Raw genomic sequence first — 72089 nt, forward strand, 5'->3', positions numbered from 1 at the left:
ACAGGTAGGCTATCTTGAATAAATAGACAACTTACTATATCGCTTTTAGTTTTAGCTCACCGAAGGGAACCTTGTATCGATGGGGATTAGTGCTTAGCAGTAGAACAACATCAACCGGTATTAGGTTTAAGAACGAGCTGTAGCGAGTCGTAGATCGAATACTCGATTAGCCGATACTTAAAGGGGCCGATCTCAAAGGGGAAATTTAATTTTGGTGCTTCTCAGAAGTTTCTGACCTGGAAAACAACACATGTCTAAAGATATTTCTTTCATATGCATACGTTTGGAATAATATAAATTTATTTACTGATAAACATATGTTTCCCCTCTTTCAGAACAAACCACCCCGACACCGCCCGCGACGATGCATTCTTTCCACTGGAAATCGAAGCATCACCAGAAGAAGCAGCAGCTGAAGCCGCAGGGGAAGTCCAGGAAGCTGAAGGCATCCTTCTTGATAGCAGCCGGCGCTCCGCAGCAGCTTTTGCAGCATCTGGCCGGCGTAACGCGACCGGCACGTCGCCACACCAAACGTCTTTTGCAGCTTCAGCAAAGTCAGCACTACTCGGCGAGGATTTTAACGCCCCCCGGACAGCATCGGTACGATCAGCAGCAACGGGAGGGGCAACAACGGACGCAATGCTCTTTGAGCTATAGAAATTTACGTTCAAAGTGAAGTGTCCGCTTTATATGCTGGTGGAAGCGCAATCAAGTGTGAAGGGATCACGTGAAGGGATTCATCTGAGAGTTTGAGGGAAAAACAAAAGTAAAAGAACAACAGTGGAGGGGGCGCGCGGAGTGTGTAGTATAATAGTGTAATTTTAGTGCAAATAGTAGCTGTAAGTAACGGTTAATATAGCACAACGCATAAGCGCAACCATCTCGATAACAACAAAAGGGGCAAAATTGTCACCGCTCGGTACGAAGTATAGCTAGCCAAAAGTGAGCTCCTCAACTGTACCGTATAACTACTACCTCGTGTAAGTGAAGACTACCGACCGGTGACTAAACAGCTACGTCAATTGATCGTTCTCGTGCGCTACTAGGTGCGTGTGGTAGTCGTTAGTCGGGAGAAAGAGAAACCGTTGCAGTACGCCGAACCCCGGCAACATCGTGGATTAGTGAGGCGGGCAAAGTAGCAAGGCCATCGCGATGGCAACGCCAAACTATAAGGAGCTGAAGCTTCAGTCACCGGCCGGCGCGGAACCGTTTCTGTATAACTGGCCGTTCTCGATCGGCACCGGGCACGATTCCGGCATCGAGCTGATCGAGAATGTGCGCTGGGTGTGCGAGGACATGCCGGAGATCAAGTCCGCCATCGAGGAGATCGATCTGAACAAGCTCGATACGGGGGACTACGATGCGATGAAGAATCTGTGCGACCGGTTTAACCGGGCGATCGATAGCGTGGCGGCACTGGTAAGTTTCGAAGTTGAACGTTAGATGATCAGAAAGGTTTAGGTTGACTGTACTCTATGTTTGTTTTGTTGTGTTTTAGCAAAAAGGCACGTCACTATCGAATCAAAGGTTCACCTATCCGTCGCGGGGGCTCCTGAAGCACATCATACAGCAGGTGTACAACCAGGCGGTGGTGGAACCGGAAAAGCTTAACCAGTACGAGCCCTTCTCGCCGGAGGTGTACGGTGAAACGTCGTTCGATCTGATCTGCCAGATGATCGACCAGGTGAAGATCACCGCGGACGATGTGTTCGTCGATCTCGGGTCGGGCGTCGGGCAGGTGGTGCTGCAGATGGCCGCTTCGACGCCGGTGAAGGTGTGCTTCGGCATCGAGAAGGCGGACGTGCCGTCCAAGTACGCCGAGGGAATGAACACCACGTTCAAGCTGTGGATGCGGTGGTTCGGCAAGAAGTACGGCGACTACGAGCTGATCAAGGGCGATTTTTTGGCCGACGAGCACCGGGAAAAGATCACCTCGGCGACGATCGTGTTCGTGAACAACTTTGCGTTTGGTCCGAACGTTGATCATCAGTTGAAGGAGCGGTTTGCGGATTTGCGCGACGGCGCCCGCATCGTCTCGTCGAAGAGCTTCTGTCCGCTGAACTTTCGGATAACCGATCGCAATTTGAGCGACATCGGGACGATCATGCACGTGAGTGAAATGAGTCCGCTTAGGGGATCGGTGTCGTGGACGGGTAAACCGGTGTCGTACTACCTGCACATCATTGATCGGACCAAGCTGGAGCGGTACTTCCAGCGGTTGAAGACGAAAGGCACGGAAAACCATGACGGATCGCTTGGTGCGGGGGGTGGTGGAAGTGGATCGCACTCGACGCGTGCCTCTCGGTCGCGCAAGGACAACAGCCACCATCACCAGAAGGCGATCACGCACGACGACAGCACGTCCGAGAGCGATGCGGACGTGGTGGTGCCGTCGGCACGCAAAACCTGGTCCGACTGGAACAGCAGTAAGGAAGGCAAGACGAGCCCATCGGAAGAGGAGAACAACAACTCGCCGGTGCTGCGCAACGGGCGCATCCCGGTGGCCACCAAGAAGCGGCGCAAGATTACCCGCAACAAGGTACCGGTCAAGAAATCGGATCTCGCAGCTGCAGCCTCTTCGGCGGCGGCGGCAGGCACTATTGCGGTCGCACAGAGTAACGCTGCGATGGAGGGGGTGGCTGCTGCAGCCGTGGCCGTCGCGGCCATGGTGGGTGGTAAGAAGCGGGGGCGCGTCAAGAAGGGACGCCAGCGAAGGCCGCTCAATATTGCCGGGTTGGATCTGCTGCATAACGAAACGCTGCTCAGCACGTCGGATCAGATGATCGGCAAGCGGCTACCGCCGGCACCGGGCTGCGTGGACCAGCAGCTCACCTCGTTGGCGGGCGACATGCAGCATAACGAGCTGGACATTCCCGAGGCCCCATCGGAGACGCCGTACGCGTTGCAGATACTGCTCGATCTTTACAAGTAAGTTGTCCTGCAAGGTTTATAATGCGAGTTATTTTACGTAGATCTATTGAATTTTCAGGCATTGACTTTTGATTTGATACATCTTATCAAATATGGGGAAAGATTTACATATTTTCGCGTGTATAATGTCACCTTTATCCAACACTACCACAGTATTTTTGACCAGGTTTCGGAAAAAATATTTTGTTAGCGATTCTTGTTTTCAAAGAATTTCAATTTCTTTAATTAAAAAAAAAAAATTATTACTTTTTAATGTGAAAACATTGTGTTAAAATTTTGAAGTAATTTTTAAATTGCTTGGGAACTCTTTTGCGGATGGTGTTTAGTGGTGAACAAAAGTAACATTTAAAATTTAAGATATTTGAACTAAAAGATTCGTTTGAATGACAACAACTACAGTAATTAGTGCAGAAAAACTACATCAGAAACAAAGTAATGTTGATGCACCGAGCTTATGTAATCACTGACCGTTAATAGAAGGCAGAAAGGGATCGGTTTTGTATACCTATACATTTAAATATTATGCTTCTCTATTACAGAACTCAATTCATGAAGGCAATCGAAGCGATGCGCAAACCCACGTACAAGGACAACGTCCACCAGCAGATCGAGCGGGAAAAGGAACGCAACCAGTGGCTGCTGAACCGGGCCGGGCAGCTGGAGAAACAGATCAAGGTACTGATCGACGACAGCGTGGCGTTGTTGAAAGCGCGCATGAACGAGCTGGGCATCAGCACGACGAGCCAGAACGATCTGCTGTGCAAGGCGAAGGAGATCGTCGGCCGGCACAAGGAGCTGCAAGGTATGGCGGCCCGGTTGCAGAACCAGGTGAACGCGATAGAACAGGACCAGAAGCGGCTTGTCCTGCAGCACGTCTCCAAATTGACCACCGACCAGCACCACCAATCGCTGCAACACCCGCAGCAGCAGCAGCCGTTCATCAAGACGGAAGACATCGAGCTGACACCGTCGAGTTCCAGCGAGGTGGTACTAAAAGCGATCGCAAACACGTTAGCGCAGCGTAAGAAGCTCAACGCGCAGGTGTCAAACTTGGAGAACGAGCTGAACCTGATCGAGAAGATGACCGAGGAGCGCAAGACGATGGCGGCAATGCAAACGGCAATGGTTACCAGCAGCGCCAACATCAGTAGCAGCAGCAGTAGCGGTGTTTCAACGGCCACTTCGACGATTATATCCGTTGCCCGTGCTACGGAAGTGCGTGAACACGTACTGGTCCATCCGGCCCACTCAACCGGGCACCATCCGCGAGACCATCATCATCCGATGGAAAGTGGTGGTATTGGTGTAGGAAAGCAGCAGCATAATACCCAATCCGATTCCGCTTCGCACGGGGTCGGCCACCGTGGTTCATCGGGTTCCGTTCACGTGCCGCCACTACAACCACCCCCGCCGGCAGCCGCACTACCGCCGGTGACGGTAACGGTTCACACGACGAAGCAGAGTTCCGGTTCGTCGCGCTCGTCGCAGCGAAAGTCTCGGGAGCACCGTACGCGTTCGCAAGAGTGGCCCGAAATTCCCGACATTGGCAAGATCGAGGAAAACAATCCGGAGATACTGGCGCAGAAGATCCTCGAAACGGGCCGGCAGATCGAGGCGGGAAAGCTGCTGGCGGCCGGAAAACATTCTTCCAAGGAGCGTGGTGGCGGTGGTGGTGATGGCGGCAAGCATTCGATGCAAGCAACAACAGTAGCAGGAGGAGCTTCGGGCGCGCCACTACCACCACCACCACCATCACAGGCGGTGGCTGGCCCTCAACAACCTCCTCCCGTGAGTCAATCCGGAGCAGTTGGCTCGGTGCCGTCGGCTTACCATCAGGTGCACCCTGCCCACCATCCTCATCTGCATCATCCAGATGCGGCACTGATGCCCGCTCCTGCATCGACGATCAACAAAGGACATCATCATCATCGCAGCAACAGTGCTGGATCGTCAGGTGTCCCATCGGGTGTTGTTCCGAACTCGGGCGGTGGAGGGAACAGCGTTAGTAGCGGTGGCGGTGGCGGTGGTCTTCCAAAATGCTATGTACCTGGATCTTCGGCGATCGATCTTCACAGTGGCGCACGGAGCGAGAGTGGTGGACGGGGAAGTGGGAAACTGCACGACTCGCATAAGGTGGTTAACTTTGAGGATCGTCTCAAGAGCATTATCACATCCGTGCTGCAAGGACCGTCGAAAAGCGGATCTAGCTCCTCAAATGCTTCGAATGGCGCCGCCCCATCGGGAGCGGGTGGTTCGGGGAGTGCTTCATCCGGTGGTGGACAGCGTGAGGTGAATCACCATCGTAGTGGCAGTGGTGGTCATCCACAGCCCATGATGATGGTGGATCCGATGGGATCGTCGCCTATAAAGTCGAGATCGGCTGAAGGCTACGGACCGCCGGGGAGTGGTGGAAAAACAACCGTCTACCTACAGTCTTCCGGCGCTCATCATCATCCTTCAATGGTGGTGCCTCACGACATGTCCTCACGATCTCCTTCTTCCGGTGGTCCAAGTCCAACGGCACATCATCTGTCGCATCCGTCGCACCTGCAGCAGCAGCAGCATCATCACCATCAGGGACCGATGAGTCAGCAGCAGCAGCAGCAGCTTTTACACCACGGTCATCCACCTCATTCTCAACATGCCCTACAACAGCACCATCAGCAATATCAGCTTCAGCAGCAGCAGCAACAGGGCATGTTGAACGTCATCACCAGCGCGACGCACCATCTAAACTCGAGCACCACAATAACGACCTCGCCAGTGCCAACGTCGCCGTACAAAATGCATCCCACCGGGCCACCACCGCCGACGTCGATGAGCGATCGATCGAAGATCTCACCGAGTTCCAAGTACTACACGCCGAAGGGAGGACCAGCTGGCACCAGTTCACACCTGCACTCGCCCGGCTCGTCTTCCGGGGTCAGCACACATCAGCAACTGCTCGCGCTACAGGAACGCGAGCTGCGCGAGCGGGAGCGGGCAATGATGTACGCGGCTGCCGCGGCATCGGGCAGTGGTTTACCGCTCGAAGCGCACCACCTGCATCATCATCCCTCCGCTCATCACCAGCGGGCGAGTTCCGCAGCATCAGCCATGGTCGACGGTGGCAAGATGATGGAGTTTAAGGCGCCGGAAAACTTCCGCTACGATCCCCGAGCTGCTGCCGGTGGCCCCCCTCCGTCGGCACTCGATGTGTCCACCTCCGTTGCGCTGCAGAGTCATTCGCGCAGTTCATCGACGAGCTCGCTCGACGGCATTCCGGCGGATTATGGACCACCGCCAAATTCCGGTGGCGGAGCTGTTCGGTACATCGCGATAAACAGTGGCGGAGGGCAACAGCAACAACCGATACCACTGGTCACCCATTCGCCCGGTGTGTCATCGCAAGGAGGAGGTGGAGGAGGAGGAGGAGGATCCTCTTCGTCGCAACACGGTGGTAATAATTCGCGCCCCGGATCATCCTCATCGCAGCCAGACTACACGCAAGTGTCACCGGCAAAGATGGCCCTCCGGCGGCACCTTTCGCAGGAGAAGCTAACCCATCCTTCCGCTGGCGGTGGAGCCGGACCACCAGGTGCCGCCGCCGGTGGAGGAGGAGCCAGTGGTATGGCGAAAACGATCGGTGATCTGGTGAACGGTGAAATCGAACGTACACTCGAGATATCGAACCAGTCGATTATAAACGCGGCGATAAATATGTCCGCCCAGCAGCAGCAGCCGACAGTGACGCCGCCTGGTGCGAACAACGCATCGGTAGTGGCCGGTAGTGGTGGTCCACCGCCATCCTCCGCCAGCCATACGGTGATCAACACGAACGTCCAGCGCCCGGAACGTGTCAGCATCCGGGTGCTAGAGGACGGTGGACAGGTGGCCGTCGGACCACCGCCGGGAACGTACAGTCCCATTTCGCGCCCGGGAAGCGTCGGCGAGCCGAGTAAATCACCCGTGCACCTGCACGGTCAGAACAATCTCGCCACACTGTCGCAGGTCGTTGCGTACAATGCGAAAGCACCGGCCACCGCACACAAGGGATCGTCTTCGGGAGGAGGAGTACCTTCGACGGGAGCGATCGTGTCGCCGCGCGGAGCAGTGGTTGCCACGCAGCAGCAATATTCACCGGCCTCCTCGGGGCCTGTTGGTGGAGGAGGCCCCCCCGGTTCGTCCAGCAGTGTCTACCAGCAGCAGGCACCTTCGGCCCGCCACGAGCGACATCCCGGCGAACCGATGCCGTACATGGCACTGCCCCGGGCGGACATGAAGCCCTACCTGGAGTCGTACTTCACCGACGAGCACAAGCGACAGCAGTTGCAACATCAGCAACAGCAGCAACACCAACTCCAACATCAACATCATCACCTCCAGCATCCCGTGCAATCTCCGTCGCCATCCAGCATGGGACATCCGGGGCAGCAGCAGCACCACCACCACCCGGCACACGGTATGCATCATCGCGGTGTACATCCGATTGATTTGCATCGTGGGCCGGCAGTAGCGATGACCGAGGCCGGAATGATGTCTCGATCGCGCGAGATGCTCATGATGGAGGAAAGTCGAATGGAACGGATCAATGGTGGCCCTCCGCTGGAAGGTAAGTGATGCTGGCTCAGTTCATTCGGATAAGATTTGCAAAGCGCATTCGAGCATGATTCCAAAGCATTATAGTCTAGTGTTAGAGGCAATGTTGAAGAGATGTTCTTTATACTAAATCTTCTATCCCATTTGCTCGTAGGTCTGGCTGCTTCATTGCAGGCACGTGTTATAGCAACACTCAAGATCAAGGAGGAAGATGAGGAGCGTCATCGGCGGGATTTGGGCATCCATCATAGCGCTTCCGCGGCACCCACCAGCAGCAACAATAGTAGTAGTAGTATTAGTAATAATAGCAATATCCACGGTGGAAGCCTTCCGATAGTACAAACTGCACACATAAAGTCTGAAAGTATGTCTCGACCAACAATCGAATCAACCTTGTTGCTGTGCCCATTAATCTAATTTGATTTTGTATTTTCAGAATACACCTCATCCTCGTCTTCATCATCCACCTCGTCCTCGTCGTCCTCGTCCTCGTCGCTGGCTTTGAAACGAACCTCACCGATCGTGGAACATCCACCCGGCACCCGTCCGCCCAAGATGCTCTACACATCTTCGTCGGCTTCGGTAGTCAGCGCGTCCGATTGTTCCGATGCAATGATTGCCGGCAATCCTGAACTGCTGCAGCACGTGTCCCGAGGTGGTGGTGCTGCACCGAACAGTGCCCCAACCGGTGCCGTCGTTGGTCGCGGCGGGCTACTCGTAGCGCCACCGCTAGTGATGAGCCCGGAAATAAACTCCGTGGTGGACGATGGGGGTCGCCATCATCTCCACCATCAGATGCACGCCATACGCCACCATAACCACCATCATCATCATCATTCACGGAACGACGTTGACGGTAAGCATGGTGTGGTTGGAACGGAAACTTAACCGCCTTCCGACTGAAATTGCCACCCTAACGTGGAACTTTTTTAACATAATTTTTAAGTCGATCTTTCTTTTTGTCTTGTAGTGCTACAGTTCTTGTTTTGTTAATTAAACTCCTCTAACGTTTATGACCTCTCATGGTCGTGGTTCGTCGTTGTAGATTCTCTTGTTTTGTTTGTTAGAAAATTTTGAACATTTTCAACGCTTGACTTAAATCAGAATGGAAAACTTTTTGAAATTATTTCAATGTTCTTTTGCGTTGGTACATTCATTCTCGTTTTGTTTCCTCACATCGTTCCTCTGTCGAACTATTGCATACGACAAGCAAAGATTGTCATTGATTTTTCAAATCCCTGGTCATGGTTGACCATTGCTACTCTCAATACTTCAAAGAATGACGACAGTAGAAAGTTACGATCGTTATTGTATGATAAGTGTATTCTAGTGCTTTTGCTAACCGTAGTTTTAAAAGTTAAGAATATTCCTTCTGTTCTTATTGCGTGACTACCCTATACTGAACGGATCTGTTGTACTTCCTTTCTTTGGCTTGAAGTTCCTGTATGCTGCATAGATTTGAGTTGTTTGTAACATTGTAGACATTGTTTCTATTAATATATTCCCTTTTCACCTTAAGTTCCTTTTTGGTGCTACTCCCTTTCGGCATAACATTTCTAGTGTCTCATTCAACATTCGTGGTCTTCGTCTTCGTGAACAACCATCGTTTTTTACGTGTTGCCTTTAACATTACTGTCGGGCATGGGTAAATGGAAAATTCAGCTGGGGTTCGGAGGAATTTATGCGATCGTTGCCTGGAACATAAACCAGGTTAAAGTTGGTACATTAATGTACACCGATGCGAGGCGGCCAGTATGATAGAACGTTACTAAGATCGTTTTTCTTCTATTTCGTTTACTCTTTATCACGTTCCAGACGGAACTACTACCGCCTACTACCATTAGGTGTGCCTCCTATTAGCCACGATAGTGCACGCGATCGTTAGTGAGCGATTAGATCGACTCCAACCCATCTCACTTTATCTCTCTCTCTACCCCCCTTCGTCTGTCTCCCATCCGCAGTAGGTACAATGTCGTGTGAGTGAGTTTGATCTGGTGTGTGTTTTCCTGTGTTTTGTTCGTTTTTTTTCTTTTTTCGTGCGCTTCCAAATTCACTCTCGCTTTTCCGATCTCTCTTCTTTTTGCGTTGGAGTGCTTTTCGTTTTGGGTTTTCTAACGAAATTAAACCGTTTCATTGCACATGTTTCATGGACTTTTGTGTGTGTGTGTGCCACTAAAATCCCACTGAAATGAAAAGACTGAATCAGTGTAGTTTTATCATGTGAGATTTTTTACATCACACAAAACGGCAAGTAAGTGGAGGCGAAGTGGAATCTCCATTGTTGCTGCACCAGAACCACGGTTGAACCACGCTTTTAGAAGAGCGCACCGAAATCTTAAAAATAAAATACACGAACACACATACAAAGAACCACGCACGATGTACAATATGCGTCAATCATAGTGAAATATGGTTATGATTTTATTTTAAGTTAAATCTGTTCAAAATGTGTCGTAATGAATAAACCGAAATTCTAAGTAGGACCACTATTGGGTATCAAGCGCCCATTAAGTATCGCATTTCCTCCGAACCACATCTGATCACTTCCATATTCCACTATCCTGTCTGGTATCATATTTTCTTTGCTCTTTACGTAGCTCATTGTTATCACCCTTATTTGTGTTGTGTCCTGCTTTCGTAGATAGTTTCATTTGTTGTTTCGCTGGTGCGATTTATCCTTTTCTGTTTTACGTTCTGTTGTGGTGAATGTACAACTGCAACTAAATCTTCAGTTCCGTTTACTGAAAACATAATTTATTGTGATTTTATTTCTTTACTTCTGCAAACTTTTTCCTAGTTTGAAAGGTTGATCGGGGTATTTTCAAACCCCCCTAAGATTATTTTAGTTTTCCTTCCTTACATTTGTTTTAAATAGTTTACCGAACAGTTGTGGTCTAAATTTAATTGTAAAAAGAAGAGATTATTTAACGGTAGAAGATTAGACGTGCTAAGAATTTTCAATTAAGAAATATCGAAATTGTCTAACACTAAGGAGAGTTAGGCTGAATCATAGATCATAGAAGTCTGAAGGAAATAAGTCCGGTCACTGATGTGTTGTCTGAGAAGTTGAGAGATCAAGTCTCCGAAGCTGGTTTTCTGTCCCATTCTGTCGTTCTCATTGCTTGTTCTCTTGTGAATGTTCTTAAAAAAACCAAATCGAAAATCTATCTTTCTTTTGCTTTTACCATCATCGTTGCTCGCTAGCAACACAATCTGCTGTTCGATGTAGCGCTAAACCAAGTCTACCGAGAGAGGGGGAGGGTCTGGAGGGGATTAGGGCGCGTTTGCTCTTGTCGAGGGTGCATCTAATGTAACATAAGCATTGCTTCCACATCTCTCCTCGCTCGTACAATGGGGGTTTGGGCTAAGATAGATCGATGATAAAAAAAAAGATGCAGCAATCAAATATAACAGTTTCTGTAGTGTGCAACCTGTATAAACAAACCTGTGTGTATATTGGTCTTAGGCCACGGTACTCATCTGAGCTCAGCCACTACTACCAATACTACTACCTCTACCTCTGCTACTACCACGGATACTACTTCAACCTTCAATACCACCGGTGGTAGTCCTTCCTTCACTACTAGCAACGAATCAACTACTTCAGCTAATACTTCCACCACGGCGGTCGGTCACAGTGGAAAGCCGGTAGCGATGGTGGAGTGTCCGGTGACTGCGCCGGAGCCTCGCAATGGATGCGTCTCGCAGCCGCAACCGGTCCAGGCAACTAACAGCAACGTAACTACCACTATCATAATCAACAGCGTGACTGGCACGATCGAGTGCACGACGGGGGGCTCGGCCGGTGGGACGGTCACGATAAATGCTTGCGAAACGCCCCGCCCGGGAACCCGGTCCTCGCTGGCACTGGCAGCTGTCGAGCCGGCGGTGTTCAAAATTCTCAGCACAATGAAGCAACCGCATCCTCCGGCGGGTCGAAAGTTATCGGTGGTCGGGCTTGAGAAGAACATTGGAGGAGGAGAAAATGGAGGCGCCCGGTGCGCTGGTGGTGGCGTGCAGGTCAAACCATTGCATAGCCGTACCGTGGCCTCTATTGCTGCTGGTGGTGGTGGTAGCATATCGACAGTGTGCAGTTCGCTGGGTCCTGTCGTCGTTGGCCCTGCGGCCGGTGATAGCGTGAAAAAGAACGCCATCGGGGCGCGGGTGAAAAAGGCAGTCAAAGTTATCACCGTACCCGGTGGTCAGTATCGGGACGTAGTTGTCGGCCACGTGAGCGCGCCCAGCTCGACGAAGGCCTATCAGCAAGGGACAGGAACAAAGAGTTTAGAAGAGGCTTCGGTGGTGGAACTAGCACCTTCATCACAACTACCACCGGCACGGAAGACTTCCCAAGAAGTGCTGCAACCAGTAGTGCAATCTCCTCCATCTACTACTTCCTCCTTCCCTCAGCCAACGGCGGCCCTCACGAACGGCGACGGAATCGCATCGGTTAGAGCTGACGAAGGCAACGATGCTCGAACATGATCCTCCCTCCTCCGACCGCTGTTCTCCGTTTTCGGGCAGCTTACACGGGAAGAATGACGGGAGGGGGAGGGAGAGAATGGACCCTATGGCCCACTGTAATGTGGCTAGTCCGAAATAAACCATCTCACTAAACATTCCACCACAGGTAAGTTTTCTAGGCTAGGGTGCACAGACACAGAAAAGTGGAAGCAGATTCCACGTCCACGTTTGATCATTTGCAATATGCGAGATAGCAGAACATAATCTTAAAAGGTTAGGGAACGAACTCAAACATACAAAAATCATCATCCGAGTATATGCACACATTCTCATTTTATCTCCTTCAACAACAACAACAACACACCAAACAGTAGGGCGTCATCGATTGAGGCAAATCCAGCGCTAAAAGTATAAAGCATATTATTGTCGAAAATGTTTGAAAAAAGAAATACTAACGATTGGATGAATTTAAAGAATCAATTTCGACGTTGACAAGCGTTGGATCGGAATCGCTTTTCGCGAGAACAAATCGAGGATTACTACGATTGCACTCGTTCTGCTTGACGTTAGCTTGGTGTGTGGCAAGTGTTTCGCGTGTATTGGCGATCAGTAAAGTCAGCATTGCTTCGTGTTTGTTTTCCATCTACTCACATACGGCGTTTATTCTCCGTACCTGCTGATTCTTAGTTCGAGCTTAGTGTTCTTCTAAACAGAATATAGGACCATTTTTGAAACATGCTAACATACAGAGGCTCCCATCTATCATCATTCAACGAAAACACAACAATTACATCCACTAGCAAAGGGGTTCTAATAAATGAGAGGATATAAATAATAAAAAAGGGTGACCAGAGGATTATAATAATGCTCTATAACAAACCAGCGGCCTGGACTGTGTAAAGCGGAGATAAGTTGATAAGGATGTGATGGTGGTATAAGAAACTCTAGAAGTTCAAAGTGGTATAGAAAAACAATTAAACTCATCATATAACAGCGTGTTGAACAAGCATTTGTTTTTCTAACCTTCTCTTAGTTTCCATGATCTAAATATTTTTCATTAATAACTTGTTTTGGTTTTTCTTTCTAACAAAACAATTGTTTTAATATAGTCTCAAAATCAAAATAAGTTAAGTTGTTGCAAATGTAAATAGTAAAAGCAGAGGAAAAATTGTAAGAAAATTGACTATCAAAGCAGAAAATCAACTACTGAAAATATACCAAAATCATGAGCCGATAACGTTTACTAACAAAACAATGGTTAAAAACGACAGAAAAAAGAAACCAGCAACGAAAAAACTCATACAATTGCTGCGAAATGTGTATATAAAAGGGAAAAATATAATATAAGGAACTACTAAACAAAAGCGCAGCAGAATTGTGGATAGTAAATTGGACACCCTGGGACCGCCCTTCAATACTTCGTGGAAGGAACAAGCAACAGTTTAGTTTTATAAGACCCTTAATTCAATTTTTCTCTTGAGAAATGTATGTACTGGACCATGGAATCCTTGCTCAAAGTCCTTGCAGCGCCAAACAAGCTCCGGAGAAAACTATCTTCACTGTTCGATTCTCTTTCGGTTCACTCCAGCTGTCCATAAACTGGCCGAAACATTGTCACTAATGGTTTCAACCTGTCAAATACATCCAATGCAGCAGCGGCACCCATCTATTGTACTGTATCACTTGCATGTTTTTGATCGTGTTACTTATTTCGTGTTTCCTGTCTTATCTAATATTGTAAAATGGAAGTTTTTTCATTATTACCGGCACAAAATGTACATTTCCACAATCTATCCAGCAATTGGCAGGCGTGAAATGCAAGCACTTTTAATTTATCATTTATTAGGTACACTTGTGTTGCGTGTGTTTTGTTGTACTCATAATTATTGTTATTATCGGTTGTGGTTTTTGGTAGATTTGTTCACTTTCCCGTTAGTGCTTATAAGGCACTCACTGTATTAGATATAGAATACATATAATTGTCGTGTAGTAGAAGATTTTAGTACTTGCGTTAATTTGATTTTTTTTAGAATCTAGGCTAAGTTCACTGCTGCCATTGTTTGGTTGTTGGGTTATCGTGTGTTGTTTTAATTGAAACTGACCCCTTCTTTTTTGCAATTTTATGGTGGTGGTTTTCTTTCTGTATAACATAAAGTTATTGTTGTGTTTCTCGTTGTCGTTGACCTTATCATGCATATCATTTAGCTATATTTTAGGGAAGAGAAAAGGTTTTTTTTTCGTAATATTCTTTTTAGTTTTCTCAAATTTGTTATCAGTTTATTTCGATTTTGTCTTACGTTCACATTTTATTCATTACACGGCGTAAGTGTAATGCCAGTTGTAATAGTGGAACGATTTGAAGTGGTTTGATTGAGTTAAAGGATCTTTTCCGTTCGCTTAATAATATTGTTTTACGATTTGGTTTTCAAGTGTATGAATTTTATTTGTGACGTGCTTCAACAAGAATGAGATTGAGCGGGCTGTATCTTCTAATTCAATTCATTTCCATCCTTAACCCCTCCTAGATGACGTGGTTGGTGACGACGAGTCAAGTTGGCATGATCGCGTTAGTTCCGGGTTTGATCGGCTGGTTGCATTTGCCTCGACCGAGCTGGACAAAACACGCCGCTCGAACGAAGATGCGCCACCGTCCTCAACCAGTTGCACCACATCACCGGACAGTGGAATCAACCAGAGTGATCACAGCAGTCGGACGTTCTTGTCGTCGTCCTCGTCGTCCTCGCAGCTCGATGTGCCACCGAGCAGTGCTAGTGCTGGCAGCAGCAGCAGCAGCCTAAGCAGCAACAGTAGCAACAGCAGCAGCAGCAGCAGCAGCAGCAGCACCGGCAGCATCATCAGTGGTTTGGTCGGTTCCGGGGGTAACGCTGGCGGGGCACCGCACGGTGGTGGAGGCAACGGTGTCGGTGGCGTTGGCGGGCTAATGATGAAACACATGGTACCGATCATCAAATCATCGCCGGCCGAACCGGTCGACAGTCCGCCACTGTCGGACGTGGGTCTTCCGCGGACACCGAGCCCATCCTCGAGTCCGCCACTGCTCTTTGGCCATCCAACAGTGTCGACGATCGCGACCGGAGTCACAACCTCCGTTGTACAACCGTCCCAGTTGCATCCAACAAGTAGTACCGGTGGCGCTACAAGTACCACCAGCAGCACTGTTATGGCAGCAGGAAACTCCAACAGCAACAGCAGCAACAGCAGTAGCCTCGGTATACCCCTCAAGTATCAACGTCAATCGAAGTCGTCTTCATCCTCTTCCGAGAAGCACTACAAGAAGAAGTTCCGCGAACGCAACTGGGAAGAGTACGAGGAGAGTCTGAGCGGTGGCCGGAACAGTGCGATCAGTGGTGGTGAACCAGCCGATGGAGGCGAAATCGTCAACGTAGGAACGTCCGCTTCCGGAAATGTTTCAAACGTCGTAGGTGCTGATGGCAAGATCGGTAATGCAGATCATCACCAGGGAATACCGCAACAACAACAGCAACAACAACAGCAACAACAGCAACAGCAACAACAACAACAGCAACAGCAACAACAACAACAGCAGCAGCAACAGCAGCAGCAACAGCAACAACAACAACAACAGCAACAGCAGCACAAGCACAAATCGGCCAAATTTCGACCGAAAGGCAAGGATTGGAACTGGGACGACGAACATTCAAACGCGTCGTCCGGTTCGGCTACGTCCTCTCGGACGGGTCGCTCGGCGGGTGCAAGCGGTAACACTAATTGATTGATCGTGCAGTAGTAATGACACCATCTTGTTGTTTTTTTCCTGCGATCATGTTGTTTCCTTTAATCTGTCGATCTCTAGGCCAGAGGATCAATAATGGATTTTGTTTCACGTGTTCAGTTCCTTCACAGAACTTCCAAAACGTCTCTAGTTGTACTTTCTAAAACCGCAGTCGATAATTATTTAGGCTAGATCTTGTTTTTTTTTTTTGTAGAATTTATTCAATTTCGCGGTCGAAACGTTTTGCTCAATTAATAATTAATTTCAATGCGATGAACGTCTTTGAACTGAATTACGAAATTCGAGGCATTTTTTTTTCTACTAACATTAGAAGCTTGGAAAAACATTATGGAAGTATCATAAATTTGTCCTAAAATCAACGTAACAACACACACCACCATAATGACGGTTAATTGAAAAGAAATAATGTGACATGCAACAAAAGCTTTTGTTATTTCGTTTTTTTGCGCATATCAAGTTTTTAACATGAAATTATTTGTGAGAATTAGAAAGGATGAAATTGTGAAGTTTTGGTACAACAGTCGATTGTAATTTTCTTACTTTCTATTAAAGGATAAAAGCGTGACATATTTTTGCAAAGAAGTTGTCATTTCATATTCAATCGTACCAGTACCCTGTATGCAACGACGATAGGAGTTAGGTTTCTTTTTACTGCCACAAATAATTCCGATGCTTCCTTGGGCAGTAACAAAAAAGGAAACACACAAAACGAAACGTGTAGCGGCCGCGACTAAGACTGATTTGAATTGTTTCACTTGTTAACTGCCAACTTATTCTTTTAAACGAGTCATATTACTCCATCCTGCCACTTTCGCGAAGAGTTAGGCTGTGTTTTTAGGTTTCGATTTTTCGGAGGGAACACTAAACTTATCCCGGAGACACGGAACAGGCCGGTAGTAAAGTTAAATTTATTCCTTTGAAACTTTTGAACCAAACATCTAGTGCATCGTCAAGCATTTATCCTAAAACCTCTTTGAAGTCGTTCCGAAGTCGTCGAACAGCGAATTCTTCCCGCATACTAAACGCTCCATCAAATGCTTACGTTTCCGTTCTTGTTGGGGATACACACACACACAGTTTAGCTGAATAAAGAAAGAAAATGTTTACTTAAGGAAATTAAAACATCAAATGGGCACCTGCACAAAATGCGAAGAAAATACTTCACAACAACACCCGGAAACAAGAAGCAAATGATAAACCTCATTCGTGTTATAGCAGGTACTATTTTTTAGCACAACACAGCGGCACACGATAGCGAATGCAATAGAATGGAACGGAGATCGAATACAAAAAACGGAATAAATGCAACATTACGGTAGTAAGGTGCAGCTGTGCAGACGATATTGAAATGAAAACAGAGGAATATATATTTCTAGTACTGATACTGAAGCACTCCGTACATGTTGGTGGAATGAAAAGGGAAACCCAGGGAAACCGGTGGTTGCTTCGATTATAACCAGGCCAAAATAGTAGATGTTTGTCCTGTGAATTTTCCTTCAGAGACGGTACGGGAGCATGGTAGGCCACGTCACAACATTAAGTTGTCCTTTTTTTTCTTTATCTTTTTACTTCGTTTTCGTTTATTCTCCCAATGTTTTCTTTTCCATTTGTTCTTACTTTTTATCTGTTAAACCTCCGTGTGTCTTTTATCGTTGGTTCCGTTGAGTTCGAAAAATGTGTTTTAAGTTGTTCATCGGCATCGGTATTGCCGATGAGCGGCTGGCATATGATGTTATGTTGGTAGTGTGAACACTTAGTTCTTAAGTAGCCAATTGTAAATCACGATCTGCGCGTCTGCGGAGTCTGCACTTTTAAGCGTTTGTAAGGAGAGAAGGGCACGGTTTTTTTTCGTATCGTACTCTTATGTTATACATAAGCAATTAGTAAACCTAGAGCAAAGCAGAGTAAGGCATAGTTAAATAGCAAATCAAGCCCGTACCGACTTTTCACGACACCGGTTAGAGACAAGGTAGTCTTTTAGACCAGCAACGAAAAGCAAGAACTGAATGAGAATTGTCAAACTGTGTTTGAAATAATTTCGAAATTAAAATTCATTTTCTTAATAATTTTATTTATTCCTTTTTTATTTTATTTGAGTTTGAGTTCAACGATTTTCTAACATCATCCTGGTTTTGTCTGGTTTGGCTGTATTCGAAAATTGCGCCCCATCCGCTATCGAAAATCGTTTTCCATCTGTTATGCGCCTTTCACACACATCATAACATTTTTCGTGGAACCATAGAGCATCCATCTGATGCATCGTTTTGGGATTCTTAAATAGAAGAGGAGGGAAAAGCAAAATATGCCAAAATTATACCTACAAAACTCTAGTACGTACTACCACTTAGGGGGAGGCATTTGTAGAAACGTCTAGCTCATCCGCGAGCCCCCGCGTACCTGAGGCGTCCAGCATCATCGGCGGGGGTTATCGTTCTTTCAAGCTTTTACGGAAGCTTTTTTAAAATACGAACCATTACAAAATAACAAATTACAGGTATTACCCATACGCAATGTAGAAATATATCTCTCTCTCTCTCTCACGTTGGCTAGTGGACGGTAGTGGGATGAAACAGAAGAGGAAAACGAAAGAAAAAACATAGAAAAAATGGGGCATGGATGTGCACGCTCAGCACTATGGATACAAAAGTGAATAGAAAGAAAGGAAAATAAAGGGTATTTGTAATACACACTTGTTTGACCAAGAAATAACAAAACAGCAAACGAATGCAATAGTAGAGGTACACCAAAAACCCCCCAATTCGCATGAACCTCGTACGATCACAGGAAACATTAGTAGCAGAGAACAAAATGGATGGATGAGGAAACAATCTTAACGGAAAACCGCGTATATTAGTCGGACGTGGCATCTTTGGGTGAGAAAATGTTTTAAACAACCTCGTCCGATGTCGAGCAAATGTGTAATTTTATGTAAACTATATTCATTTGCTCCTTTTTTTTTTTATTGCGTTGCGCTTACCGCAAAAGGGCTTTAGTTCCATTTTACGTTACGAATTAGTTAACTTTCCCTCCGGCTCAACGATGAGCGCGTAGAGCACACAAATGTGTAAATCAATCGTGTTTATAATATAAATCCTAATACCCTCAAGCGAGATGGGATACACTTAGTGTAGTAGAATATTGTTTACCGATAGGGGTAACGTAAAATCGCTCGGACGTTGTAAAAATTGTATTTAAATTATACACATTTTATCATTTTTTTCGTATCCCGTCGAGTTTCGTCACGTGTTTTTTTCTTAATAAATGATCTCTGGTAACGTAAACAACCATCTCGGCTTGGATTTTGGCGTATGGTTTTGTACTGCTAATTATAGGTAAAATTAAGTTAGCCGAAACGTAATGATCCGTGGCGCAACGAACTTCCTGAAACTTATTGGCCCCGTGGCTCACCGCTGAACTTTGTTCGTTTGGTTTGTGAACGTTGCAGAAGCGTAATAAAGCCCAGGAGCAAACGAAAGAAACGGGCAGACAAAGCATAAGTTTTAGCGCGTAGACCACTAGTCGTAGCATTGAGGAGATGCATTTATGAGTGTATTCTCGTAGAAATTTACAAAACGAACACAAAAACAATGCAAAACAAAACGAACGTAACATCAAGTAGAGCGAAACACTCACTTCGAGAGACAACTACAACAACAAGGGAAAGCATTAAAACAAACTACATAAATTATTAGAACGTAATCGATATAGAGCTGGCGCAGATTAGGGCTGCGGAAAACAAATACAAACAAAAAATCTTATCCGTAAGTAATCTTATTTGGAGGAAAAATAATAATTATTATAATATTAAAACCTGAAAATATAAACATTCTACAAAAATATTAACATTTTGTTTGTGTGTCGTGTTTTCATGGTTAGAAACATTGAATCGTGTTTTACGATTTTTTCTTAATTTTATTGAATGTCATCATGCAGCTTAAAATAATATCAACCAGAAGGAAAGAACACGAAGAAAAGTTGTTGTTTTGTAACTTATGTATTTACATTACCATTTGTTACAAATGGTTGTTATTTGTTTACTCTCCAAAGACAACATCCACAACCACAATATCGGTATTCAAACACAGTTTATGATCTTTTATTTTTTTTGGTTTTTTGGTCGGAATACAATCTACTTCAAGGGCTGTCGGTTTGTATGGATCTATAAACTTTTCACAACTTCTAGCATCGATTGTTTACTTTTATTTCTGATTCATGGACACCCTCTTGGCACGCAGTAACAGTTCTAATCGGGTTTCATTTAAACCTTACGCAACATTATATATTTGCTACACATGTTATATCATCCTACGCTTATCTCCTCTTGTATTTGATCACATCGTTACATCTTGCTATAGTAGTTAAAACTTACAACGCTACATACAAACATACAGTCGCAACGGTGTGCTTTACAAACGATGTTGCTCCTACGGGCGTTTGAATCGGAGTTTTCCGCTATCTTGCCAATAATGTAGTACCCATCTATTGGTTCGCGCTCTAGTGTCGTGTTACACAGATTAATTACATTTATTTACCGGTAGTACAATTTCTATCATCTCTGTTAGAACACGGCATTAATCACACGTACACATACAAAAGATTATATTTCTTTATACTGCCACAAACTTCCTACCTTTCAACTACTTCCTCTAAATTACTTTGTACAGACAAGTTGACCAGTTGCATGCTTACAGTACGCTAAATGTTGATCCTTTTTACAATACAAACCGTCATCACCACCTGTACCCATCTTCAGTTGTTTGATTCTACGAATCTCAACAGCGATCGTCCTTTCCCGATAACAGCACCGTGAGCTTTTTGTGTTTATCAGTGTTCAGTACACTGAGAAAAGAAAAAAAGGAGATAGTCTTCCAGGAGGACACTACACCTATGCCGCCTTCGTTTGGCGTAACCCTCAGTACATTGGGAGGTGTAATCCTTGAATACATAGATCGTTGACAAATTTAAGTACCCTTTCGTTTTACCTACCGTCCGGTAGCGGATGATGATTATGCTGATGCGGTGCCCGCTTTACAAAGTATGCTTCAAAGCAGCGATTGTGCATTAGTTTTTCTCAGGAACTGATGACTCTAGCTTTGCAACTGTGATCACTACTTGATTATTTTACTTGTCCGAACGCCATTGCACGCGTTTATGCGAACTCTATGATACGAACTACTTTTATCTTGGTTTGTAAACTTTATTTCTTGAACGTTCAGGATTTTTACAATGGACACGATACATCTACCGTGGCTTTCGATAGAATTTTCAGAAAATCTCCATATTGCCTCCGGCTGGACAAGTGTTGCACTGGTTTAAAGGAAAAACAATCTATTCTAAACAAAACTGGCACATCATCAACGGAATGCTGCTATAAAAGGTAAATTGGAAGCAAAGTGTACAAATCATGCTATGGAACAATCGTTCTACCTTTTGTTCGAAATACTTTGGTTTGAGTTCCGGTGCAAAAACTAACCCAACATTTCAATTTACATTGTAGATGAGTCTTTGCTAGAAACGCACAGCTAAAATTTTCTGCATGCCACATCGTAGTAAATCAGTTTCTCGGCGTAGGATCAAAGTGAGGATTTATTAAAATATGCCACGTTTTGCGTTAAAAACAACATTATGGAACATATCTCCGCCGAGGTTGGTTTTTAAAAACATACTTTTTGGCATCATTGCTGTGTCAAACGAACGAAAACGCAAGGAGGATCTGCAACTCGAGAGCTGTCGGGCCATCATTTCACGGAAAACCCTCTATCACTTGTTTTATTTAACGGCAACCGGCTGCAGGAGGAAATACAATTACATCTGTTTGTGGCTACAGCTTTACAGATGGCCTCCCCGCCGACAGGCGGACTCGGATTCGGTTGCCGCTGATTGCGATGTCGTACCATACATCTTCATTTGGGGCGTGTTTTGCTTCGAGTCGAATGATTCAGCATCCCTTTCGTCCGACCGTTGCGTTTTGTCCTTCATTAGCCTTCGCCTAGCTACCGGTTGCAATTTTTCTTCATTTCCGTGTTTGTCTACCCCTTCCGGCTTTCCGGTAGCGCTGGCGTCCGAAAAGGGACCGTTCCCTAGTTGAGATATGATGTGTCTCGCTTGTCTTGGTGACTCTTCCCACAACCTAGCACGAGTTTAATCACCGGGTTTGCCATCGGTTCAGGTGAGCAACGGTTGCGTAACGCTGTTGTTGGCTGCCGATTTCGTTACCCCACCCGCCCCCATTCCACTGCCTCCCCCGCCACAGAATGGTTCAACTTCCGGTGGCGGAAGGGAACCGACGCTGCTGGCACCACTCGCCACCGACGGTGAACGCTCGGACACGTGCACCAGCTTCGCCTTCGCCACTGGCGGAGCTTTCGCGAAGCTGTACGTAACGCTGTTGAGCTTTTTGGCGCTAGGCGTAACGCCGGCGCCTGCTATGGCGTTACTATGGCAGCTGTTGTTGTTATTGTTGATGTTGGACGAGTTGGCGCCGGCGGTTGCCGCGGTGTTGTTGTTGCTCCGATGCGGATTGTTGTTGTTGAAGCTGCACAGCGTGTTGTTGTTGTTGAGGTTGTGATGATGAAGGTGATGATGGTGGTGCAGGTGATGGCCGCCGTGATGGCTGTTGGTGAGGATGCCGGTCGGTGCGGACCCGTTCAGCGTGGCCGGAGGGCTGCCGGGCGACTGGGCGGTGTCGGAGGGGGCAGTCGTGCCGACCACGACCGCGGCCAGTGCCGCTGCCGCCGTTCCAACGCCGTCCGTCGCCAGCAACCTCCCGAGCTGACCGTTGGTGCCGTTGGTGGACGGCTTCAGCAGACCGTTCGGGAGTGGGGGCGCGAGGGGTTCGAGGGCCGGTCGCTCGCCGTTCAGCCAGTAGGTGAGCATCTCGCCCTTGCCCTTCATCGGCACCAGGCCCCGCTCGGTCAGGTCGAACGTCCCGAACGTGTCCAGCAGCGTCTTGGTGGTGTGGCTGACGTGTATCTTGAGTGCTTCGCCGTTCGACTCCATCCGGCTGGCCGTGTTGACCGTGTCCCCGAACAGGCAGTACCGGGGCATCTTCAGCCCGACGACTCCGGCCACACAGGGCCCTGTGTTTTGGTTTTTCAGCGCATCGGAAAACAGGCGGAAACAAGAGAGATTGTTAATTAAAAAAGGATCAACCGATCGATAGGTGGGGCTGGGACGGACTAAAGGAACACAAATTGAACCGCTTTGCATCTACTTTTCCTGTTCAACGGGAGCCTTTAGTTCCACTGACTTGTTTGCCAGATTGAAATGCACAATCGATGAGATTCAATAGGAGGTTAGCCTGTTTTCTCAATCATTAACAACTCTCCATTTTGCTTGCACCAACAGCTTTGTCTTGATAAAAAAGGATAATTTCAATTAATGTGCATTCAAACAGATATTTTGTTTGTGCCAGGAATACTTTCACGATTTCATATTATGGAACAGCAAGAAAAAATGTGTAAAATACAACATTCGCTTTGAAAATGGCTAAAAAACAGTTTGTTTGATGTTCTTCGATTTTTCTTTGTTTTTCTTTTGAGAAAAAAGGTTTAATTTACAAAACGTTGTATGAAAAATGTAATTATAAAAAAATTACCTAGCAAATGTATCCAAACCGGTCTCTGAAAAATTGTTTGATCAGTTGGATCACCAAATCACTTTTATAAATTAATATCTGACTCAGACTGGCTAACCACGTAATTAAAAACATGGAAAAAGTCTAGTAAGCCCTTATCGGGTAGCCAGTACCAAGACAACGGTCGTTACGCCAAGAAGAAGAAGAAGAAGAAGAAGATTGCTTTCGTGGTGCTGATAACTGACGGACAATTGGACCTTCCAGCGAACCGTTTGCTGCCCACTCGGGCGGGGGGCGGAGGTTCTCTTTTCAATTACTGTCCCCAACAAACAATGTTGGCCGCTGTTGTGCGAGACTTTACGTGGAGGAAAATAAAAACGGTGTCCTTCGTGTCGCGATGGCAGGGGCGGATGTTAACTTTCCACCTGCCAGCTTCACGAATCCCACCAGCAGTCCGAGAGAGGGTGCAGACGGTTGTGTTGACAATTACTCTTCAAAACTGTGATTGGGAGTGGAGGAAGGCGCGTCCCACTTACCGCTGTGGAGTCCGATCCGCAACCGGAGCTGCTCGTTGGGCCTGTGGCGGATGGTGAACTTGTAGACGGCGGCCAGCAGTCGCAGGGCCATGCGGGAAATTTCACGTGCATGCAGATTTCCGTTTCGCACCGGCAGCCCCGACACGACCATGTACGCGTCGCCGATCGTTTCGACCTGCAAGTGGGGGGAATTGTACGTTTTCTTTTTCGTTAGCAAGCGTTTTCATTCCAATTGTGTTTCCAAGCTAAATCGCGTCACACAACAACTTTTCCATCCCTTTTCCCGAAAGGTTATGAGCTGTTCGGGAAATCGTATCGCATCGTAACAAATGTTGTTGTTTAACTTTTCTAGATGATTTGTAAGGAAAAATGTACAAAATGTACAACCCTGCTATCGTTTCTCTGATTTTAAAATATGCACCCTGGGTTAAGTAGCAATGGTTAGGTGGAAAAATATTTATACCTAAAATTTACCGTTGTTTGTTCGGTACAAAGAAAGCCCGGGCTTGGTGAGGAAAAGTTTAAAAGTTGCCAAACATTCAACAATCGCGAGTGCGAGCAAAAGTTCTGAGTCATTTTCGGTGCGCAATCGGTGTCGCCCCGGTTCAGATTTGAGTGCTTTTCGTGCTCGGAAAAGTTCCGTGTGTACGTAGAAAAAAATAAAATTGACTTTGACATCCTCCTGCCCATGGAAGGGGGGGGAGGGGGAGGAATTTGATTTCGAGTGACGAAAATTGTCTGAAAAACATATTTGTGTCGCACGCACTTCCTTTTCCACGGCCGGAGGAAACAAGTAAGTCACAAAGTTGAAACATCCAATATGTAGGTACGGTATTTTTTTTTTTTACTCTTTTGTCAGTCATAAGCCACCTACGGACGTGGGAGCATGAATGTACAAGATTTGGGCCCGGCGTGACTGATGAGTTTGCTTTTCTCAAGCGTCGAGCGAAAGGGGGACGAAAGTCACGCCCCGAGGGTGGAAACGAACTCTGGAAAGCAAAGGGCTCACACTGGCATTCGCGACAAAAGTCGCACGCAATCAAGCATTCCAGGCTCGAGAAAAACGAAAATTAATTGCTCTTCGTCGATTTTTTCTCCCACTCATCGATCGCATCGTTGCGTTTTGGGGGGATCTTTTGGGCTTCCTGGGGTTGAGGGGATGGATGAACGGTGCGAACGGTGGAAGGTGAACATTCTTTGCCAATTGGTGAAGAGTAACCAAAATTCTACACTGCCACTCAAGTTTTAATTGCCATGGAAAGGTATTTTTCAACAACAGGCAAAGTCAAATACGTGCTTTGAATTCATTTGAATTGAATCACGGAGTGAATGAATAACGCGCACATATCATTTGGACATGGTATAAATTAAAACCAGGGAGAAAAAGGAAATGATTGGAAAAGTTGACTGACTAAACTGAACACTGGAACATACGACAACATGATAATCGATCAATATAGTTTAAATTTGTATTAAATACATATTTAATCTTCCAAGCAGTGAGAGTAACCATTCCAATAGTTCATTCATTTTTGACAATTCAATTAGAGAGGGAAAATGTGCATGTAAAGCTTGCTCGGACTAACCTTGTAGACGTCAAAGTTCTCGACGATCGAGTCGAAGCAGGTGTAGAGATCGTTCAGCAGATCGACGACCTGCATCGGGGTGCTTTGCGCTGAAATGGAGGTGAAGCCGACAATATCGCTAAAATAAATAGTTACTTGATCATACGTTTCCGCTATCACAGATTTGCCCACGATCAGCTGCGCCGCCACGGATCTGGAATGGGGGGAAATAAATGGAAATCGGAAAAGTTAAATCACAGTAAATGTCAATGACAGTCAGTTCTTCCGGTAATCGATTCCACCGAACCAGCTGTCGTGGAATTTAAATGGCTGGCCATATGACTCACTTGGGCAGCAGCTGGTACAACAACTCCTCGCATTTGCGCTTTTCCTCGAAGTAGTCCTGCGTCCGCTCGTCCACGAGAGCCTCCAGGTTGTTCGCGTACTGTTCCATGCGTTGCAATAAATTATCTAATATGTTACCAGATTCATTTTCTCTGCAAAAGAAAGACGACAAAACGGTCACAGTGATGGTTTTCGGGAAAATATTCGGGCCAGAAGCTTTCAGCCGTCCCCGGAGAACGTAAGAACAAACATAAAGCTAAGTGTAATGGTTTTCACACATTGAACCAGTCTTTACGGTTCAATGGCAGTTGTAATCTCCCTGGGAAGTACAACAGTGTTTGCACACTCCATGGACCACCGGTCAAGACAAGAGCATGGAAAATGAGAAAAAACTTTTGCGAAAGTGGTCACGAAACGGTGTGCTTTTCCCAGACGGAAGGAGGAAACTTTTTCGGGATACTGGAATGGGTGATAGTATGTTTTTCAACCTTGGCTGCTAATTAAATCGTTTTGTCCGTAGTTTTCCAGCAAACTTTCACCCGTGCCGGTTCGAGAACGAAGTTGGAAACTGATGGTTTTGCATTTATTTCAATTTCTACAAGTTTAACATTTGTTTCCTCCTTTTTTTTTATTCTCGGAGCTTCAAAATGGGACTACAGAATTTATAATGTGCCTTTTTGTTTGTTCATTTTATGTGAATGATAAAAAGAAACCTTTCCCTTTCTAGATTGCCGGCTTTTGAAATAAAAACACCCTTGTGGGTATTTTAATATACCGATGGAAAACCCTTCGGCAGCATCAACCTGTTGTTTGTAGAGGTTTGGCACCAACTTTGGGAAGGGGCAATTTGAGCTGGTTGTAATAGAATACCGTACTTAGATGGTGTGAAATAAAGTCTCTGGCCAAGCCGAAAAAGGTGTTAATTATGTGGCCCTAACCGTTTGATCCGATACTCATCAGAAGTCAAAACGGTTTCCCCGAAGGGCTCGCACTTCTGCTGATTGGCATTCTCACTGCCACTGACAATTTGATGCCGGTCCTGTTGGTTCCGGAGTGATGTAATTACACGCCCGGGCAGGGATGGCACGTGTTGGCCTTTGATGTCTCAGTTGCTTGGTTCCGTTTAGGTCGGGAGCGCTCGGGAAAGTTTACTCCAACACCGTTCGTATGGCAAATAGTGAAGGCGATAGGTAGAACTTGCGAAAAGTGAAACTGCCTGCACTTAGTAGTGGGAATGGGGTGGGAAATTGAGTTGAAATGTAATTTGGTGGAACTTTGCAAGCAAGAAAATGATCATTCCGTTGAGTGAATGTAATTGTGTCTGGGATATTTTAGCTCTATGCCTATTATCACTCCGTGTTTTCTTCAGTTTTATGTGTCCTAATCAACAGTAAGCAATCATCTGACGGAAGGTGGTCTTAACACGACAGAAATTAATGACATTTTCTTAACTGGATTGAACCAAATCGTTAAAGGAAAGCTCGCCTGTAGTGCAACACAGAGAAAGAACGCAGGAGTAGAAAAAGACCGCTTGTATGCTGTTCGGGTAAGGAAAATCTTATTTGTTTCAAATGAATTTTAAATTTCATTTACCTCGTTAGCCTTTCACTCCGAACAATGTCTCCCTGTGCTGCAGAATATTTACATTTTAGTTTCTTTATACCTCTTGTGGTTCGCATGTGCCACACGATTTGCTATGTGCCAGGTATTTTTTCTACCGCATCAAGTTTCTCTATGCGGTGTAGACGCTTTAGCTGGTTGTCTTTGTTACTAGTTGCGAGCTTTAATAGCACCAAAAACCCTTTTCAATGTGTTTCAATTTCCCAACCCGTGCGGTGTTCCTTATTGTTGATCTACGGTAGATTGATATTTATTTGACCAAAAAACGAGAAAAAAAACCTATGTAGCTTTTATGCCTACGGTGAATTGGCTCAAGTCTTTAGTGTGAAGGGAAAGAAAACAACCGGCTTCATTCGATCACGTGAAATGAAGAAAGGAAAACATTTTTTATACATTCGTTTCGGAAAATTGAGTTTCCGTTGCGACGGAGTCTGGAACGGTGTGACGACGCCGTGTCGATAGAAAGGAAGTAAAAGGTAGAGCACAAGCGTGACCCTTTCCTGGGAAACATTTTAACAGGCATTGTGACGAAAGTTGCGTTTGGGTCTCGGCGTGTTGCCGGTGAATGATGGAGTAGAATTGATTTCAGTTCGAATGATAAGGGAACTGTTCGCTTGCATTATACGGAAGATAGAATTCTTGATTTATGGGTCTAGATTTTAGAGTACTTCGAAAGAGGTATGATCGTATAATGCATTGTTCTATTCCTTTTATTCGAAATCGAATTTCGACAATTTCAAACGATTTTATCAATTTTGGGTAAATTTTAAAATAAACGAATGGGCTTTTAATCTCAACATTAATCAATTAATCGCCTCGCGTCTGATGTTTAAATTTCGGCAAAGACAAAAACTTGAATTCCCCGCGAAAGGTTTTCGGGAAATGATAAATTAAAATAATCGTTTTTCGTGAACATGCAGTTGAACGCTCCGCTGGAAGAAACATCCAAGCGAATGGAGCGTCTAAGAACTGACAAATTGACAACGATTTGACACAATTTCGTACGAAGGTCTTGGCCGAAAGCCCTGGAGGTGGGGTGGAAAAGGCAAATACGCCGTCGGCAATAAGCGAACAGATTTTCATCATTAGCCTTCGATGCCGGGTGTAAAGGAAGGCGGCATATGGTACCTTTAAAGGGGCACATCTTGAACGTGGCTTGTTTCACTTTTTCGCAATTGAGGCGATGGGTGGCGAAGAGAGAGAGAGTTCCCATGGAACGGTGGCGAACGGCTTTCCCTCGCTTATCTATGAACGTCCAATAAAATTGGCAAGCGCCGAGGATGCTCAAGACGAGACCGGTTCGTGAGCATCATCAATATTGCGCAATTTGGGATGGGAGTACTTTCGTTCGAGGAAAAAACACGTCTGGTTGTAATAAATTCTCGCTTGCCTGCTATCGCTTTCACTGATTGGAGCCCTTCATCGAACTGCCAATGGAGCAGAGCGGCGGGAGTTGATTGCATCTGTTGCCCACTTAATTATATTTGAGTTGCTGCAGAATTGCTTCGGTGTTTTACTTCCGCTCGATACAATATTTGGAATCCCGCTCAATTGTAGATCAACGATCATAAATTAACCATGAATGTTTCTGATAGAAACGTCTTTTTTTTTTTTTAACTTTCTGCCATTTTGTTACTTACTTGTTGATTTTCCTGATGATAGTTTTCAGCCCCCCGAAGTCGGGTCGATCCGAGGGTTCCTCGGCCCAGCACTTCACCATTATGTTGTTCACGTCCTCGTAGGACGATTCGTCCACCTTTGGCCGGAAGGGTACGCCCAGCACCCCCGGTCCGTCTCTGACTAGTTTGATGATTTCTGGAACAAGTTCGGAGAAAGACCAAACATATTAGTCCCGTGAAAAGGATGCGGAAAAAGTTATATCGAAGTTGGCTGTGTTGACACATCTAGTGTCAGGAAAAGGAGAGATTATTTTGAATGTCAACTAAATTGCTAGTGTGTTGGTGGAGTTTTGTGGCTTGAGGAAAGATGTCGTCCAAGAAGCGTGGTAAAACTGTCACAATACAGCTGAGACCACTGGAAGCTGCAGGAACATCGGACGACCCCCGTGGATCCGATCGGTCACGAACTTCCATAGTGCAGAGACCTCCGGTCCAGCCGGTAGCCACGAAGTCGCGCTACAAAATCTACGAAATACCGCGAAAGTCGGAGTTTTCCGAGTATCTGGAACGTATTCGCCGCGAGCAGGAAGCCGAACGGGAAGTGGAAGCTCCCAGGAGGACGTCGCAGGGAATGGACCAGGGTCCTAGTCGGGCGGTTGAGTTGTTGCAGAAGGTACCACTGTTCGATAAGCCACTGAACGATCGCATCCAGGCCGGCGGCAGCATCACCGAGTTCCGCCTGAAGCGACGACATCCGTTCAAGGAGCTGGTCAGTGACTACTTTCGGCGCCGTACGCTGCCGAAGCAAACGATACGCCTGTACAAGATTCCAATCATCGAAAGCTGGGAGCAAGCGATCGAGTACTCATTGCAGCGGTTTCGAGAGGAGCGTCCGGGGGAGGACCAACGGTGGAAGCCGTCCCGGTTGCAGTGGTTGGAGGCGTTGGAGGAAGCGAATCGTAAGCTCCCCGAACCGAACCGGAGTGAGGAGGGCTTCGATCCGTCGATCTGTTGCTTTCCTATGTTTCGGCGACGGGCGCGACGTGTCGGGTCTTAGGAGGAAGGGAAAGTAAGTATCCGTACCTTTGGGAGATTTCTCCTCAGTGCCCAGATAGAACGGTCCCTGCCGGGAAACGATCTCCTGGATGATGATGCCGAACGAGTAGACGTCACCCTTTTGGGATCCCGCCGGGGGACACTGGGGATGCCTCAGCAATTCCGGTGCGGTCCATAGTAGCTCTGCGGGTTGGAATATGGAATTAGGTTGAAGTGATGGTGGAGGAGACCTAGTATGGAGGAGTAAACTTACTCTTCCAATACGCGTAGCTCTCGACATCTGAGTCCTCGCAGTTACGGCGCAACTGGTGCAACCCGAAGTCGGTGATCTTCAGCACGAAGCGCGAGTCCACGACGCAGTTGGACGACTTGAGCGCACCGTGCGAGTGCAGATCGGTCGAGTGCAGGAACGCCATCCCCTTGACGATGTCGTGCATGAGCGAGATCTTGAACATCCAGTCCAGCTTGATCGTCTCGTTCTCGAGGATGTCCTGCAGCGAACCCTTCGGGCAGTACTCGGTCAGGATGAACGGCTCCGGCTGTGGATCGAGACAGGCACCGTAGAACCGCACCAGATGGTCGTGCTGGATGTCCTTGAGGCGCTTGAACTCGAGCATCAGCGACCGGTTGAGGCTGATGTTCTGCACGTTAATCTTCTTGATCGCCACATTGCAGCCCTTGTAGAAGCCGAAGTGTATGTAGATCTGACGGTCGCCGGGCAGCGAGTTGAGATCCTCCGAGTAGATCGTCTGCAATGGAAGGGGAGGGACTATCGATTGGTTTTCACGATTGCCGGGCGGTCGGAACCGGTCCTCGGTGCTTACGGCTTGGCTGCCCCGCTTCACCATCGAGTGCAGGCTGCCCCGGTGGCCGCGGCTCGGATTGCACGACAGCACGTCGTTCGGGTTCACCTTCCACGTCATGGAGTTGATTTCCGCCTCGAGCTTGTAGTGCCGGTAGCCGACGAACGACGCGATGCCCATGCAGACAACGCACACGCCGAGTACCAGCGACAGGATGGCGTACCCCGGAATTGCTGCAGGAGGAACAACGCGTTAAGTACTGCCACTTACTGTTAAGAGGATGGTACTTACAGTTGTCCGGACAGAGTGACCCATCGAAGCCGCAGGTTGGCCTATCCGGTGGCGCCTTCTTGCGATCCCCGGCCCAGTGGATGGCCTTACCCTCGACAAACTGCAGTCCCCCACCGTAGTAGTAGTTCGCCACGACCTGCGATCGAAATTTCAACACCGTTAGTTCCACCAGCCGAACACCGCTCCAGCTATTCTGGTGCCTACCTCGAAGAGTCCCGTCTCCGGATTGAGATCGAGCAGCGAGTAGTTCGAGATGCGATCACCGTTCGAATCGATCGTGACATTCCCGGTGATACCCTTGAAGCTGCGGCCCCACATCAGCTGCGCCAAATGAGTTCCGTTGATCGGATGCTTAAGGGCTCGCTGTTCGCCCAGCTGCGCTATACTGTCATTGAGGGCATAGGCGTACAGCAACACCGCATCGTAGAACGCCGTCACGAACGTCGACACCGGTTCGTCCTCGGCGTACGTGTACTGGTACTTCGTCCGGGTGAGTTCTTTCACCTAACAACGGAAGGGCAACGTTCGGAAAGTCAGAGAAATACACGGAAACCTCTCCCTCAAACGGCGGCCATTTTTCAGCGAATGAACTGTGTGACGTCCGGGGGGGACAAAATAAAACATCTAATCTCATTCAAGTCGAACAAAAACCCCGGTCGGATTATAGCGGGAAGCAATTTTCCATCGCATTTCCTAACTAGAATTACGTCCACGACCAGTTCTCACCGCTCGCAGGCTTAAGTTGCTATTCTCGTCACGTACTCTCCACCCGCCCGGATTGGATCGGAGGACCATTGGACAATTTTTACCCCAACGCTTGTGCCGGAGCAAACGGACGTTTTGCCACGTCGTGCCAGGATAACACGCCGGCGGATCGAAGAAAACAGGATTTTAAACTACTTCATTTCGATGCGGACGCGGAGATTTTCCTCGCCCCGAGGGTTGGAAAATCGGTTTCCGGTAATGAGCCGGAATCGCTGGAGGCGGAACGCGACCGGTGGAAGGATGTCATCACGGGCCATCGGTTGGACGGATTGGCCTCGCCAAAGGGACAGGGAAGCCCTTTCCGAGCATTAGATTCATTAAAGTTGATTGTGTTATTTGAACGGTTGCGAAAGGTGTTGGCAGGGATTTGACGAACGTCTTTATAAATGTAGCCAGGACTAATAAACCTAATGGCGCTTAACTCTGACTATGGTGGACGTGAAGTTTTGTGGGGTTTTAGTTGACTCAAGGTGAGGCCATCGCTACGATTAAATTTAATAATATTCCTTAGAAATGATATCAAATCAAATTACCCATTGGTTGAAGCACAAGCCCACACTTACAAAAGACTGGGTGCCTCCATTTCCCACACCGCAAAACCGGTCTCGTGGGTATGAAACACTACCCAAGGTGAAGGATAAATCAGCTCCTAAAGGTACGGGGGTTGGTTGAAAGTTTGTAAACAAAAAATTAAGACTTCGGTTGAAAGTGCCCATAATGGGTGCAAAATGTTACCTCAGCCCGTTCAATTTACGATCCGGCACGGGCAAGTGGTGCTCGTGATTGAAATTTTACTACCGAGCTCATGATCGTGCAAGTGCATTTTAACGTCCGCAAACATTCCTCCAAACTCGGTGAAAACAATTTCCCTATTTATTACCCGCGAACCCGGTGGTGAGAGATCGACGGAAGTTTTCGTTCGCACCACGAAGGCAAGTTCGGGTCCGAAGGGTGGCGTGAAAATACCAACACACTGCCCCCTTTCCGTGCTGTACTTCCGGCCCCGGAATTCAGGAATGGTTTGGTGGAAGAATGCTATAACTTTCGCAAAAAAAAACAAGCTAAAATAAAACCTCCACGTCTTTGCAGTAAAATTCCTCTCGCTCAACCGGAAGAACTATATGGGTTGGAAAAATTAAACCAACTACCCGTCAATGGCCAAAGTTTTACCGCCAACAAGCATCCTGGTGACATTTGTCATTCATGCGCTTTGCTGAACACGAGCTGGGCGGACCGGTCTGATGGTCTGGGGGCGGGGCAAAACTTTTCCCAATGCCAGCGGGAGAATGCGGGTGACCTTTTTGCTGGTCAGCTTGGGATCCGCCGGGTTTTACAGATCATGCCGGTCAATCTAGGATTCCGGGCCGGTTCGAATGTCCAGGGATTCTTCCATGATCACTGTTATGCGGAGTAATTGAAACTATTCTCCTCCCACTAAAGCCTTGGGGAGTCATTCTTTTTCTCCCCCTTTAATTGTACGCCACGATGAATCCTTCCCCAGTCGAGCTGAGTGCTGAATAGCGCCGTATGGAAGTTGGCTCGGGTCGGATGCTCACTTACCTCCTGCGAGAACTGACGATACTCGTCGTCTTCCGGTTCGCGGGCGACCACCTGTAGCAGGGCGGAGTACGCTTCCTTCGCCTTCTGGTTCCGCTCGTCGGTATCGTTCTTGGAGTACCAGGGTGGCTGCTTTGTTGCCGTCATGCTGTGAAAAAAAACCACCCCCCAAATCCGGAGGAAAGTCAAAAGTCGCATCAGACACGAATAAAAACAAACAACACTTTACTTAAACAAGAGCAAACACAAAATAAAACAACGTCAACGCTGGGAGGAGGGAACACATTTGAATATGCGATAAACGGTAACCGACCGATTGGGCGGTCGGTTCGGTCGGGGAGAAACGGGAAAATGAGAAACGACGCGCGGTCGGTGAGATATTTAAATGAGATGAAAGGCGCACTTTTCCTTTCCCTCCTCGGGGGGCGATGGGGGCGCCTGGTTTTTTTTTGGTTTCTCGTACCCCCATCTAAGCCCCCTCCAGCAATAGGGCTCATCTCATAGATCGCCCTTGCTAGAGCCGGTTGAATGAAAATATGCAAAAAAAAACCCCAGTGGCACTCGTCCGCCGACGGAGGCACTTTTAGTGGAGGCTTCAAGTGGAACGTACACTGAAAGCGTCGTCTTCTCGGGAGGACGAACGCGTTTTCGCTAGCACACAAGCTAGAACGGAACGTTGAAGCATAATTTCGCATAGAGGACTAATCTAGTCTGGTCGGGCTGGTAGAACAAACGAAAAACGGAGCACGACGAAAGCATTTTTCATATTTCTCTCGCTCGTTTTTCCTACACTATTTGCTCATCTCATTTGCGCGGAACGGTGGGTTAGCTTTTTAGCAAATTACCAACTATGTGCTACACTGTGCCGGTTGAAGTCGAAAAGGTGGATCGTTCGTGTGTAGTTGAAAGGGATGAAAACCAAGGTAAAATAACGGCAAGGGTGGGTTTATGTAGGTTGCGATTAAATAACATCCTAAGGGTTCGTTTAAGCTTACTTGGGGTCTTATTTGCTACAACTTTCCCAGTGGATGGTATCTCTTTAAAAATGGTTAGCAATTTACGATTTTCCTCATGCATGATTCTAGCTTTTCTCCCACAAACAATTGATTTCAAAACGAAGCCTGCATACCTTCCGTATATTTCGATGTTGAAGAAAACGTACTCCCCACTGCTGACCATGTTGAGCTCGGCGGCCGCCAGCATAATTTCCCGAATCGTCGAAGGGCTGGCGCACATGATCACGACTGTAAAGATTCGAGAGGAAGAGAAAGAAGAGTAGTGAAAGGAATCAGTAATTCTGCGCCGTAAGCTGAAAGGAAGGCACATGTGGGTTGGGATGGGAAGTAAATAAAAGAAACAATGAGTAGGAAAGAACACATAGTTACAGGCAGGCGACTAATTGTGATACGAAACGGAGTGTGGAAGGATGTTCAGTTCGATGGCGTCGCTTTCCGGTCATTTGCGAGCAGGGGGTGAACGGTGATAAGTGTTTCTATGTAAGTGAATGTTTTTTGGTGAAGAAAAAAGGAGAAAAGAAGAGCACTAAATGATGATTCTGATACAGACGGCGTATTGATTTTTCCATGCTTTTTTATTTTCTACTTTTTTCGGGTGTTGAAAACGAAGTCCATTTGTTTTCCTTATATCAGCACGACGACACAACCGGAGGTGAAATTAATAGTTGTTTCATCCCGGAAGCGAAGCGCAACCGAGTTGATCCCAGATAATCCGGCCGTCATTGTACTTTGCAATAGATTTTTCATGGCCAATTTTCGAAACGCTGCTTCACGGAGTGCACCGTCTTATCCTTCTCCATCGGTTACGAAGGGTGGGTGGGTGGATAAAAATAGAATCACTTCTCAAACGATGGCGCACAAGACCTAAAACCGTGACGCTTCCGCGCGCTGTATTTGGCCAGAAAGATGTTTACGGCAGCTGTTTGGGGGATGGTTTGTTTGCTAACCTATCTGGCCCAACACATGAGTTGGGGATGAACTTGCTGGATACTTTGCCGGTGCAAATTCGAGACTATGTACAGGGATGTTTGTGGGCATATATGTGTGTGTATACATACGAAGGGAAGGTTTTACGGATAATAATGCAGGAAAATAAACGAGATTCGAAACGAAAAACGATACGCTGTAAATAATAACAATAAATGGAACTGTAATACAAGTTATCAGCATAAAGCCATTTTCCCAAGTATTTTTGTTCTCTCTTTCCAAGTATCCCAAGGATTGATGCGCTTCCAATCAAAGTGAAGCAATTCGCAGGAAAAGAATATTGCTCTTTCGAGGTCGATGATTATCAACAAAGTTACATTTACAACGCGAAAGTAAATAACACAATTTGTCCCGTGCAGATGGTTATCTGCAACAGAATAAGACGTTAAAAAGAGGAGTTTTAAATTGGATATTCAACTCTTCTCGAAGGCCTGCCCATGACAATGTTGCACCCGAGCCTGGTTTTCCCGCGAGTGAACGAAAAAAAAAACACACGTTTCCTGCAGTATTTGCGGGAGAAGGATTGTGGTGAAAATTATTAAAATATATCCCTCCCGGTGCGGAGGGTCCTTGTTTACGAACCTTATTTGAATAAGGATGTACGACCAATTTGCCCGGGTGTATTCGGTTCTACTGCCGGGAAAACAATGATTTTTTATTTGAGTTTTGTTTTTAATATCCGCGTGAAAGATTACTTTATGCATCCACGCGGCATTCCGTCGTGCGCCGGATTGTTTTTGGTTTGTAAAAGTAATAACAAACAAGCGGTTTTCTGCAACATTCCAGCGTCATCCCCCGGTCTGACTGATCGGTTGGTTGGAATGTTTTTGATAAAGCATGCACCAGCACGAAGCGAATGGTCGGCCATGGCCGCATAACGCCACGGCATAGGCAGTGCATAAAGAGTGTAAAATGTTCACTGCTTATCCTACGTGCAGTAGCAACCATGCTGCCAACCGTTTCTGGCTGGCCGAAAAGTTGCATCGTTGCGAACAAACCTCTCCAAGCCAAACAAAATCAAGCACCGCTGGAAATGATGAAAGGAGCGTTAAACTTTTCGCAACATAACAGCAACAACGAAAGGAAAGTGTTACGCCGCTGGTTTCCGAAATGCTTCCCAACGGATTGTTTGTTTAGCATGTGTTCCAACACTGTTGCTAGGGATTTTGTTTTTAGCTCTCCCCAAAATGCTTTGAAAAAGTATGCTCGTAAACACATTCCTGGGAGCAATTTAAATGGCTAGAACGCTTGGAAAAGCTTTTTTGTGCAATGCTTGCAGGGCAAAAGTTTCATCTCGTTTACGATTTGCTTTCCACTTCCCGTAAAACTATCACCTTGCATAAATAACGTTTGCAGAATTTGCAACTTTTCGTAATTTTTCGAGACTGTTTTTTTTCTTTTGTGCGACTAACATTTAAAACAATATTTAAACACGAAGGGTTTTGCAAGAGTAACAAAAAAGTACCGTATATTACTCAAAATAATACGCTACCGAGCCGCAAAACAACAGCGACGACCTGTGAAAGTGAACACATAAATATGGACGGTTGGTTGGTTGGTTCGAGATTGCGGTTTCACCGAAAAACAAAAGGAATCACACCAAACGTCGGCGGCGTAAAACCCAAAATTATCCTTTTTCACGCCCGATTCGAATCCATTCAGCCGAAAAGCTGGTCCGCCACCGCCCACGGCCCACGCTAGAGGCCCATAAGTTTGCCGCTCATTCAAGGAGCCGAGAAATTAATAAATGGCCAGACAGCGGACAATCAGTTTTTGAGCAGGCGGACCATAAGTTTTCATCACACCAACGCCTTCTGCTTGGGAGACGCACGATATGGGGTTGTCGTTTGGTTTTTACTCCCGTAAAGGATGCCTGTGTTTTTTGTGAGTTGATTTTTTTTGTTGTACCATTGGAAGGGATCGCTTCCGGTGTCAGCACGAAAGCGACTTAGGCAAACGAAGAACGATACCAAGAATCAACGAGAAAAACGCTGGTGTTTACATAAACGGATCCGTGTGTCAGGTTAGGGATAGTGTTTTTCTTTGCCACCGACCACCAGACCTGCAACCTTTCCTGGCTTTCCTAGTTAGTTTCGCGTTCTATTTTCTACGCCCTGGAAGCAAAACAAAACACCGGAGACATGCCCTCCATTCAGATAATCTTCAACCCGGCCCTAAGGCAGCCAGCCGTGCGTGGGTAGCGAGAATGAGCGAGTTTTCCGTGGCTTGTGGAAGATTTTCCCCCGGCCGAAATCTGCCGGCAAAGCAATCCGGATAGGAGCAATGTTTATGTTTCACGCGGCGTGAGATTGCGGCGTGTTCCGTGCCTTCAAGGATGCCGTTGTTTTGGGTTAAATGAGGCCAAGCTCTCTCGGGTGGCTTGGTTGGCAAAAAGCGCCACGGGAAAGGTGATGATTTATGGGAGATACTCTCTGGAAATGTCTTTAAAGCACGGTGGACATGGAAAAACATGCAACTGTATGGTTTCATTTACAAATCTCACAAAGGAGAAACCACAGCTCAAGGGAGAATCAGTAAGGGTTGTTTACCAAGGAATATTATTAGTTTCTCTAGAAATATTTCTAAGTTAAATAAGTGTTAGCCAATTCTTATTTTCTTACGTTGAGTTAAAAAAAAGGTGACAATATGAATACACAGATAAAAGGTGTAGATTTTACTTATGTCAGTGCCTTGTGCATTTAGAGCCTCATCGTTCTATAAAAGCGCATTTAAATGGACAGAAAGGACATTTAATAATCCGAACTCGTTTGAAAAATATTCAAAGAAAACAGAAAAAACAAATTTAAATAGCAAGCAAACGAATTCTACGTAGAAGGGTAAGATAGAAGTGAAAAAATTCCAAAATATATGCACGACGATTTGTTTGTTATGTCATTTTCAAAACCACAGGGATGAAACGAAACGAATTTGACTGCCCCGGCGTATGATTATCTTTTCCATCAACATGGAAATGTAATTTCCTTCCGTGTGATAGATGAAACTTCTTTCACTAGGAATTTCATCCTTCCTTCCAGATGCCGGTGCGGGAGGATGTTGATTTCTGAACAAAAACAATTTGTTCGCAGTGTCACCTTTCACTACCTGCGATGCTGTGGATGCCATTTCCTGTTGTCGGCAAGAATCAAATGACAAGGTTCTTCGAAGAATTGTTCCAGAAATGACTGCAGTATACTTCTATGAGATTGAAATACCAGTTTGCTGTAAAAGAAAGCCAGCTTATCATTTTGTTCTGCAATATGCTATATTACTATTATAATTCAGGATTCAGAATTCGAAAACCGAAACCTTTCCCAGTGGTTTTAGTATGAGAAACAGTTTGCCGGGCTTACAAGTGCTAACGTACAACCCATGTAGTGATTTTTAATTAAACCCACTTCATCCATTATGGAGTTTCACATCGGTTGCACCATTTTGCTAACCAATTTAATCATCGCAGCTGTATTTTTCTGTCCCATTACGCTTTTCCGACGCAACCATGCACAGACGAGCACAATGCAGCGAAACACGGACAGCAAGAAGCAGGAAAGTTTCCGACACCGTCCTCTTAAGAGCTTTAATTTATGATCGTCCACACGTGCCTGAAGCGGAATGCGTCAGTGCAGGTCACCATCGTGGATCGTGCCGAAGTGCAAAAAGTATTCCTTTCATGGTTCAGCTTTGAGACTCCGTGTTGAGAGGTGAAGCAGAATTCCTTCCGACCATCTTAACCTTAACCGACCTTACTTAGAAACTCTTAACGCGAGTGGTGAAATTGGAATTAAACCGATGTTATATGACTTACTTTAGGATGATACAAATATGATTTGGTTAAGGAAGTATAACATTATTTACTATACAGTTTTAAAAGAAAAAGGTTTTGAAAAACTTTTACTTTACTGTACAGAAAATAAAAACAGCTACTATAAAAACTATCTCAACAGTATTTCTGTAAAACGATTTCAAATTTTTCGGCAAATTTGCTACCCAACAAACATCGTGCCGGAAATGTCGGAGGTGTCAATTAAAAATCATTAATGGTACGCTAACAAATAAGCAGACCAAACATGGTGAAAGGGATAAAAATAGCATAGAATGTTTCATTGTTGTAAAAGGTATCAAAAGGAGAGCAGGCAAAAAAAAACAACAAATATAAATCTGAAAGAAAATCATATTGTTTTCCATCCAGGATGTTTCCGGAATGTACGGAGCAGAGGGATGGATGGAGGTAAGACAATGACATTGTGTTGGCTGGCGTTCTGTCGGCTCGCCTGCCGGGCATCTTAAACTAGTTGTTTGCTATGAAGTTCATTCTATTTGTTTCCTCCGTTTCGTCTACCGGAGGGAACACAATTTCAGACTTTCCACCAGCAAATGAAAAAAAAAATTGACGGGAAATTCTTGCCAATTCCGTTGTTAAGACTGAAAGATTTTCCACTCCCAACAGACAGAGGTTTTGCGAGATGGTTATTACTTTTTTTTTTAATATCTTTTGTCCGTTAGTTCGATGTCTGCTCGTTTGTGGGCACGGAATAGCATAATCTGTATTTTAAACAAGTTTTACTCAGACGCACAAGACGCAAAGCAAACTTTCTCACCCATTGAAAACTAATTTTAACCACCAATCCGGCTTAAGTTTGGGGATTAAAAAAGAAGATAAACCATTCCATCGCTATTTCGGTGCAACCCGAAACTAATCCTCTAAAGGCAAACAATCAAACTCCTCCGTTTTCGTGGAAGGCATTTACTCGAGACAAGCTATTCTTCAAAAAAAAAAGTGTACAGGATAGTTTTTCACACAAGAAATAGTTTGCCTTTTGTATGGTAAGAATGGATAGATTAAAATGGAGGTTTTCATTTTAAGAGGATTAACTTCAAGTTTAGCAACCAAGTGTTTCAGTTGATTATTTCTAGCTATTTCCAATCCATGTGGAGAAGGTTCCCCCCACTGTTCGATTTGAAGAAAAGCATTCGATCAAAGTGGATTTAAAACTTTTACCTTTATAGGTTGATGAGCGAATGGGTGGAAAGATTTGTTCAAGTGATAATCGTTTAAATTAATCGTTTAGTATATAATATAACATTTTATGATTTGCTGAATGACTATCTACTATGAGTTCTAACTTCCAATTGTTTCAAAACAAAATAATGGAATAATGGTAAAAGAAACTACTTGAATTACTTGTTCACACGCCAATTGTTGGTTTCAAATACTACTTTTGATTAATTAAAAAACGAAATGTCACGCACCTACCAAATGCCGATGATAGAAACGATCTGCATGAAAGCGCAAACGGTGTGAAATGAGAAAAAGGAAATCATGATCAAGTGGTGAATAAATGTTGTAATTTGAAATAAGGCTGGCGAAGGGATTGAAATTGGATTTTCGATAAAAAGTACCGCATGTGTTCAAAAGGACAGTGAATAAGATAATCTAGAATAAAACGCCCAGGGCATTAAAGTTTGGAATCCCATTTTATAAAAAAAAGAGTAGTGAGGTTTTTCGCCAGTATGAAAAGTCGTGCATGCATATTGTGTATGATGAAAACGGGAATAGCCTGTTCGGGTAGAGGATTCGGTGCGCGAGGAAAGCTGGCTCGGCCCGGAACTACCATAAACCGCAGACAATCATCGTCAATCCATAAATCACGGCTACATAATGGATCGAAAGGGTGAGCTTGTTCTTTGGTGAGTTTCATAATTTGCGCACGATTTTACAGTGCTTTGAGTGATGCTGACGTGGCAACGGCTTTCTGGCACATGCGGAAGCATTTGGCTCTGGCAGTTGGATAATTCCTTCCCTCTGTGCTCCGCATGATGTGAACTCGTTTCAAGTCAGTTCCTTTCCCCACTCGTAGGGATTGTGTAGTGGCCAGGATTTACGCCCGATTGCGGCTCTGAATGCGGATGTTCGATCTGGCTCATTCCGACATGGGGCTTCACATTCCATACCTCAGCGTCAGCTTCCGAAGGCCACAAAAGCACCGGAAAAGGATCATCGATTACCACCCACCTTCTCGGTCTCGTTCGAACGTTCGGATACCGATAGGGCACACGTTTACTCACACTCGTCAAACGTGTCGTCAAGACGAGCCGACCATTCGATTGCTTTTGTTATATTTTGCGGCTTCATCGGAAACCCACCCCATGAGGATGGGACTGGGTGAGATTGAGTGTTGGGGATGCACCCACCCTGTTTTTCATCTGTCATTATTCACTCGAAATAAGAGGATAATTTCAACCGCAGGATCCTTTAGATCACTTGCTGTGGTGGTGTGCAGAAATCCTCGTTAGATGTGATCTGGCTCTCGAATGCAGTGAGTGCCTGCTCCGTGCCGATCTCCTCAAGACAGTACGTGACGCCGGCTGAAAACCCGTCATATGGCCTTGTTGTTTCGCCAGAAAGGATACTGCTCAATAATTGTTTAGTTGTTGTTGAGTTGACTTCACAGAAGACATTTCATCAAGCAACATTTCTAATCAACATTATGGTGTTATCAAACAAAAAGTATCAAACTCACCACCAGCAAGATTGTTAGTTGCGTTAAATTTTGTTTGAAAAATAAACGTTTTTTAGCAAAACAAATAAGTAAAAAGAGCTGAAAACTGCTTTCATGCAACGAAAGTTTTCTGCACCACTTTTCATCAGCGTTTGAAAGCAAACTAAGGATGATTGATTCAAACGGTCATCCGGTTTTTCTCATTCTCCTCGTCGTCGGAATACCTTTTTGTGGCCAATCGAACGCCAATACCCCAACAGAGGTACATCGTTTTTTGGCAGGCATCGACATGGGAAATGCACCTCGTGTGCACTATCGACCGCATATAAAAAAAAAGTGGTGCACTCACCAGTTGGTGGTAAAAATACTCCACAATAACTCATAGAGGGTTCAAAAAAAAAAAACTAAAAACGAAAGAGTGTAATTGCAACCACGTTCGATTTTCGAATATTACTTTCAACCAACTGGTCTGGTGTGTTGGTTTGGGTTTTCACATGGTTTTTGTGTTTTTACTACCACAAACTACTACATGCACTCTGTGGTAATTTTTAGCCGCCAGTCCACGGTTGTGTCTGTGGATATTTTGCACGGTTTTAGCGGAACGGAATCCGATTCCATTACCCGAGCACGGTACCATCCGAGGAACTGTCGAATGCAATTTGACCGCTAACCATTTTCGACAATTATGTCCGGTGCGGTTAAAAGTGACTCCTTTCGCTACGGTTGTAATAAATCATGACGATGGGGGAACTCTTAGGCCGCCATGTTGACAGGCGCAAAGTACAAAAAAGGGCTCAAAATTTTATCGTTTCGTTAATTGAAACGGAACAATTTGTTGACGAAAACTGGTAAGGTGTAATTTGAATGACTGTCCAATCAACCGGCGGAACACCTTCACCACGCACAATGCCGGCCGCATCGGTCCGGCCACCTTTTCCGCCGATCGTGAATGCATTTATGGTGCAATAAAATTATGATCTTAACCTTGGCATTCCCCGGGGGGGAGAACCGATGGTAGGGACCTTCAAGACCCAAATTGCCAGCAAAAGGACCAAGGAGAAACCAACCGCCTGTCGATTGTGGGGCTCGCTATACCGCTTCGGCAAGGTCGCCCGGGTGGGCGATAAAGATGGCGTCCTGCGTACCCGACCCGATCCCTGGGAACGCACACCCCCTTTCTAGGGCGGCGACCACGTGGCCACCATACTTACTTCTGGCCCGCGTCTCGATCTTGCGCAGCAGCTCCAGGTAGTCGTCGTACTTGGCGGTATCCTCGTCGAACACCCTGGGTATCGTGTCGTTGCTGTTGATCGCCCGCATGATGGAATTGATGGCCATCGAGCAGTCGGTGAAGCCGCGGCCGGCCTTCTCGTCCCACTCGTGGTACAGGTACGACTGGATCGTCCAGTTGTAGTGCTGCATCAGCTCGCGCATCACCTCGCCGAACTCGTGGTAGTTGCCGGCCATGCGCGTCAGCGTCCGGTAGTTCGGTTCCTTCAGCGTGAACGCCTCCGTCATGCCGCCGGTCGTGATGAGCGGGATGCCCCAGACCGAGCTGTACCGGGCGACCGGGGCGATGGCGTAGTCGCAGATCGGCCCGAAGAACACATCTGCGCGTCGGGGAGGACGGGAGGGAGGTGTTGAGTAGGTGGCGGGGTAGCCTGCCCAGAATGTCGCCCCCTTTCGTTACTGCCCAGCCTCAATCAGTTCAATCAGGAATCAAATCGATTACGTTCATTTTGCATGATTTTTAAATTTGGTGATTTTAACTATTTTTTAAATTTGATGACTCGTTTTATTTGTACTGACAGAACTAATACTTGGGTTGATTTTAAACTGTTTACCGCTGTATAACCGCTTTTGATAGATTGTTCATCCATGTTACTTATCTTTAAATATTTTTTGAAAACGAAATCGACTTTAAACCGATAAATCTGTTCGCTTCTGTCATGGTAAACTTATTTACTGCAATCCCGGTTGAATTACTTATTTTTTATTGTTTTTTTTCACTTCAACCGGCAATCAAATAAATGCCCAATTAATAATACATTTACTAGTATGAACGCTTTGTACACACATTGTGCTCTAGCTGTGATCCAGATCCGCTTCGGTGGAACCATAAAAATACGTCTACGACTGTTACTGCACCGCGCTACTGACCATGAGATACTTTTTAGTGAACCCCCTCCATCGTACTCTGAGTACCCTCACAAGAATCGGCACCGTGAAAATAATACCCGTGACCTCTTTCGGGAGCATCCTTCCGGTTTCGGTAAAAGTTTCGCAGGATCAAGTGTGTCCTTTCGAACAATTTATGTCACCAATAATGGGATCTCCGGCGACCATCCAAGGAATTGGAGTGTGTCGCTTGCTTTTCCTCCATCGCGCGTTCGAAATGGGATGGGTGACGACGAGCAGGCGAGCAACATTCTGAATTTATTACAATCGACCGATGCTTTCTATTTAATTCAATTTATTTGTATGTAAAACAAAACCAAACGCTGCCGAAAGGCTTGCGTGATAACCGGGGCCCGGGTGAAAGTGCGATCCGTGAGCGAGAGAAAGTACGGTGCTACCGATTTCGGGGGAAATAAAAAGAGGCAGAATAAATATTGGGATAGTGAAAAATGTCCGTTCCGACGATAGTGGTGACAGGGGCAGCTTTCGAAAGGACACCTTGCCTTACGGGGTCTTTAATTTATTGCATTGTTTTCCTTTTACAGGCGAGCGTCGCCCACAGGAAATGCCGCGAATCAAGCAGTTGGCGGTGAAATTCGATGGGAACCGTATCGGGAAGCTGTAATCTAAACCCAACAAGGCTTTCCTCGGCCAATGTCCGGGCGAGACCGCGCTTACCAGCTTGCTCTACATTCTTCTTCCCGCGTACGATCTCTGGTGTTCTCACTTCCAGTGCAAGGCCAAACCCGCCGTTACGGGTCGACCATTACTGGGGGGAGGGAACTTTGTATCCTTCTGGGGCTTCGTGGTGGTGCGACACGCACGGCACACGGGTTCACATCACCATTCAATTACCGGATTTTAAGTGGAAACTGGTCCAGCGCTCGAGCCCTTCTTATCCAGCCGCCACACGTAGGAGGAAAGTAAAAGTCTCCACTAGGATCCGGGCACAAAATGTTCGGAGCTGTGGAGTCCAAAAAGAGACCAAGAACAATTTCCATTGCCGACCCCGGGCGCCGGTATTGGAATTCGAAAGGATCGTTGCAGACCGTTCCGGCACGCACATGCGAGGAGCTGAGAACTGTCGGTTTATATTTGGAGATACCCGGTTTCCATTCGGTCACCGTTACATCGGCCGCTCGTGAAAGGATATTTATGTCTTCGGGTTAAAAATAGTTCCCTTGGATGGCGCGCAGTTACATACAAACCGGTAGAACTTTATCGACCTCCTTATTAACTCGGACCGGTAAAGGAGTGAAGGGCACTATGTTTTTTGAGTTAAGCTCTTCCACAGGGGGAGCGGAGTGAATTAAAATTGTTCAGTTGGAAAATATCTTCCCGGTTTGAACTCAGCTTTGGTTTTTGAGAACCTAGCATAATTAGCGGATGCACATATTTGGGCCAAAGAGGTAACGTTAAATATATGGAAGCGGCAGTGTTAATGTTGTTTCGTGACGAATGTAAGTGTCGACGAAGCATTGGGAGGTCGAGCCCACCAAGGGTTAACAGAGGCGGAAAAGCAGAACCCCCGGTCCTCGGTGGCCTTTCGTAACTTAACCTTCCGTGGGCTTGTATCACCTTTCACTTTCGCCACCGGGCCAAGACGACACGACCTGTTGCCGCATGGTGGGTTTTTTTTCGGTTCGGTGCTCTGTTTTTATTTCTCGCTGAAACTCATAGTCTGGTTTTGGGATTGCGGTTTTGGCTTCACTTCCAAGTTGGACGTTCTTCCACCACGTTTCTTCTACAGATCTACATACGGTTGGTTGCAGAAGGGATCCTGGTGTCGACAATTTGGACCACAGCCGAGGTGATCAAGGAAGATGGTAGAAAGTGAACATCGTTTCGTAATGGTCAGTTTCCGAATAAAAATAAATCCCTGCTAAGAAGAGCTGGTACAGCTAAGTTTTGAAATTACAATGCTCTTGTGAACGCTTTTGAGAGAACAAGCTTCTATGTCTCGAATGTAATTTTCTGCAAGTGTTGGCATATTTTATTATAATATCTTAATTTTTGTGTAAAACACTGTTTGTTTATACTATCTATTCCTCCTTTGTGTGATCTTTCTACATATCATGGTGGAACGGTACAATTTTAGACAATCACAAATTCAATTTTTTTATTTTACTTTTGCTTTGGATCCTGTTAAATATCGTTGACAAAATTTAATTCGCTTTAGAACTGGTTAAAGGTCACTTATACAAATCCCTCTTGATTGGTTACAATAATCCTAACTCCGACCTAGGACCATTCGTAAATACGATCCACTTTTCACCACTTCTCGCTGCAGGCAGGAGTTAATCAGAACTTCGTAGATTAATCATCAAATTGGTTTCGTTTGTTTCGTTTGTTCAAACGCATTTCACAAAGCTCCCGCTGACTTGGGCATTATTATCTACAGAAAAATCCATCAGTTTTTAAGCCCATCGATCTATCAAGTGAACGAGCCCGATTGATCCGCCGGTGAAATGGGCCAGACGCTGTGGGCAAAGAGAGGCTCAGCATTAGCTTGGTATTATCGGTTGAGTTCTGATTTCAATCCGCTCTCTTTCGACTGAAAGCATAATGTTCAGCGTTGTTGATTTGGTTTGGATATTTTTCCAATCAATAAACCTATTTTTTTTTCTAAAATCAGATCCTCTTCAGAAAATAATTTTGTCATATGAGCGTAATTTTATTTTTTTAGTATTGAAAACTATCTGCTCCTTTTAAAAAAACATTTGTTATGTCTTGATTGATTATTTGTTTCCTTCTTTTTTCATGCATCCTCGTTAACCATTCTACTCCAAAACTAATACCCGATGTCATTGGAGGCACGCACTTTGGGCTTCCTGAAAGTTTGCCCTTGTCGGAGACCAACCAAACGACCGATTCCAATGGAATGGAACAGGTTCTGGATGGCCATTATGTAAAGCAACGCGCTAACTCAGCAGCATAGCGAGATCCAGCGGTTCGATAAACATCGTTTCCTGTGCGAGTGGTCATAAAGAGGAGCCTCATTTGTTAAGTTCCTTGTTTACATGGTTTTTAGTGGTTTAGTTTAAATCAATTTATTACCGTACCAAGATAAAACTTGATACTCTTCTGTCGTTATTGGTGGGGGGTTTTCTGGTTAAAAGATTCTCAATTTATTTTGAAAACGTCAGCCATCTAACTTTTTTTAACAGTTAAATTATAAAAATCTCTCACAGTAATGTCATGTTTATAAATTTTCTTTGATTTGATTCCTGGAAACTAAATTCAGCCATATTTAAATCAGTTCTTCGGGCAGTAACGAAATCGTCGGCGAAACCAATCAAACAATCGCACGGGAGTTATCTTTCGTCACCTGGTTTTCGGTTGAGATAAATATCGAACGCCCCGAGCGCCCCGTGTGTGGACGAGCACTGCGTGTCACGGTGGTCGATTTCGATGCGAAAGTTTTCCAGCAGCCCGCCGGGAGCGGTCACCATCTGCGTGGCCTGCTCGATCATTGGCAGCACCGTCGACAGGATACGTATGTCGCGCCGCTTGCTCGGCTTCTCCGGCAGGAGGATGGCAAACTTGAGAAACTTGCCCCCCATCGACTGGTCCTGCTGTCCACCGTCGCTGGAGTTGGACGGCTGATCGGTACAGTTCTGCTGGTTCCGCGTAGATCGGCTCACCACGTTTCCAAACGGTTTGGCGGGCAGCGGCGACTCCGTTTCGAGCTGCTGGTGGCGTACTCCGGCCGGGGAACTGTCCACCGACGCGTACACCACCGATGTCCTGTCGTGGCCCGGGCCGACCCAACACAGGAGTAACGCCAACACCGTACATCGCACCATGGCACGCGTTAAATCGTTCACTCGCCCCAACATATCCACGCCACGTGGCCTATTTCAAATCGGGCTGTTATTATTCTGTTAATTACCCCACCTGTTTTAACCGACACTATTGCATCACTCGCGAACCACTGACCCCGCACGAACACGCACACTCACGGGGATCAACAATTGTACCGTTGTTTTATCTGTTTGTTCACTCCATCGATCCATCGCCATCACAATTACTTCCCCCTGGAGCACGTAACGAATGATTTAAATGGTAGGATTAGCCGTATGCATACTTTCACGCTGCACATTGTGGAATGAATTGCACAAGCAGACACAAATTAAAGAAAAATAAATCAAAATCCATGTTTAAACTGACGTATGACCGTAATCGGATTTAATCTCGCCAGCGCACACTGGGAGCATTTCTGCACAATTTATCCGGCTAGCAATGGTTTATGGTGCACGCTTCACTGCTTCACCGACTGCTGCTCCATTATGGTCGATTACGATCTTTCGGCGGCGCGTTCTGGTTTGTTTTACTGGTGTTTGTTCATTTCGATTTTTTTTGGCTACGACTGGGGTGGAGGGTTTGTTTTTCGGGGGTGGGTACAACTACTAGCAAACGACTACTATTGGCCAAGGTCGACCGAAGTCTGCAGCGAGCTCGAGGGTAGCCAACTGGTTGTCAACTGAGGTACTAGGTAGAAATAACATGATTATGGTGCTCGGTGCTTCCTTTTCGGTGGCGACGGACACGCTCGACTGGAGGACCGTTTAGTACGTGTTTTCATGTGTTTATGTGCGTATGTGTGTGCATGTGATTTACGATTGGACCCCTGTTCTGGGTGGCGGGGAGAATTTCATTCCATTTCTTGTCTTGCAACGCGTTACGAAAACTACCGGGAAAAAGGCGGAAGTGGCCGACGCTGAGCTGAGATGCTGTCAGAAACACTTTCCATCAAAGTGCGAATGCGTGAGTGATTTTTGAAATCACAAAAAATCCCTATCGTCTTCAAAGAGCAGTTTTGGTGGGAAGGAGAATGTTTTACGGTGTTACGTCAAGCCAAAGCATCTTATGATGCTTTTTTATTCGAACCATACAAGTTGAACGAAAGTGGTTGAGACGTAGATGGAAAGGAAATTTAAACTAAAACTGGTGACAGCAATCACCTGATTCGTTGAAAGAGAATATAAAAACCAAAACCGACGACAAGTATAAGCGACGAAATTTTGTTCCCGAACAGTTTAAATTCGCCATCACGTGGCTTTGGCTAAAATTAGCAGTCGCTCCAAGTGGTTGCTGTCTGACGGTCCATTGCTCTTGTGACTTTTTGTTTTTTTAAATATGCTATTTATGTTTTTGCAAGGTATCACCCAGACGGCCAATCTGTCAGGCGATTAACTGTGTTGGCTGTCAAAATTGTAAGCAGCACAAAAAACGAAGGCGCGCATGTAGTATGTAAAATTTATTCGGTAACTTTTTGACTGATTGCTTCGTGGCACTGCTGGGGGTCACAAAGAGAGACACACACGCACACACACGCAGACGATCACATGAAAAATTTAATAAAAAAAACTCCACGCTTCTGTTCACGCATTCCTTTCAAGGTAAAAAAGCTGTCGTTGGACCCGGCAGAGTTTCTTAATTGATACCGGCCGCTAACGAACGACTTTTGCTTCCACCACCGAATGGCCGTTGAATATCGTCAGACTGTTTTTTGCTTGGTCCACTTATATAACCATTTTTTCTAAGTCTACTATTTGGTGGATTAATGACCAGATGATGGTTTTTTTCCATTTGATTTAATTTTGCGAACCAATTCGTGGTCGCTTCTTTGTGTAAATTGTTTTTTTTTCCCCCATTTTGTTTGATGTTCGTCTTTGAACACCGAATCTAGTGTAGGGTAGTTCGATTGCCACTGTTAGAAACAGGTCCGGGTGACCAGAAACACGCCTGCCGCATCAAACGAAGCCGCCTCGAGAAAATTGCCGCCTAAGTAAAATTTGTCCCGATTGCCAGCAACATTGTAATTGATATGGAACGACCATCTTCTACATCGGAAGCGCTCGGATGATTTATTTATTTACTTATTTACTTATTTCTGCTGATAATGGTTAACGGGTCGGGTCAAATGGAAATGTACTACGGTGGGAATAAATAATGATTAGCTTAATCGCGTCGGGGTAACAAGCTTTGCCTTCTCCCGGTTTGACCTCCCGAGCGGCCTGCTGGCGCTTGCGTAACACTCTGTCCCAAACGGATTCACGCCACAGTTTGAGATCATAAATCAGGGACACACGAGGTCCCAAATTTCTACCGGCCATTTTTGCAGCTTTGCCGATCATCCGCCGGGATGTTTTTATCTCTAGCGGGTCGATAGAAATATACTGTCCAAGTTTTGCTGAAATTTTATCATCAGTTGCTATTGATTATTGTATCATAGAAGAAGGAAAAGGATAGAAATCTCTTGCAGCTTTCGTTTCTTTTATGTTTGTGTTTTCTATTCGTGTCTCCGAACACCTCTTCAGAAAAGGAAAAAAAGGACATAGAAAGAATTGGAAAATTATTCCTGGCGTTTTTGTTGTACAACAAGACCAAAAGAAAAGCTTTTTGACACACCGAAACCATTTTTCAACGGAGCCGAAATAAAATCCAACCCCGCGCATTATAATTCGCAACTTTAAATGCCAAACCAGGCATACCGGGCGCACCGTACCGCACAATTCTCACACAAAAAAGGTTAGAGCAAAGGCCGAAAGTTTGCAAAGTTTGATCGCTTTTAATTTTTTTGATCGTTAGATTTTTATGACCACATAAAGGAAGTGATGTATTAGCTATGAATAATATTAATATATCGTGGCGCATTGGGCCTTTTTGTTTTGATCCTCCACCGTGCAGTTATGCAGCGTTGAATGCCATAAGGCAATGAACCCAATCTCATTAGTTGGGTGAACATGGGACAAGTTTTGAAAATGTATTCCAAATGGTCCCGAAAGGAAACTCGATGCCATTAGGACTAGGCACGATGCTCAGTTTGCTAGTTTACTGGCATAATTTATCGTGCTGAATGTGATGCAAGATAGACAAGAATCATTTCCAAAACAAGCTTTGAAATTTCCATTTTAAATGTGCAAAGGAAATGTTGTGTGGCTTTTTGGAGGTTGGTTTTCCAGTCAAAGTTGCTGAGGTTAGTTTTTTCCCGATTCTATGACTGAACCCTTCGGATCCACATAGATTATCTACGTTTATTGAGTACGATTACTCGATATTTCTATATGACGATGTTCTCAGTGACATAGAAAAAGGAATCAATGGTCGTTTAAATAAAACCAATGCTAAAATTACCCGCGAGGGTTTAGCGCATCCAACATCCTTATCGAACCGCCGTATCGTAAGCGTGGCGCTAAACGGAAATGAAAACACATCGCCGGCCGGACGGTGATCGGGTCCGGGAACGAGAATATCCTGTTCCACGATCCATTGTGCAACCGCGATTGACCGACCCGGCTGGCGAACAACATGGCATCGAATTAGTTCAGCATCGCGCATTAGTCGTCCAGCATTTATCAACCCTACTTATCGCGATGTATGCATACATAAATGCACATGGCTCGTGACGGCTTTCTGTCTCCTTCACCCCGCCGGAAGGCCACCAAGGGGAGAGCAAAACGAAAAGCAAGCAAACCCACCGAGAGTGAAATGAATCGTTCAAACGGTTTTATTTCACTTTCGATTCATCGCACCAGGACGATGGAAACAGGTTTCGATCGGTTTATCGGTTATGTGGTTGGAGGATATATTTGTTTTAAAATTAACCACGACCGACCGTTGAAAGGAATCTTTATGGTACAAATTAAGGGTGAATGGAGGGGGTGTAGCTTGATTTAGGGGAGGTGTTTGGCGGGATAGTAAATTGAATCTGCTGCAAATTTACATCCCATTGACCACCAAAATCTGCTAATCAGCATATTCATGATCGTCAACCATGAGAGAACTATCTCGTGTGTGTGTTTTTTTAATTGTGTTACCCGAGGACTCCTTGCTGCTTCTTTTCGAGCTACTATTGGCTTTTCACGCGGGTTATCTTATCTTCGATCTTCCACGGCCATTAAAGTGGCACCCATCGCAACCTTAGGCTGAATTGAGTTTGCCGATGGTTTTGCAGTTTGTTTTTATTCCCCTGAAATTAGGTCCATAAGTAGGTGAAAAAAACACTCGCAACAAATGAACACAAACGACAAATAGCTGGAGACATTAAAAATCAAATCTTTTTGCGGTTTGAATTTGTCACTGCTACATTCAGACATTGACGATAGTATTTTTAGTTGTAAAACTGGAACTGGAACTCACAACGCGGGAAACATAATATGTGCAATTTAATACCAAACACCTTCGAAGTGAAAAAAAGCGTGGAAAACGAGCTAATGAAATGGTCACGATTTGGTTGGTGGTTTAAAAAACAATCGTTAGGCTTTGTAGTAGCTTGCGTTACGTTTTGTTTTTGTGTAGAAAAACGGTAACTTATGATCACACCTACCCATTCTGTCGGGTACAAACCCCAAAGGGGTTTTAAATAAAATAAAAATAAAGGAAAGGATATTATCACTATAAACCGAGAGTTATAAAAAAGCAACACCGATCGTGAGATTGTTACGTGTATCTCGAAGGATACACGTCAAACAAACATAATCGAACGAATCGGAGAAGGCAAAGATCGTGATAAATTTGGCGCTTTGTATCAAACCACTTAGACGCGAAAAGAATCACCGAAAAGGGAAGGCTTGCGAGTGGATTGATTCCATTTATAGAAAATGCAAATGTTGGGACATAAAATCCCTCCGATCGAGCAGTCGAAGCATCGGGCGAAAGGAAATTGAAGATTATGCGAAGTTTATTTTTGGAATGCCGCCGGTTCGTCGGAACACATTAATTTGTCGATGAGCCGAACTAACTAGGGCTTTCGATGTGTGTGTGTGTGTGTGTGTGTGTGTGTGTGTGTGTGTGTGTGTGTGTGTGTGTGTGTGTGTGTGTGTGTGTGTGTGTGTGTGTGCTTATGAGATTAGCTATCAGTTGGCCATTAAAAGAGGACCATATACTGTACTGCCAAATGGGATTTATAACAACCATACACACAATCACACACATCCACGCATACATAGAGTAAAAGGCATACCTAATGTGTAGATTGTTTGTGTAATTTTTGAAATGGCAATTTGAATTGCAAACGGATTTTGCAACCGTAAACCTGAGGCGAACATAAACTTACGACATAAGAAGAAAACATTAAGATAACGATGATGTTGTTTGCGCTGCTAAGCGTGGCTCGTAATAAGGAGCGTGTCGTTGGGTTCGAGGACAGGATCGTTACACTGGGCAGGAATGGTAGGTTCACGAAAATGGTCACCTATAATATGTGTTTCTACGAAATTTCAACCATATTCCCACGCTTCCACAACCCGTGGCTCGCCCGGCCAAGGAGCCCCACTCATCAAGCAGGGACGTGACGTGTGTAACGCCTTAGTTTCGGCGTCTTTCCCGGCCACGTGGCGGTGTAAAACCTACTCACTTAGCTGCCGACAGGTCCGGTGGGCCGTAGGTTCGCATTCGATTAGCATTTGCCAAACAGCACGCCATCACGGTGGGCCGGACGGTTTTGCATTGTTTTGCATGCAGCTTGCCCTAGACGAGCCCCACAACCGACGGCGGACACGGATGCAACACGGGGCGAATGGTTGGACGCGAGGTGGGGACTTTATATTTCTATGTCGTCCGTTGTAACACCCGCTAATTGGTGCCCGGAATGTCACGAAACCGCTCGGGGAGCGAGTACATTTAATAATCGCTACAGCTACAGTTGCTTCAATCGTCACCACGACAACATCTTGTCCACCTCCCCTCCTGCGTGGCCCGCGTAAACAACGTTTCCGTACGACGTTCCTCGCACAGCATCCACCGACCCGTCCCTTGCGGTCAATCGAGTGGCACGCGTTTATGTAAATGTGTCGCGCGAAACCATCATCAAGCTGAGTATCTCGCTTCTCGATCCGCCGGAACGAGTCGCCGGGTTTACGGGAGAGACGCCCTTTCGACGACAGGCATCCGTCAAGCGACAAACTGCACCGTGGTTAATTTGTCAAGCGCGGGGTCGTACGGCAGACCTACGGCGTTGTCGGGACACCGTCGTCCTCTCGCGCGGCCAGAACCGTACGTAGAATGACTCACGTTAATGGGGGGAAGAACGAAAACGAAAACTCGTCTCGGTCAGGTTTTAGGTCCCCAACATCCAGCTGAGAGTGTGTAATAAAATCTTTCATTTTTAATTTAAAGAGACATTTTCATGAGATAGATAGATAATGTGTTTTTTTTTTCATTTAACAGGCAATTTGTCGCCAAAAGTCACTTCTCCGGGAAATTAGTCCTTGTACGAGCAGATGCGCAGACCAAAAGGCGTACGAAAAAGAATCTTCCACGAAGTGACCATCGAGAGCGGTTTTATGTCCAGTTTTTATGGTCAGGTTTATCTTGGAATCAAAAATATGTTTTACTCCTCTTTTTTGTCATTTCACACAGTAGAACTTAGGACTTGTTCTTGGAATATAAGCTTTGTCTCTTCGGCTTTCTGCACCACCCCAAGCCGCCTTACTTGTTTAATTGCCAGCCGCTTGTATGCAAACGTTAAACCTTCCAGCTTGGTAAAGCTACAACCTTTTGCCCCTTTCCGGTTTCTAGGGGTGCAAACGAATGGGCCCCCCCACCATAACAAATCCAGCCGAACACACATTATCGTAGTCCGAATCTTAGTCGCACGGGGCCGTTTAAGATTTTAAAGGAACGATTTTTGGCAAATGGAATTTCGCTGTCGGAATCTCCATAATTTTCTCATTTCTCACCGCGTCGCGAGTTTCGCAATCCCGTCGGCCCAGCAGCTAGACGGTTCCGTGGCATCCGTTCCGGTATCGAGTGAGGTGCTTATTTTTAGCCGTAGCTTTCTGCCACCTAAGGACCTGCTAGAGTTTCGGACACATAGCCACCATCTATTTTGCGACCGTAAGCCTATTTTTTTGATGGGTTTTACTGTGTTTCCTACGTCAACTTAACCAACCACTCGGCAGCAACTGGAAATGTCTATCTTTTCCGCGCCAAACTATGGGGTGGAGAAGAGTGGTCGGACACGTGATAGGACGCGGTATGTTTAAATACACCGGCAGGCACTGTTTAGACAGCTGAGTTTGTTCGCTACGGTGTTGAACTGCTGACTACACGTGGGTTATGCAGACTGGGACTATCGTTTATGTAAAATTGTTCTAAAAATATCTTGCAACATTGCAGGGAAGTTAGGCTGAAGAGTGTTTCTACTTTTATCTTTCTTCTGAGCTTTGACTTTTTTGTAATCACATCTGTTTCCCATTTTATGTTGTGTTTAAGTGTATTTTAGAGATCCTTTCATACTTTTTTTAGGTTGTCCAACCAGCAGTTTCCGGTGGCTTTATAGCTGTTGATTCTAGAAGCTATGTTGGGCATTGAAACAAAATAACAAATACGTGTGGTTGCAGATGTCAATTAAATTGATGCCATGTCACCCAAAAGTGGGTGACAGTTCTAAAAATTTCTAAAAAGTTTTTTGTCTATAAACAAATGAAAATGCAACATAAAAATTATAATAATATTTTTTGTCAATTCTTTGAGTAGCAAAATGTTTGCTTAGCCTGCAAAAATCGTTGGTTTAATAAATGTTTTAAGCAAATTTTATTAAAAAAGATTGTTCTAAAAAAGTGTGCTAAAAACGCTTGGCAGTCAACGTGTTAAATCAATTTTAATGAAAGCGTCATCGAAAATTGACCAACGTTACCAAACTCCAAATAATAACCACAAAACTAGCTTTCAAATTCGGTACCAACGGAGGAAGAAATGAAAAAGCGAAGTATTCTTCAATGAACACACATTGATTTTGATCGGAATGATGTTCTCACTCCACAGTTTTTTGCGGTTTAATTTCACCAAACGTGCAAGCGTGAACACATGTTACGCAGTAAGTTTTTCGTTCAAGCAAATTAAATTTATTTAATTAGCAGTCATTTGATCTGTGGCGCGCTTTTCTCAATGCCATTGACATAAAAGCAAGGCAACAACCACCTGATTACTCGATGGAATACTGCTCAGAAGCCTCGTGCAGGTAAAATCGGCTTTCCTGGAAGTACCAAGCTACAGCTACAGCTTCTTCGCGCCTTCCGCCAAGCGCCGCATTTGCGGTTTTTCGGCAATCGTTGGAGCCTTTTTCCCGGCGGTAGTAGAATTTCGCTCGTTTTCCCCGTTGATTACGCCGGCGGGCTACCGGCGAAACTTGCCCGAACATCAAAGCGGGCGCGACAGGATATTTAAATTCAGATTGGGTGGTAAAGAGAAATATTTTTTAATTATCACACGAGCAACAATTTTATTGCCGGGTTTCGTTTGATGGCAATTTGCAAAAATGATAGCACTCGATTGAATTTATTTCTACAAGCCATAGAGCATGGCTTGCTTGTTTACAAATCATTGTGGATAATTAATATGTACCCGATTCTTAATCGCATAACTCATCGAAGACGTAACAAAACGTCGTTAAATCATGTCGTAGGTGTCTGTAATCCTAGAGCTTCCCAGTAACAATACGTTGTGAATGGAATTGACTGATTAATCGATCATTCATTCATTCCATGAGGTAGCTAAAATTGATGAACCTCAACGAACGAACCTACAACAGGATGCAACCGACAGCCAGCGTCCCCCGCCCCGGGGAGCATCCAGTTAATTTAACAACAATGTAACGAAGACGACGTCCAGCCGTCTCGCGCTCGGTCCGGCGGCGTCGGTGTCGCGTCCAATCTGCCAATAAATCAACAGCTGCTTGCAAACCGACCGCGTTGTTGGCTTACTGATGGGAGGCGCGAACGGTTGCCGATCGGATCGACGATAGCTTTTGATGCATTGCGCCAGTCGGATGATCGGAATGGGGCAGCCGGTGTAGGATATGCGGTATGTGGGCGCACACGGTATAGTTATTATCAACCCGGTCGCGGGGTGCAAACAAATTGCGCTTTCCCATCTAATAACGCAATATCCCATATGGTGGCGCACGTTTTCGCTCGCTCGTGGTTGTGGCGGTGTGAAACGTACAGCACATTCCCGCTAGATGCAGCACGCCGGTTTCGTTTGGGCAACCACAATCATTCGAACGCATCGGCGCGAATGCTTTCCATCTCGAAAGATTCCTTGCCCCCTCTACGAGGAAACCGACGGACAATACATTGTTGTGAGGTGTCGTTATTTAGATTGGCTAATTACAAGCGATTATCACGTCGTGATCGAAGGACGGCCCATAAGCCACAAGAAGCTAACAAAATAGAATTATTATTGTCTACAAATTGATATGTTACATAGTTTAAGGGCGTGTACTACTATATTTAATTCAATACAAACGTTCAAAATTCCATTAGGTCCGTCCTCATGGCTTACTAAAAGAATATTTTTAAAAATGTGGAATCTATTTTTGATTTTTCAGTTTTTGAAAATTAAATTTAAAACTGTGGTAAACAATTTAAAGGGATTTAAAGGTTAAAGGGTTGAGGGGTGAGTTTTTCAATTGACGAATCCAGAATGTGTCCGATTTAGCTACGGACGACTGATTCGATTGGAAATATTCTCAGTTGGTTTTGATATGCGAACCAATAAATAAGTCAGGTGTGCAGTTATGCATGACCAATTTGCATTTTCACTGTCCACGTGAAGGAGCAATGAAAAGGAAACTAATTATAATCGAATATCTTTGATCAACCATACCGCTTGTTGATGCAATTGAATCACGCTGGTTGAGTAATACCTATTTTTGCATCAATCATTTTTAAATAACGCTATCAAAGCCAAATGGTTTTAATGTTTTCCAGGAAATGGCCCTTCTGCTAAATTGACGGTGGAATAGTGAAAATTCAAAGCATCCCATGAGGTGGCAAAAATAAATTTAATAGTTTCATGTTTGCTTTTCTATCAAACGTCGTCAAATCACGAATATTCGTTGAACGACACGCCACCTCTACGGTTTCCGAGAGTTGTCTTAGGTGTCTTGAACAAACTCATTTCACGCTAAAAACATTCTCCCCACCTCCCGCAGCTTCCATTTCCACCTTCCCAACGTTTACTCGTTACTGCGTGGATCGATTGAATCGTTATTAATTTTGAATGTTTTTCCGAGTGCGCACACTTACACACACACATACACTCAAATGGATCTTGCACCAAGATCAATTTTCGCCCTGCGGATGGAAATATTGCACCTTCCCACCTCCATGTATTTTGCAGGCCTCGCGTACCCGGATTAGTTTGGCTGGTCGAAAGACGCGCCAACAGCGCACCGTAATAGAGCGTACGTGCGGGATGTTTGCTTATTTTTGAAGGCAGGTTTTCCGCCCGAAGGAAAATGTCTAATTTGGGCCGGCTCATTTGCAGCGTACCGATCGTGTCCGGCGGATCGGTTTACCCGGGCCGGGTTGAATTTAAGGGACACGAACAGCGAACGAAACGGTGGTCAAGTTGAAGGTTCGGAAAATTCATTGGGCTGCCCATTTTACCCGCTCTGATTCGGAGGCATTTTCCGTCGGTGCAGTTGGGTTCCTGGCATCCCAGAGTAACGGTACATAGTTGCCGGTTTTGGGGAAAAACAGAAGACACACTACAGTACAGTTGATTTATGGCATTCGTTTAGTGTGGGGTCGTAAGAAATAATACGCTTTCATTCGCCATCAGCACCTTCAGCGGTGCCTGTACTATGGCTCCCCAAATATGATTCATTTTTCCCTAAATGTCATAACCGTCATAGAATCTCCTGATTTTTATCCAATCCAAATTTATGGCGGAAAAAATGCTACGGACATGAGTAGATACAGCGTACGAATCATGTAATGAACGGATAAAAAATTCATACCATAAAAGCATGACACTTTCCAGAACTGTGCGCCCAGTTTGCCGAAGGCAAAGTCATTTTATCCCGCAGGATTTCCATTTATCACGGGGGAGAAATCGCTACGAGGAAGCTGTAGACAGTCTCAAGCGAATAATTAGTATATCGTCGGACGGTGCACAAACACTGGAATGGATGCGAGGAACAGAAAATTTAACATCCCTCGATGAAAGATTATGTTTGCTTTCGCTGGATGTCGGTGACACGGTGATAATTGATGACACGATTTCATTCGATCCTTTTTTAAAAAGGGGTAATGCGAAAAAGTTGGCAAAAGTTTGCGGGTAAGTTTGTGTAAATTGATCCCATCGAATGGATGGAAGGGATATGAAGGGAAGGAAAAACGTTAAGCTGATTGCCACAGGATACGGGGTATTTTATTCATGTTAATTTTACTTTGAACCATAATCCAGACCAAGGGAATAAATTAAGCAGGGATATCAAATAACGCCGCAGTGCGTCACTGAAATGAACACATCTTCTTCAAGCCTTTCGTATGAAGGGCGGGGAAAATTATCATCAATGAAGTCTAAGAAGTTACGCCAGAAAATTGCAAGTGTCTAATGCATTCCTGGGACAGCATCCCGTACGAGCTCGGTTGCATCACATAACGGTTATCGATCCTGGATAAAGACATCATCACCTTCGGAGTATGTAAATCAATCCTCTTCCAATTCAACGCAGTAAAAAGCGACACACATTGAGTAAGATTTAGTTTTTGCCAGTACCACGCAATCAGGTCACATCACGTGTAGGGCGTGTAGAAATAATTAAATCGCATTGGGAGAAGGTGGTGCGAAGTGAAGAGAAATAAAAATGCCATACAGTGCCGCCTCGGACGGTTGCAAAGTGCAAAGGGCATCTCGGGCCTGCATCGTGATGGATGACAGTATTGGATTACATCGTTATCAAATCCCATTGGTGGAACAAACTGCACTCGTCTCATTCGAGGAATCGGCATTCCCTCGAACTCGTGCGTCCCACACGGAACGTTCGCAGACAAGAGGAACAATGGAGGGCGAAGTTGTTTTATCGCGAGAACATAAATAGGCACCCATTTCAAGCATAAATCGAGCCAACAGGCGTAGAAATGACTCATTCTGTCACTTGATTATGATTTTGTTCTATATCTGCTCGGGTTGGATCATTTTTCCTTGCCTGACCAAGTGTTGGAAGCGCACTAGAAACTTCAAGGTTATTGAATTGAATGAATTAGGAGAGCATAAATATGAGGAAATAGTTTTGGCGCTCGTTCAGTGTTGTCCACTGCAAGATCGACGTCCAGCTCAAATGGTGGCAAAATCCAATCTAAATCCCAAGTTTCAATCAAAAAGGAAAAAGTATCGAAGATGGGAAAAAAATTCAGCCATTGAGCCGGGTGGAGCTGAAACAAAAACGTACAAAAAATGCAATATAGCATAAAATAGGACACACGCCTGAGTTGGCACAAAAGGTGGCCACACTTCCGGGTTCGGCGGACGGATTATGGTACGTTCTTGCTTCCTTTCGGGTGTCGAATGATCGGGTACTTCAATAGGTTCAATTTCTTTAACGCAAACGCTAGCAATTTGGCAGAGTGAGTAAGCATCCAGCGCATCAAATTCGGTAACAAAAAATACGTGCAACGAGTTATTTCGATTTTTAATAATAAACCGCATGATGGCAAAACGAAACGCCGATCGAAATGATGAAATGTGCGGAAAAACTTTTTTTAAAGGTGAAACCCACAGTAGTAAAACAGAATTAACTCCCGTCTGCTGGAAATAAAATGGATATCAAGTCGTTAAAACGGGTGACAATTAAGACGATAAAAATAGAGCGGCATTTAGAAACTTGTTTTTGTTTTAGATTTCGAGGATGTTAAAATTGATGCATAACTCCGAGGTAGACGCTGAACAGATTTAAGCTCCGCAGGGTGGCATGGAAAGAGGAAAAGAAAACAACTAAGGCTGTCTGGCATGATAAGAAGATCGGGGTGGAAATAAAAACTATTCGGCGGTTTAGCAGATAGTCTCTGCAGAATGCGAGTCTGAAGACTGACTCATAGATTGGTTGACTAATTAGCAATTTAAATTGCCAATAGTCTAGAACTGATGACATGTTTGCACTCATGATTTATAACGCGATCAACACTGTAATAAACTATTTTGGAAATCTAGCTTTTGTAATCAGGTTTCTACCGTTTCATAATTTCAATTTGAATATTCCAAAATCCACTCCCGCCATGTTTCTCATACATAAAAAAAGTAAAATAAAGCATTCATAGGGAAGGTTAAGTGTATATTCATAGTATTCATGTATTCTCACAAAAAGGTGGCTAGAATTGAAGTGTTGAGTTTGCGATTACAACTTCAACAATCGAGTAGGCTATAGTTATATAGTAGACTGTGATGAAGATGAAGCAAGGTTTTTTTCTTTGTCTGTCTATTAGTCACGTCGTATGTAATCTGTTTTTCTGTTCTGTACGTGTAATAAAAGCAGAGTGGCGCAGTGGAAGCAAATTAATTAACCAATATGCAGTAGCTTTATTTAATGTTGTTTGATCGTTAATGACAGATAGTTTTTGATCCAAATTGTTTTTTTGAGGCTCATGGTATTTAAAAAGTCGCGAAAGATTCGGAGTATATCAAGGGAATCAAACATTAATATGTCTACAAATACCAACGTTTATCCCTAAATGCAAAAGCCGTACTATTTTATGTCCCGAAGTGTGTGAATTTTTTAAGTACCGTTTATTTTAAGTCTGATCTTATTCAACTGATCTGTTTCCCTACTCTGCCGAATCTGCTACATTCAACCAGCTTTCCCAGCAGCATGGGTCACCTTCAACTAAAGCTGTCGAAGGAGCAGTCAAATGGATACACTCGGCTTAACTGTGTTCACCACTCAACAATCCGTTCCTTCGGCAAAGATCAGAAAAGGTGAGTTCTAATCCAGAAATGTTGGGGAAATATTTACATAACCTTTTCGTAAGCCAAAGGATTACGTTCTTTCCATCGAGGTTGTTTACCGCGTGGCGATGGTACAAATTGGCGTGTGTTTTACATTCAGCAACACTTTTCTCAAACGGTTCGGTTAGGTGCATTAGTGCGACGTTGGAGGGTTTGAATCTGGCGCGTCAGAGATTACTTTGTTGTTTTCCGTCCGCTGTCTTCGATGCATGTCATGCAAGCGGTGTAAGCGTCAAAACAACCGCGGTAGGAGTGCTCGTTTGTTGTTTGGCTCTGGTTAGAGGCGAGAGTGTAATTTGTTTTGTTTGGAAACTATCGGAACAAGCTGTTCAATAGTACGAAGGCAAGTACAAACTTTTAAATGAAAGCTATTTATAAATAGTACAGCTTTGGTTCCTTATCCTATGAATATGAACTTGTATTGTGTCTTGATGTGTAATTGCACACCATTCCCACAAAAAAAAAAAACTCAACCAATTTCATACTCCTCTGGCAACTTTCTCAGTCCATTAGTCCGTTCCCCGTTTGCCATTCGAAATCTATTTCCGTTCTTCGTGAGAGTTGATTCGGTTTGAATTGAATATTTTATCGGCACGTACTGCGAGTAAATGGATTTTCTCCATTCTCATTGCTTAAAAATACATACAGTTCCCAAGATGGGAATTTCAAAGCTGTCTATGGCGTTGCAAAACTAATAAGATTAATTGACCGGAAGATCGTAAAGATCGCATACAGGACGGAAGGGTTCCATTTTGCTTACATTCCGTTTTACTTTTGCAGAACTGTTGAAAAGCGATTGGTGCAATTTCTAAACAGTTTAGTTTAGTTAAATATACCTACGTACACAATGCATTGGAAATGCTTCATAGGAAAACGTCAAAGACTATTGTTTTCTGTAGGAAAATAATTTAAAGGGGATTAAAATCAGATTTACGTCAAAAACACAGGATATTTCTTCCTTTCACTTGCTGTCGTTTCCCGTTCCTTGTGCTACCACTAATTTCAGCAGTTTCCCCGGATATTGCAACCGGCGAATGGTTTTCTGTAGAGAAAACGCATCCAACCGAAACAAGCCAGGATGGTGCCACGACGCTGTACCGCCGGTTGTCGGTATTTTCTCCTACACCGTAATCCGTCTTAAGGCGCACACATGGCCGGTGTTACGTAAATCACACCCGTCCACACCACTCGGCTATGCTAGCTAGTGGCTTCTTTTATCATCTCTTCGTTAGTGCCTAGTCGGGTCTAATCCTTTCGGTGGCAGGATTCGAGATGGGAAATGGCACGTGCAGTGCAACAGTGGTTGTCGGAACCAATAGGTGGCAGGTGCACCGGATGGAAATGCACCCCGGGCTTACGCGGACTGTGACGGCTTCGGTAGATGAAGCAGCAGACAATCGTCCCGTTCTTCTCCGAAATCCCACTTCATTCCGTTCTATAGGGACCGGTGCAATTTTATGTTATTTTCGAGAGGATTTCATGGTCGTTCTTCGCAGCGTGCGGTATGTCCAAGGCTGTACAAGTTCGCTTACATTTGGATTTTCGTTGATGGTGTAGAAATGATGTGAAATTAAATGAAACCGAACCGGTTAGCGACGCTGAAAGTCAGTTGAAATAGAGCTGTTCATTTTTAATAATAAAAATCCCCATCATTTTTGTGGTTAAACGTGTGAAGTGCGAATTTTAATGGACAAAAACAGAAATGCCAAAAGCACAGCCAAAACCAAAAAATTGCGTCACGTCTCTAACGATAATTTTAGCAAACCCGCTTCGTCGAATAATCTGTTGCGAATGGGAACGAGTTTCTTATGCAGGTTGGAGCAGAAAAGCTTCTTTGCCAACAACCACCTGTGCATATAACTCGGTTGATGGGTCTCTCGTCCCCGCACCCCATCCCCTCCCTCCACCACCCGGTGCAACAGGTTGCGAAAATGAAAGAAACCACAATCCATCCCACGTTGCACCTCCCTCCGCGCGAAGGCCACGCGGTGGATAAAATGGAGTATTATTTCTGTATCGCGTGCTACTACTTATTCTTTTCGGCGTCGAGTTCTTGCATCCTGCGGCAACTCCTGTGCGGTCGCTTTCATCAGCAAACCTGAAGCTTAGCAAAGCTCGATTCTTCTGCGTTTGCTGATGTGTTTGTGAGAGTGGTATTTAGTTGCTTTTTTGGGGTGGGAGGTTTTGATGGACATTAGCAAAACGCTGCGGGGAACCCGATGCTCGAGGAAGGACCCACCACCGTTCCGCTGAAGGTGAGCGAGGTGATGAGGTCGATTTAAGTTTCGGTAGCATCCGAAGACTTGCATCACACAGAAGCGCAACCAAACTGTACAATTCCCACGACGTTTACCGGGACCGCCCCGTGCCACCCCAGTGTCGGTTTAATGTTTCGGAAGGTAATTGGTTGCTAATTTGCCGCGGGAAGCATCTGTTGCGAGTGTTTCGAGTGGTTAATTGGTTTCCATCGGTTTGTTTGCTTTGGTATGGATGAGTTTTCCAGCATCAGAACGTTTCTTTTCGCTTCATCGTTACTAAATGTATGCGGACACGGTCAAAGGACAGCGGAATGCGTTCAACTAAATTATTTGAAAACAAGTCGTGAACTGTATGCTAACCAAAGAATCAAAAAGTATAACGACTATTTTGCTGCCCCGACATATTACACCAGCGTGCTTATGTTGATCGTCGTTACGACGACAGCGAAGCGAATCTCAAGTACCTTTATGACGCTTACTAATGCACTCTTCAATTCAAATGTCTTTAGACTTATTACTCTGTTTTAGAACGAAAATATCGGGATTGTAATGTGAGAACATTATAAAACGTTTGTTAACATACATTTTTTAAGTTATAAAATACTTCAAAAAAACAAAATTTCCCTTTAAGAACCACAACAACGTACACGTAACGTGCTGTTGAAAAATACACAGCTTGTTTTAAAATCATCAAAATATGAGAAACAAACTTGAATGTAAAATCCTTGCCAGCTTAGGACAGTGAAGACGTGACAAGTTCATTCATAAAAATGCATCCAAAGTCGGTGGCAACAGTTGTCAACCATGTTTCCATGTGGACGCTCGTCTTGACCGTCTTCTGTTTCATGTAAATTCGTGGTCTTTATTTGCTTGGTTTGTGATTCGATTTCCTCCCATCCGCACCTGAAGATTTATTCCAAAAAGCAGAATGAATAAAAGAGAGAACGTCCATGGAGCGTTCGTAAGTTAACGACAGCGCGCTCAAGTTTTCCAACAAACGCGCAGAATTTGAATTGAAATTGGAATTGGACGTCGGCAGATAAGACCACCGATTTGTCTCGGTTGTCGTGCGAACAGATCGCCGAGATGTCGCCCCGATGCTAATGCAGATGTACTGCAGCGGCCGGCGGGGGCGGTGAATCTCGCCGCCCGCAGGTTCTGTCTCACCGGTTCCAACCCCCCTCTCATCATCACTTTCCTCGCCCGCATCGGCCAGAGAAGCGGTGGGCAATGAAGGAACGGAGAAGACGCGAGTGATCTCGAAAGAAAATGATCGACTTTCGAGAGCCGCCACCGGTAAACTGCGAGCGAAACGACGACCGAAATCGGGGTCCAGGTCGGTCCAGTCGGATTGGACCGGTGGCATTGGAAGCTAAAATTATCATCCCGAGGCCAAAGCTTGCCGTTGGCGGTGGAAATGGGGGGGGATGTTTTGCCTTTTGCATTCGGCAACTGTGTTGGTTGCCCCTCGGTTGATTTTTTATTCTCCTCTGTTTGGTCACCATTTTTTTTTGTTTGTTTCCACGTCCATGCTCGATTTAAACACTCAACAGACCCGGTTTTTCTGATTTCTTCCCCGATGGTTTGCGGATTTCTGTAGACCGCGAATCTGTGGAAGGGGGTTATCGGATTGACATTGCCGAACAACTTAATAGCAGCGGAGTAAAGGTGAAGAGTCGTTTGCGCGGACGTAGATGTTTTCGGTTGGCGCTGACCATTTGCCTGGCTTTCGGTAGGTTAATCGGAGTGTCAGCGAAGTTCGCCCAGGGTAAGCATGAGATGGGACGCAATTGATATGGCATCGATCCATCCAGCGCTGGCCGTAAATTTGAGAATTTTTCTGGAAGTTTTATTGGTTTTGACTTTTGAAAGTCGTTACCACACTTCTTCGTGTGGAATACGAAAACAGAAGATTATTAAAATGGATTTTAAAGCACAATTCGTTAAAGGATTCAACAACTCAATTAATAATATAATTCAAATTTTGTGAGTCAGGTAGTAGGAGTGATGATTTAACAAAAAATCAAAATAATAGTTTTGTTCCATATGACAAATACTTGCGCCGGTTATGGGACAAGAACCAGAATACAGATCCTTCACAGTTTTCAACAAATTGTTGATGGATTAACCTTCATTGGAGAGCAAGGAAATTGATTTATATTTGTATCAACATTTAGACAAAACCATCACACAATTGAACGATCTGTTTTTTAAGATTGAATTGTGTCTTTCAAGTTTATCAAGGGTTGGAGAATAGTTCCATTCAAATGTGGCATATGATAATTATAATAATTTAAACATAATTTGAACTTTGCATCTAAATTACATTTTATGAAATTATGTTGGATTAATAGGAAATCCCCTGAATACGTCGCGACGTGTGCCGGCCGTCTAGCAGTCAGCTAAGATTATGGTATTGATTACTTTTCAGGCAGGTCATGTCGAAGCAAATCACTGCAGCGAATCCTTCCTCAGGCATTGTGCGTTCTACTGCGAATCTCTTGTTGAGATTAATACACTCCCCGATGACTTCGGTTGACTACAATCCCGGAACACGGCGTCGTGCGACGTGGCAGATAACCCGGTTGCAGCAGTCCGGCAAACTGTGTCTGAGTGTGTGCACCACCGTAGCGTTAGCCACTTTGCAAATCCGGCCAGTTTGCGTGCAAGAAACGCCGGCTTTCCGGGTACCGTTGGCAAAACGGGTGTAAAATATTGTCACATTGCCACATGCCGCACCGTCGGGTGGTGCACCCCGGGCGGTGGCATCTCGTTTGCATCTTATTTTCCGCCATGCATCTGTGTATGAGTGTGCGCCAGTGTGCATACCTTTTGAGACGTGCATCGTCAGGTCACCCGTTAGCCACCCAAATCGCCCACGTTTTGCAAAACAACGCGGAACCAACTCGGCCGGGGTGTAATTGCCCCGCTGGCACGCCGGAGCATATGCAAATGGGGAATGGGGAGGAGCATGTAGCCGTCGGTTGGTGTTAGTCATCAATCTGTGTCATGTTTCGGGATGACTTGTCGGGATGACAACGTGCGCCAGAACTGTGATTGAATCAAACCCGGTGTAAGGAACGAGGAAAGTCTTGGGCTGCGATGGAAAACAACACGGTGTTTCCTTTCATGGAATGGATTTTTTTCTGGACCGTTTCGGTTTGCTCTTCGGACCCAATAAAGGGTATGAAATGTGAGAATGAAAGCAGATAAAATGCTCGATGGTACCGTAAATAATTGGCTAGATCCCTTTCAGTTCAACCCGTACAACCGAGAGAACCTAGAGATGATCGAAACGGAGAAAGAATTCGTTCCCTTCGAAATTTTGATCCAACGAAATTAACTCAATACGATCCGCGGGAACGATTCGGGCGGGACAAGACAAGAAAACCCATCCATTTTGCCAATTTTCACCCCTTTGATAGCGATAACGACCGAACCGAAGCGGAGCTATTGAAATATGAACTGTCAGGGTTTATTTTGGACGCAGTTTTTCTTCTCTTTCTAGAGCAATGACAATGGCCATAAATTGTCTTCGATAAATCTCTACCTAGCACCTCGTAAAGGAATCGTTAAATTGTATGTTGCGCTGACAAACAGAAAAAAACAAGATACTATCTTCGATTTGCGATATCATGTGCGATGGACCATAAAAAAAGATATATTACGTCATAAATATTTGAACAGTCTTTGAATAAACCACACTGCAGCGAAGTATCGTTGCAGTTGTCAATAAGTGTCTCCAGGGAACGATCGGTGGGAAAAACACGCCGTTTTCCCTCCACGCTTTTCTTTTATTCCGAGAAAAAAAAATGGCAGAAACTTTTATCGAGCAACCTTCATGCTTCAAATCTAGCCGAGTGCTTTTCCGTAGAAAAGAACATCTTATCTATTGTGCCGTTTCGTGTCGCCACGAAATTGGTCGCGAGAGCCACACTTCTTTGCCGCTTGCGTCAACTTTCGGGACCAGATATTGGGACTTCGACTGGTCCATTTTCGACCATTCCTACATGAAATGCCAATGGACGCTACTAAGCGTGGGTGAGGCTTATGTCGACTATTTGATGAGTGTCAAATTCAATACAGACTTGAGCAAAAGAGATTGAAAATGTTATATAAACAATACAAATCGTTTATCTTATTCGTCTTCTCCAAGCGATTTGTTTGAAAACCGCAAAGACCTTTAGCTGTGTTCAGCAGAACCTATAAAAAATAATTTTATATCAGTCCTCAATGTCTTCAATATATTCAAAGATAATAACAAACTGCTCAGTTCAAATGTTAAAAAGAGGCAAACATTTAATCGCTGTTGTTTAATTGTTGGTCCCATTTTAATTACGCTTCTGCCCGATTAGAAATTATTTTAAATGCAACTTATGTTACCCGACAACGGACAAAATTAACAGTCATAAATTGGATGATCCGTTTTGGAACGGTGTGATGGATTTGGAACGGAAAAAAGTAAATCAAAACATCAAACTTTTAAGCCTCTACTAACAGTATGGCATGATAATTGGAGCCTTGTTCCAGCTACTTTCACTCAAGACGTCATTCGTTAGGCGGCGGTACATTTTTACGATGTTTTTATCAACCCGTCGTTGGCCCGTTTGATAACGAATGCTGGTTATTTAAAGAGTCAATGCCAGCGCGTGAACATGAAATTAACTGCTCCAGCAGCTCTTCGATTAGATAGGCGGAAGCAAGCGAAAAGAGGAAGACAAGGAAAAAAATGAAACAATCGACGTGCAGAAATAGAACACTCAATCACCACTTCAATACGCGGTTGGGGTCGCCTCCGATCGGGGTCAAGCCCGCCCTGACCCAGACGGAATGGTTTCGTTTGCCGAAATTCACCGTTCGATCTTGCGCCCGAAGTGCGCACTTCACTCTCACTCACTCACTGTGCGATCGTTTGGCTCACTGGCCGAGCGGGGCGCAACAAACAAGGGGGATGCTGCGAGGATGAACGCGCGCGGTGGTGATAGCCACAATCAAAAGCCACCGCCGCTCGGGCAGAGGTAATCTGTTTCTTCCCCTTTCCCCGTCCCATTGCAATGCACACCCGTCCAAGTCCCACCGTTCGCCTGCTGGAGGATCAAAGGATCTCGCTGGGTCGCGCCATTTCGATTTATACATTCGCCTCTGCCCTGTGTTCCCCGTGCCCCTATTATCACTCGCAAATAAAATTGGCATTCGAATTCGCGGTCGGCGCGCTCGACAACAGGAGCTCCTGGTTGGGGTCACGTTTTAAGATCCGCGCGGTCAAGGCGAACTACGCGTACACACGCACACACACACACTGGCACACATACAAGGTGGGGGTACGGAAGGAGTCGTCAATCCTTCGCCATGGTTCGCACGCACTGAACTCACCGCGAGTTCACACTCCGAACAAAAAAAAAACCCAAATCGCAGTGAGCTGCGGATTACGATCGAAGTTGGCGATCTGTCAACCCGACGGCGCTCTTGTCTGGCACGTGCCAGACTCCGTCGCGGGACCAGATTGATGACAGCCCACTCCGACCGGGGCTCCGACACTGATTACCTACACAGCATACACTTGACAATCCCGAGCAAACAGGCGTCGCGTGAAACTCTTGTACGTGTTGTTATCACTCCCCTAGTCAGTCACACGCCAATGTTGGGGATAGGGCTGGGGTTGACTGGTACGGGGGGGGGGTGTTGTGGTTTAAGCTTTGTTTCTATTTGCTTCCAGCGGACCACTCCGCGGCACTACCTTCCCCGTGGCACCCCTTCCGGCGGGGCGCTGGTGGAAGGAACTAAACTACGAACACTCACATCAGCCTCCACACACCGACCAAAAATACGCGCCGAGATGCGTTGCCCACGTGCGAGACGAAAATAATTCACGGTCGAAAGAGTGTGTGTTTTGTTGTTGGTTGTTGGGTTTTTTTTTCTTTTCGGCCCGTGTGTCACCACGGCGTGTGTACTGGTTCCGATTGCGATCACTGCGATCACTGCGCGAGAGAGAGGCCAAACCGTCGCTGTCGAGCGTTCGAACAACACTGACCTGTACCGCCGCTGCACCGTTTAGTGTGTGCTGCCGGCTTAGTGTTCAGGATGAAGTTATTCGCCGAACCCGAAGCCGAAGCGTTCGCGACCATCTCGCGTATATGTGCTCTCGCGCAGGAATGAACGCGGAGGTCGCGCTTATCGCGACATATTTCGGTGGAAAAACGGTGGACACAATAGCGAAGAGAGAGAGAGAGAAAAGGATAGAAAGGAAGCGGGAAGGAGAGACAGGACACGCATTGTTTTAAGTTTGTCTCGGCACACACGTAACGCCTTCATTGAGCTTCATTGAAAGCTTTCGTTCGGGATGAAACGAAGATGAACGCCATCCGATGAACACCAAGCGCCTTTGGACGGGAGAGCGAGACGCTGTTCGTTTTATGTTTATGCTATCAAGGCCAGCCACGTGCGCGACGATGGTCAATATGCGGTCGTTCCGTGGAGCGTATTTTATCCTCTTAGTAGTAGCATTTGTTTTCTTATACCGGTTTCCTTATTAGTTAACTCTCAAGGAACTGAAGCTGGGGATCTTTACCTAAGATGCAACAAATGAGATGCATCGGGTTTTTACTACCAAACCACCCGGTGCATTACGATACTTTGCCACTTTTGAATACGAAAAAAAAAAAAACGTTCAAGATCTCCCTGCAGAAGGCCAACCACGGTTCATTGGGTTTACAGGAAAGCAAAACTGGTTTTAAGGGGGCTCGGTTTTACACCGTCGAAAATGACAGTGGATTGACAGGAATGGCGCAATGAAACACCGTTATACTTTTAAGTTGTTCGCAGGCTCATATTCTGTTGTTGCGGTGTAATATAGAAATCTGAGGGCTTATCTGTGTAAAACTTATTAGGTTACGATTTTATTTAACTTTAAAAATCGAAAACTACTTTTACTTATTCGACGCATGGCGATGTTTCGTAGTGAAAGTACCGATTGTGAAAAACGAAAGATAATTGAAGTAATGATGTCGTGAGGAATTATTCGATTTTGAAAAGACCAGCAATACACTAATGTTTCAATAAGGTACATAATTTAGCTTGTGAAAGTATGTAGCGTAAATTATCTCTTTCGTTTACATGACGCATGAAAACTAAAATAAAATAAAGCATACGCAATTTCACGACTTTAGGCATAATGCAAGCTGTATATGCAACATAAAAAAATAAAATAAATCGAAAATGTTTTTTTAGTACGTAATTACCGTTCACTTTTTAGTTCATCGTGTTTGACATCTTTTTAACGACCAACAGGTAACATGAAAATTTATACGTTCTGTTCTTTCAGTTCGTTTTGTTTTGGGGAGTGGATTTTTATGTAAACTAATTAAACTTGCAAGTAAAACGCGAGCGCTACTTTCAAAAAGACTGATGCTCCCTAAAAAACTTTTCAAGTTCATGCATCCACAACCACTCTTCGCCAACCAGTCTGCTTCCTGGCATTTAAAGAAACTGAGCTGAAGAAGACTGAACCGTTTACCTCGCCCGCAAGAAACTTTCCAAGAAAGTTTTCTTATGATCTGAGGCTCTGAGTGGGTGCAATGTGCAGCGCTGAAATGCATCCCAGAGAAGCAGAACCTAATTGTTCAATTGATTGCAGTCGTCGGATGTCAGATGACGGTGAACGTTTTGATATACTTGGTAAAGTATTTTGTTCAAACGATTTGCTTCGGCAAAAGTTGAGGGGTCTTTTTGTACTTGTTTGTGGCCGCAAATGATGGTACAAAACGGCACCTTCTTGAAAATATATCTTTTTGTTGAAGTAGTGATAATAGCGAAGGTGTGTTTAGTGTTTATCTATTTCAACGTTCAATCATTTTCTTTGTACTATTTATAGTCGGTACAAAGAGAATTCTTTATAAGTTCCATTTGATCATGATATTTCTCCTTCCTCCACAAA

General features: G+C 45.2%; 3 protein-coding genes across 3 annotated transcripts in view; 1 reads left to right on the forward strand and 2 right to left on the reverse strand.

The window, feature by feature from the left end:
- Positions 1-1149: 1149 nt before the first annotated feature.
- On the forward strand, positions 1150-15727 carry LOC131284266 (histone-lysine N-methyltransferase, H3 lysine-79 specific). Its single transcript, XM_058313120.1, has 8 exons — positions 1150-1419; positions 1499-2928; positions 3471-4603; positions 4646-7522; positions 7664-7873; positions 7946-8365; positions 14499-15412; positions 15560-15727. The coding sequence occupies exons 1-8, from the start codon at positions 1153-1155 to the stop codon at positions 15725-15727; spliced, it is 7419 nt and encodes a 2472-aa protein (XP_058169103.1). The 5' UTR covers positions 1150-1152.
- Positions 15728-21913: 6186 nt separating this feature from the next.
- Positions 21914-47965, reverse strand: LOC131284267 (atrial natriuretic peptide receptor 1). The gene is made up of 14 exons (XM_058313121.1): positions 47488-47965; positions 43193-43591; positions 34611-34725; positions 33485-33629; positions 31364-31663; positions 31160-31295; positions 30890-31101; positions 30319-30814; positions 30093-30248; positions 29031-29205; positions 25773-25922; positions 25447-25639; positions 23861-24035; positions 21914-22827 (listed from the first exon to the last, which is right to left on the reverse strand). The coding sequence occupies exons 1-14, from the start codon at positions 47963-47965 to the stop codon at positions 21914-21916; spliced, it is 4044 nt and encodes a 1347-aa protein (XP_058169104.1).
- Positions 47966-63252: 15287 nt separating this feature from the next.
- The window catches only part of LOC131284268 (atrial natriuretic peptide receptor 3), an 18965-nt gene continuing 10128 nt past the window's right edge, over positions 63253-72089 (reverse strand). Inside the window, exons 4-5 of the mRNA XM_058313122.1 lie at positions 70157-70198; positions 63253-63333 (exon numbers count right to left, since the gene is read on the reverse strand). Of these exons, the coding sequence (XP_058169105.1) occupies positions 63253-63333; positions 70157-70198 (123 nt within the window). The remainder of the gene's footprint in view (positions 63334-70156; positions 70199-72089) is intronic.

The sequence above is a fragment of the Anopheles ziemanni genome, chromosome 3, assembly GCF_943734765.1.
Source record: "Anopheles ziemanni chromosome 3, idAnoZiCoDA_A2_x.2, whole genome shotgun sequence".
Lineage (NCBI taxonomy): Eukaryota > Metazoa > Arthropoda > Insecta > Diptera > Culicidae > Anopheles > Anopheles ziemanni.

Bases quoted from the DNA above. Each gene is read 5' to 3' on its own strand.
- LOC131284266 (XM_058313120.1), top strand. From the start codon at position 1,153: ATGGCAACGCCAAACTATAAGGAGCTGAAGCTTCAGTCACCGGCCGGC. The intron at 1,420-1,498 runs GTAAGTTTCGAA...GTTGTGTTTTAG, and splicing joins TCGATAGCGTGGCGGCACTG to CAAAAAGGCACGTCACTATC. The intron at 7,523-7,663 runs GTAAGTGATGCT...ATTTGCTCGTAG, and splicing joins TGGTGGCCCTCCGCTGGAAG to GTCTGGCTGCTTCATTGCAG.
- LOC131284267 (XM_058313121.1), bottom strand. From the start codon at position 47,965: ATGGTGCGATGTACGGTGTTGGCGTTACTCCTGTGTTGGGTCGGCCCG. The intron at 31,102-31,159 runs GTAAGTACCATC...TTCCTCCTGCAG, and splicing joins GTCACTCTGTCCGGACAACT to CAATTCCGGGGTACGCCATC. The intron at 30,249-30,318 runs GTAAGTTTACTC...TCCAACCCGCAG, and splicing joins GAGCTACGCGTATTGGAAGA to AGCTACTATGGACCGCACCG.